The sequence below is a fragment of the Pinus tabuliformis genome, chromosome 9, assembly GCF_031772625.1.
Source record: "Pinus tabuliformis cultivar Carrire ecotype Pingquan chromosome 9, CPIR1, whole genome shotgun sequence".
In the NCBI taxonomy this organism is placed as follows: domain Eukaryota; kingdom Viridiplantae; phylum Streptophyta; class Pinopsida; order Pinales; family Pinaceae; genus Pinus; species Pinus tabuliformis.
This window is the reverse complement of record NC_142307.1, coordinates 647,789,928-647,862,016: the sequence shown is the minus strand read 5'-3', so window position 1 is coordinate 647,862,016 and position 72,089 is coordinate 647,789,928. Positions and strand designations below refer to the sequence as shown.

At 37.1% G+C, this 72,089-nt stretch overlaps 3 long non-coding RNA genes across 3 annotated transcripts; all 3 read left to right on the top strand.

The window, feature by feature from the left end:
• Positions 1-17,772: 17,772 nt before the first annotated feature.
• LOC149150314 (uncharacterized) lies at positions 17,773-18,622 on the top strand. The gene is made up of 3 exons (XR_016262484.1): positions 17,773-17,979; positions 18,120-18,201; positions 18,564-18,622. It is a non-coding gene; the product is annotated as an uncharacterized LOC149150314 (long non-coding RNA).
• Positions 18,623-19,513: 891 nt separating this feature from the next.
• Positions 19,514-23,763, top strand: LOC149150313 (uncharacterized). The gene is made up of 7 exons (XR_016263607.1): positions 19,514-19,789; positions 19,930-20,239; positions 20,423-20,497; positions 22,757-22,833; positions 22,925-22,999; positions 23,102-23,315; positions 23,456-23,763. It is a non-coding gene; the product is annotated as an uncharacterized LOC149150313 (long non-coding RNA).
• Positions 23,764-35,183: 11,420 nt separating this feature from the next.
• LOC149150312 (uncharacterized) lies at positions 35,184-55,390 on the top strand. Its single transcript, XR_016262873.1, has 24 exons — positions 35,184-35,262; positions 35,363-35,682; positions 35,819-36,133; positions 36,317-36,391; positions 38,956-39,033; positions 39,124-39,198; positions 39,306-39,518; positions 39,669-39,750; positions 39,945-39,994; positions 40,108-40,168; positions 40,712-40,785; positions 41,629-41,705; positions 41,802-42,143; positions 42,244-42,342; positions 42,482-42,556; positions 50,848-50,891; positions 51,768-51,977; positions 52,069-52,176; positions 52,478-52,610; positions 52,696-52,782; positions 52,896-53,059; positions 53,543-53,805; positions 54,058-54,237; positions 54,437-55,390. It is a non-coding gene; the product is annotated as an uncharacterized LOC149150312 (long non-coding RNA).
• Positions 55,391-72,089: the final 16,699 nt, after the last annotated feature.

Here is a 72,089-nt window from a genome sequence, read left to right as displayed (position 1 = left end):
TCTTTGACACAACCAATTCAAATGCCACAACAAACTACTTTGCACAACGAATTAAATACAACAGTAAATCAACTTGAGCATAAATAGACAACTTTTTACAATTTTTCAACAACCCAACTTCGTTAAATTTACAAACTGTAATACAACTGTCTAGGGCTCCCGTACCAGGGACCATGGCCCTCATACAATCACTAATACAAGAAATACAAGCTAGGGTTCAGTGTCAGTCCTTCAATTAATCTACCCTGAACAAGACAACACTTGACCTACTTGTTGATGTAGCGCTCCATAACCCTTTCAGTCCATGTGTCCTAAACACATATGTCGGTCTTTTGGTTCCAAAACTACAACAACACCAATCAACCTCTATCAATGAATCCTGCTCCTTTAGGTGACTAAACACGGCTCACCAACTGCCCTCTAGCTGATCTTTAGTTCATCAATGAATCAACACATAGGGTCTTCCTGTGAGTTGTTCACAACTCCTTTTGTGAACAATTCCTAGACTACCCATTGTTGCTTCTCAACTCTTTGGCACTTCTTCCCACTATTGCCTTCTTGTGCTACTCCAATGAAGACAATCTTAGGGCATGGAAGGCTGTTCACTATGACTGTCAAAAGTCCTTCTCCAACAATCAACCTAAGGATGACTCATAAGACTACTTGGCTACGCTTATTTCTCCAAGAACCAAACCCTTAGGCTTCTCAAAGTCTTACCTTCTTATAGCAGTCAAATTCCTTGTCAAACTGATCTAGGGCTGCAAGGACACCTTATGATGCCCTCCAAACGGTCCGTCAGATGCCCTTAAAATTCTGTGCAAACTAGGACAACCATCCACTAGCAAACAACATCAACACAAGAGGACAAGCATACCTTTTTCTGCAACCTCTTGCTGCTCCCCTTGACCTCAACTTCAGTGCGATTTCTGAGCTCTAGTTAGGAAACACGTTAGCCCTAAATTCTACTCCAAAACTCGTGTTTTCCCTCACTTCAAGCCTCTTCTAACTACGTTGACCCCTTTTGTGATTGCGACCTACGTTAGGCCTCCTACAAGGCTTCTCGGCCCTCCCCAAAAGATATGTTGTTCACCTACAATCAACCCAGTGAACCTGCAGCCTGAAACACAGAGAAAAACTTGCTCAAATGTGCACAAAATTTGCCCAAAATTCATCTCTTAGCCCTCGGCCTGTTGCCTATCAATATCGGCCCCAAAACAGTCTCAAGAAGACACAAAAAAGCTCCTTATCCACTTTGCTTGAGCTCCTTCTGATCTGCAGCTAGTTCAGAGGTATATTCTTTGATGTGTTGCTCCTTGGATGTGTGGAATGAGGTCTCTCCTCTCACATATTTATATTTTTCTCTTAGGGTGACATCTAGCCCTTCAAGAAGGGTCTCTTTAACTAAGGCCAACTTGATCTTTAAGACAATTCACCCACTCAAAACATATAAAAATTCATTTCTCCACAATGACAAGGGCTCTCTTGGTGGTTGAAGCAACCCCTTGCTCCTTTAAGGGTGCTCTATCATGTCCAAGTGCCAAGTCATCAAATCTCTTCCGGGATTCACGTCCACAACATTGGGCGCAGAGCCCACAGCTTGGGTACCCTTGCCCATAAAGCTCATTTGGGTCCAAATCCTCCACAACCCTGTACCCTGTGGTTTGAACTACCTCCCAAGCTACAAATCTTAATAGACGATGGTAATGTTGAGCAAGCAAGCATACAAACCCTTCAACCAATCAACCATTGTGTTAATAGACAACTTTATTGCCTTGTTGCCCCTAGGATTTTGGGTGTTCAATATGATTAGATCCCTCTACATAAAGAATTATTTCTCTTATGAAAACATTAATTGCATTATTCCTTGTAGAATTACTTCTAGTTTAGAAAATTTATATAGTTTGAGATATATCATGGAATATAAATGGACTGTAATTAAGTTGGATGACAAGTTGTTGCCTTCAACTATCTAGTTTAATTTTTATTAGAATCCTAATAGTTTATTGTGTATCTATTGCAGATGGTTGATTCTAGTGAGCACAAATATGTGAAATACATAATGGATTATCCCCCTTTATATAACAAAACTCAAACACATGTATGTTTCATATTATGATTGATTATTACATTCAACTCTCTAGTTTAACTTGTATAATGATTCTAATATTGTATTATGTATCTGTTGTGGATGGATTGTTCTGGTGAGCACAAGTAAATGGAGTACAAAATATATTTCATATACAAAATTAATTTGTGCAGTGAGTGACTACAGTGGTAGTGTATGGGATGGTTAAGTGGAGAAGATACTTTAAGCCATGCAAATGGAGCATAGAGGATGGGTGAGTCGTAGTTTTCCAATAAAATAGTATTTTTATTATTTGTTTCTATTACTATTTCTCCTTCGAGCATGGTTCTTGGGTTGTATAACTCAATTAGTGGTTTGACATATACATCACATGATATCTTTCAATTTGTATTTTTTCTTGCTCCACATCACACACACAACCCATAGTACATGCCCTATAGAAGAGATGGGTAAGGTTGAGCAAGCAAGCATACTGACCCTTCAAACAATCAACCATTGTGCTAACATACAACACTATTGCCTTGTGGACCCTATGGTTTTGGGTGATCAATTTGTTTAGATATGCTTAGATTCATTTTCAAAAAAAAAAAAATTACCTCTTATGAAAGCATTGTTTGTATTATTCCTATTAGAAGTACATCTAGTTTAGAAAATTTATATTTTTTGTCATATTTTTTTTTTGGTTATAGAGCATGGAATATAATTGGACTCGAACTAAGTTGCATGACACTAGTTTAACTTTTACTAGAAATTTAATATTTTATTGTGTATTTATTGCAAAATACTTGTCTAATGAGCATGAACACGTGAAATACAAAATGGCCTCTCTTTTTATATAACAAACTCAAAGAAAGGTGTGTTTCTTGTTATTACTAATAATTGCATAAAATCTCTAGTTTAATTTATATAACAATTCTAATATCTTATTTTGTATCTTTTGTAGGTCACTTGTTCTGATGAGCATGAGCAAGTGGAATACAGAAGAGATCGTACATTGCTATAAAACAAACTCTAGGGGAGGTGCGTTTGCTATTATGAATAATTATTGGTTTTGAGATATGTTTACCATTACTAATTGTGTATTTTAGCCTTATTCAGTTCACTTCTTTTCGTTCTAGGAGAGGAGGGCACATTGCAGGCAATATGATGTGCAAAGGGGATGTTTACATGTTTTTCTTTGTTCTTATTTGCATGTTTTGTTTTGTTGAGTTTGAGCATGGCCATGCATTGTGGTGTAATCATTTTTCTTTGTTTCACCTTATTTTTTCTCTTTTTTTTTTTAGTTTTATCTTGGTTTCGTTTATTTGGTTTGTTATACTTGTAATCGGGTTTTTTGTAATTTGTTCTCGGCTTCATTTGTTGGGTGTGGAAAAGGAAACGAAGGAAGCAAATAGAAAAAATGGAGGTTATTGGTTGTAAATGAGGGTGAGTTAACACACCTATATGCAATGCTCTTCACTTAAAAGTATATTTTGCTAATTTGTGGCTCCATTTTTTTGCTATTCAATTTATTATATGCTTTATCTATGTTGTCATAATCAACTACATTGATCTTATTTATGTAGTGAAGAGCTACAATTGTACAATCTACAAAGGTGAAGTGGTGAAGATGCATTAAACATTCTACAACTGTGGCAGAGTATGGGTGAGACATTCTACAAATTGTAAGTGATTTCTTCTATTCAATTGTGGCAGGTATGTTTATGTTTAATACATCGCTTCCTATATTTGTTATTTAAACTCGTGCTTTATTCATCATCTCATATATACTATTACTTTGTGCAGTGAGTGACTACAATTGTAGTGTCTCAGAGGGTCAAGTGGAGAAGATAGGGAATGTGGATGCCACACGAAGGATGGGTGAGTAATGTTGGTTTCCAACAAAATAGTGTTATTATTATTTGTTTACTTGAAGTTTTTTCCTTCTAGGATGGTTCTCGGGTAGTACCACTCAGTTAGTGGCTTGACATATACATCAAATGGAATGTTTAAATTTATGTGTTTTCTTGCTCCACATCACACGCACACCCGTACACAATGTGCCCTAGAGACGACGATGTTGTTTTTCCACGTCACTAGAGAATCTAGGTTAGGGTCTTAGAATCTATGACACAACCAAGTCAAATGCCACAACAAACTACTTTGCACAATGGAATAAATACAACAATAAATCAACATGTACATAAATAGACAACTTTTTACCATTTTTCAACAACCCAACTTCATTATATTAAAAAACTGTAGTACATTGTTTAGGGCTTTGGTACTAGGGATCATGGCCCTCATAAAATCACTAATACAAGAAATACAAACTAGTGTTTGGTGTTAGTCCTTCAACCAATCTATCTTGAACAAGACAACACTTGACCTACTTGTTGATGTAGCACTCCACAACCCTTTCATTCCATGTGTCCTGAACACATATGTCGGTCCTTTGGCTCCCAAACTACAACAACACCAATCTGGCTTTATAAATGAATCCTGCTCCTTTAGGTCACTGAACATGACTCACCAATTGCCCTCTAGCTGATCATTAGTCCATCAATGAATCAACACGTACGGTCTTGCGAGTTGTTGACAACTTTGTTTGGGAATAACTCCGAGATTACCCATTGTTGCTCCTCAACTCTTTGGGACTTCTTCCCACTATTGCTTTCTTGTGCTCCTCCAATGTAGACAATCTTAGGGCATGGAGGGTTTCCCATTGTATGTATATATTCCTTCTCCAACAATTAACTTAGGGATGATTCATAAGCCTACTTGGCTGCCCTTATTTCTTGAAGAACCAAACCCTTAGGTTTCTCAAAGTTTGTCCTTCTTATTGCAGTGAAATTCCTTGTCAAACTGATCTAGGGCTGCAAGGACGCCGTGTGCTACCCTCAACATGGTCCTTTAGATGCCCTACAAACTTTGTCCAAACTGGGACAACCATCCACTAAAAACCAACATTAAAGCAAGAGGACAAACATACCTTATTCTACAACCTACTGTTGCTCCCCTTGAGCTCGGCTTCAGTGCAATTTCTAAGCTGTAGTTAGGGCACACGTCAGCCTTAAATTCTGCTCCAAAACTTGTGTTTTCCCTCACTTCAGGCCTCTTCTAACTACATTGTCCCCTGCTGTGATTGTGGCCTAGGTCAGGCATCCTACTAGGCCTCTCTGCCCTCCCCAAAGGATATGTCGTTCACCTGGAATCAATCAAGAGAACTTGCGGCCTGAAACACAGAGAAAAACCTCCTCAAATGTGCACAAAATTTGCCCAAAATTCACCACTTAGCCCTCGGCCTGTTGCCTATCAATATCATCCTCAAAACAGTCTCAAGAAGACACAAAAATGCTCCTTCTCCACTTCGCTTGAACTCTTGATCTGTAGCTATTTCAGAGGTATATTCTTTGATGTGTTGCTCCTTGGATGTGTGGAATGAGGTCTCTCCTCTCACATATTTATATCTTTCGCTTAGGGTGACATTTATCCCTTCAAGAAGGGTCTCTTTAACTAAGGCCGACTTGATCTTTAAAACAATTCACCCACTCAAAACATATAAACATTCATTTTTCCACAGTGACAAGGGCTCTCTTAGTGCTTGAAGCAACCCCTTGCTCCTTTAAGGGTGCTCTATCATGTCCAAGTGCCAAGTCATCAAATCTCTTCATGGATTCACACCCACAACTTTGGGTGCAAAGCCCACAGCTTGGGTACTCTTGCCCACAAATCCCATGTGGTTCCAAATCCTTCACAACCTTGTACCCTAGGGTTTGGAGTACCTACCAAGCTACAAATCTCAACAAAGGATGGTAAGGTTGAGCAAGCAAGCATACAGACCCTTCAACCAATCAACCATTGTGCTAATAGACAACACTATTGCCTTATGGCCTCTAGGATTTTGGGTGTTCAATATGTTTAAATATGCTTAGATCCCTCTACAAAAATAATTATTTCTCTTATGAAAACATTAATTGCATTATTCCTAGTAGAATTACTTCTAGTTTAGAAAATTTATATATTTTGAGATATAGCATGGAATATAAATGGATTGTAATTAAGTTGGATGACAAGTTCCTGCCTTCAACTCTCTAGTTTAACTTTTATTAGAATCCTAATAGTTTATTGTGTATCTATTGCAGATGGTTGATTCTAGTGAGCACGAAAATGTGAAATACAGAATGGATTATCCCCCTTTATATAACAAAACTCAAAGACATATGTTTCATATTATGATTGATTATTACATTCAACTCTCTAGTTTAACTTGTATAATGATTCTAATATTTTATAATGTATCTGTTGTAGATGGCTACTTGTAGTGAGCACAAATAAATGGAATACAAAGCAATGTCTATCCTTATATAACAAATTCTAAATAATTATTGGTTTTGAAATATGCTTATCATTACTATCTATGTCTATATTTTAACCTTATTCACCCCACTTTTTTTCTTTTCATCGAAGGAGAGGACACTGTAGTAGAAATAATGTGCAAGGGGGGAGTTTTCAAATTTTTATTTGTTGTTGTCTACATGTTTTGTTTTTGTTGAGTTTGAGAGTGACCATGCTTTGTGTTGTACTCGTTTTCTCATTTCTTGTAGTTTGGTCTTGGTTTTGTTTGCAGGGAGAGAAAATGAAAGAAATGAGATGGAGGTTATCATTCATAAATGAAGGTGAATCACCTTAACTATACGCAATGCACTTCACTCATAATTATCTTTTCCTCATTCATGACTCTATTTGCTTTCTTTTCAATTTATTGTATGTTTTATATGTGTTTTCATACTCAACTATATTTATTTTCTTTGTGGTGTGAGCGTATACAATTGTATAGTCTATGAAGGTTAAGTGGTGAATATACCTTAGAGATTCTACAAACTCATCTCAAACAATTGGTGAGCCATATTTTATTCCTACATAATAATTTTGTGCTTTAATGCACCGTAATAGATGTTGTTTGCTCAATGATTTATCCTTTTTTCATGGCTTCAAGGTAGTATGATCTTGTTAATGGGTGTGAGGGTTGAGATTTTCCGAAAACTTTGATACGAAATAAAGAGAAAAGTTATACTGGGGTTCACATTTCCAGGGCTTATTGTTCATGATTGTTGTTACTATAACATTAGTGAAGTGTTAGCAGGTATGTGTATGATTAATTTATTGCTTTGTATATTTTTTATTCAATTTCTCTCGTGGTTTATTCATGATTTCATATACAAAATTACTTTGTGCGGTGAGTGACTACTGTTGTAGTGTCTGGGATGGTCGAGTGGAGAAGATACTTTAAGCAATGCAAATGCAACATAGAGGATGGGTGAGTCATAATTTTCGAATAAAATAGTATTTTTATTATTTGTTTGCACTACTATTTCTCCTTCGAGCATGGTTCTTGGGTTGTATTACTCAATTAGTGGTTTCGCATATACATCACATGGTTTTTTTAAATTTGTATTTTTGTTTCTCCACATCACGCACACACCCCCATAGTACATGCCCTATAGAAGAGGTGGGTAAGGTTGAACAAGAAAGCATACTGACCCTTCAACCAATCAATCATCATGTTAACATACAACACTACTGCCTTGTGGGCCCTATGGTTTTGGGAGTTCAATTTGTTTAGATATGTTTAGATTCATTTTAGAAAGAAAAATATTACCTCTTATGAAAGCATTGTTTGTATTATTCCTAGTAGAAGTACATCTACTTTAGAAAATTTATATTTTTTGTGATAATTTATATTTTTTTGTGATATAGCATGGAATATAACTGGACTTGAAGTTGCAAGTTCATGCCTCCAAACTCTCTAGTTTAACTTTTATTAGAAATTTAATATTTTATTGTGTATTTATTGCAGAATACTTGTCCAGTGAGCATGAACACATGAAATACAAAATGACCTCTCTTTTTATATAACAAACTCAAAGAGAGGTGTGTTTCTTATTATGATTAATAATTGCATTCAAATCTCTAGCTTAATTTATATAACAATTCTAAGATCTTATTTTGTATCTTCTGTAGATCACTTGTTCTGACGAGCAAGCGAAATACAAAAGAGATTGTTCATTGTTATAAAACAAACTCTAGGGAAGGTTTGTTTCCTATTATGAATAATTATTGGTTTTGAAATATGCTTACCATTACTAACTGTGTGTATTTTAACCTTATTCAGGTCACTTCTTTTCCTTCTAGCAGAGGAGGGCACATTGCAGGAGAGATGATGTGCAAAGGGGATGTTTGCATTTTTTTCTTTGTTATTATTTGCATGTTTTGTTTTGTTGAGTTTGAGCATGGCCATGCTTTCTATTGTAATCGTTTTTCTTTGTTTCACCTTTTTTTTCTCTTTTTTTTTTTGTAGTTTTGTCTTGGTTTTGTTTATTGGGCTTGTTGTACTCATTTTCCTTTTTTTTACGTTCTTTGTATTGGTCTAGGTTTCATTTGTTGGCAGAAAAAATGGAGGTTATTGTTCGTAAATGAGGGTGAGTCAACATACCTATATGCAATGTGATTCACTTAAAAGTATATTTTGCTAATTTGTGCCTCCATTTTTTTGCTATTCAATTTATTATATGCTTTATCCATGTTGTCATAATCAACTACATTGATATCCTTTACGTAGTGAAGAGCTACAATTGTATAATCTACAAAGGTGAAGTGGTGGAGATGCATTAAACATTCTACAACTGTGGCAGAGGATGGGTGAGACATTCAACAAATTGTAAGTGATTTATTTATTCGCGGCTAAAATATTAGCCAAGGGAGGCCAGGTATGTGTATGTTTAATACATCGCTTTGTATATTTGTTATTTAAACTCGTGCTTTATTCATGATCTCATATATACTATTACTTTGTGCAGTGAATGACTACAATTGTAGTGTCTCAGAGGGTCTTTCACTACAATTGTAGTGTCTCAGAGGGTCAAGTGGAGAATATAGGCAATGTAGATGCCACGCAAAGGATGGGTGAGTAATGTTGTTTTTCAACAAAATAGTGTTATTATTATTTGTTTACTTGAAGTTTTTTCCTTCTAGCATGGTTCTCAGTGTTGAAGAATGTAGGGCATCTAGGTAGGATGAGATTCTTCTGATGATGATAATTGTTTGTGAGGTACTTTTTACTTTTTTTTTATTAGTACAATCTTCTCTTATTATTATTAGAGTGTTTTCTCTTACTTCATCAAAAAATTACCAAAACAAAAGAGACAAGAACACAAGATATTGGCTCTCAGCCAGGGCAAAACCTCTCTCTCCTAGAGAGGAAAACCCTTCTTCAAATTTTTCTTATTGAAGCTTCAATTGACAAATGCCAAACCCTAGACCCTTGATCAATAAATCCTCCAAGCATAGGACGCAGTCTCTCTTTTTGCACCTTCCCTTTTCTTCAATCAAAGCCTCCTTCTGCGCTGCACCTTGATCTCTTCTTTGACACTTCTGGTAACCGATGAAACCCTAGGTCTCCTTAGAGACCTCTTCTTTGGGGCCTTCTTTTCCTTCTCTACCTCGCTTGGCAATCTTCCTTCTGTTTGATACTTAGACTAGAGAATAAGGCTCTTCTTCCAGTATATATCTAAGTTAGAGGCTGATCCTCTTAAACCTACTGCAGATCTGATTTCTTCACACGTGTGGCTGATCACTTGAGGTAGACCTTTTTACTTGCTTCTTTCCTTCACTTTAGGTGTCCCCTTCTTCGCTTGATTAGGAGACTTTGATTGGTGATCTCTTCTAACCCAATCGAGCTAATTCTTATTACTACAATTGCACATCTGATATGGCAGCAGAATGAGCCTTTTCTCCTTCGCACGTGTGACAAAAAAGAGTCCTAAAACATTCCCAAAAGTTTGGATTTCTTTCTTCTCTTCTTCGTTTGCCTAGAAGCAACCTTTTGCTCTTCTTCGCACCTCCTTCTTGACTTTCTTTCTTGCCGACTTCAGAGATTGCTTGGTGGTCTATTGGTGAGGTCAAACTGCCCTATATATAGGAGTTTGTCCCTCCTATTTGGGCCGACTTGAGCTAGTGAGGCCGACATGTCCTTAAGTGCACCAAAAATTCATTTCTTTGAGCCGACTTGAAGAGGAGACTTGTCTTTTCTTTGGAGGATCTCTTTTGACATATTTCTTTGACTCTAATACTCTTTGACTTTCCTAGAAGCACTTAAACATGTTCTGGCCTATCTAATAGGCAAGAAACCCATTTTTGATAATGTCAAAAATGATAATTCTTTTCTTTTTCAAGTGCAAAGATCAAATTACATTTATGAAGACCGAATATTTCGTTGATTCTAATACTCTTTGACTTTCCTAGAAGCACTTAAACATGTGCTTGACCTATCTAATGGGCAAGAAACCCATTCTTGATAATGACAAAAAATAATAATTCTTTTCTTTTTCAAGTGCAAAGATCAAAATTACATTTATGAAGACTGAACCTAGTTACACTTTCTTCAACACTCCCTCTTAACTAGGGAGGTATTCATAAATCATTACAAGATGTTTGGACATTTTCAATCTAAAGAATTCACATAAGAGAAATTGGATTAGCAATCCATCTGTTATAGCATCATAGTAAACAACATTGTTTCCACAACAAGGCGTTGACTGACAGCTCTATCTCTTATCAGAGCACAATGTTGGTGAGACCAATGACTATGGATATCTTCTTCATTGTCTCTCAAGGTACATACCCACCCGGGTGTTCACTGAGTATGACCTTCTAGGACTATTCTTATCTTGGGTTCCCAACACTCAAAGAATATTGGTCCTCTTTCCTACTCTTATCTTGGATGTCCTACACATCCTCAAAGAGCATTGGATGCCATATGATTACCCAATCCTCCATTCTTTCTTCCCCAATGAAGACAAGAATGCTGTGTTTATCTCTCCCTCTCAACTAGGGAAGATATGCCCATTCCTGTAAAGGAATGTACCCAAGTTCCCTTTGACTAGGGACTTGCCCAAGCTCCCTCTTAGTTAGGGACTTGTCAGAGCTCCCTTTCAACTAGGGACTCTCCTTTTTCATCAACAACTTCTTCTTGTGGGTCCTTCAGTTGCTTGATCAATTTCTTTCCTTGATGTCATGAAATTCAGTCGAGCTTCTTCCTTGTAGGGCATCAGCCATCGATCACTTTCCTTCTGGGTTGTCATGTCATTCCTTTATTTATGGAAAGTGGCCTTCTTGGTACATATCTGGAACCTTCTTCATATGGCTACTTCTTTCTCATCATGCTTCTTTCAGGATTTTCCATCCACCACAAGAATGCTAGTTGTACTTGCACTTACAACTCTTGTTCCAGTAGCCCTGCATGACCCCATCCAGATATTACTCAAGAAAAATCAAAATATAATATTAAGTCAAATAGTACCTTTTGAGATGGCTCTTCATCATGACATCTTTTGTTGGCTTGAATCATCAACATCTTGCATGTTCATATCTCCAAGGCCTCTCCAGGTGTCAAGGGTCCTTTGATCTTTTTCTTCCTTTGTCAGAATTCTCGTGCCTTCTTCCAAGAGATGTCTCAACATGTCTGTAGGATGTTGATTCCTAGTGTCCATGGTGTCCTTTTATTTCTAATCTCTTTATCTCATATGCTTCTTTATAGATTTTCTTAGTCAACCACCTCATACTCCATATGAGGACATTTCTCATGTTGACCTTTATCAGTGAGTGAACCATGCCTTCATGCATTTTCTTCAATGAAAGAGATCTACCCTGTTCTTGACCATGCTACCAGAGAAATTCCCCATGCTCATTGATACAAATGATGACATGACTTTAACTGAAAACATAGATGCATACATACCTCATCTTAGTTCTTTCCTTGATCATCTCAGCTTCCTTTGACAACTTCCTAGATTGAGATTACCTCAATCTCCTTTGCTTTGCTACATATTTCCTTGCCTACATATCATCCTTTCTTGAATCCCCATAAGTGGAATTCCTATCAAGACATTTACTTTTCCTAAAAGTCATGAACCCTCTATTGAAGATTCCACTGGAGGATCCTTGTAGTCCTCATCCTGCAAATGCTCCTTTTTGCTGATGATAGTGGCCTTCTAAGATGATTCTTCTTGATCATGATCATTCCTTTATGCATTGATGAGGTTATCCAATGGCTACATCCTTCCTACATGAATATCTTTATCTGAGATATCTCTACATAATGCTCTTATATTCCTGAAGATGCCATTCTCATAAACCATGCACTCTATCCTACTGTTACATGTTCCTATGATGCCCAAAAACTTTAAAGAAGACTTATGTGAAGAAGTTGATCTCAATCATAATATATATCCTTCTTCAACTTAGGACAATCCCTCTTATAGTGTCCATAATCTTGGCAGCCAAAGCATTGGACTTTGGACACATCTCTTTTACCCTTTCTCTATGGACCAATATTGCCAAATTTTGCTTTCTCTTGGCCATTGCAGCAAATGCCTGCTCCTTCGATCCTACATCATCCTTGGCTTTGAGTCTAGTCTCAATCTTGCATAGTGACCAAAGTTCATTCAACGGGGTGGCTTCTTTCTTGGCATATATACTTGATGTGAAGTTGCCCCATTCCTCAGGTAATGCATTGAGCACCTTAGTTGTCATCTCTTTGTTTGAAATAACTTCTCCTAGTTCTTCTAGCTGATCTCTCATCTCAGAGACCTTCATGAAGTAGGGAGCTATTCCTTCTTCCTTAGATATCTTCATTTTATATAATTCATTACGCAACGATATCACTTCTCCAGTTAGTACAACTGAGAATAGCTCCACTAGTTTATCATAGATTTTTTTTTAGGTGTTTCAAGTTTGGAAACATAAGGAATGAGAGGGTCCTTGATGGATTCTATCAGAATCCTTTGAGCCCTTGTTTAATCCTTATTATACTTTGCTAGGGCTTGAGTTTGTTCCTTTGCAGGAACAGTGACATTCCCTTTGATGTAGTCCATAACTTCATTTCCTTTGAGAAGGATATCAATCCTCTTTTTCCATTGCAAGGAAATTAGCAGTCCCAACCAATTTGTTGCTTTCCTTGCAAAAAGACATTTTGATATGTTCAAAAGAGGACATAAAAATACTTACTTGAGAGAGTTGTTGTGAAGAGATCTTGCAACTTCCTTGAAAATTTGATGATTTGACTTCTTAGATCTTGGAGCTCTTCAAGATGCTTCTTTCAAGGTGCCTTATGAGAGATTTGCTTGGTGATGAAAACTTCTCCCCTGGATTTGAGTACCTTTCTTTGAAGATGATGAGTCTTTGATGTGAACCCTTTTTGGATGTACCTTCTTGATGGATCTAGGAGAGGAGATGGCAATCCTCCTTGTCTTTAATGGATCTAGAACCCTTTCTTGTAGATCTGATGCTTTAACATTTGTGTGCCTTTGCTTCTTGATCTTAATGCTTCAATCTTCTATGTGTTCTTGAGATGCCCTTCCTTGATGTGTCACCTTAGCTAGCTCTGATACCATGTTCAAAAATCTAGGGCCATCTAAGTAGGATGATGTTCTTCTGATGATGATAACTATTTGTGAGGTATTTTTTAATTTTTCTTATTAGTACAATCTTCTCTTATTATTATTAGAGTGTTTTCTCTTACTTCATCAAACAATTACCAAAATAAAAGAGACAAGAACACAAGATATTGGCTCTCAGCCAGGGAAAAACATCTCTCTCCTACAGAGGAAAACTCTTCTGCAAATTTTTCTTATTGAAGCTTCAATTGACAAATGCCAAACCCTAAACCCTTGACTAGTAGATCCTCCAAGCACAAGATAGTCTCCTACAGAGGAAAACTCTTCTGCAAATTTTTCTTATTGAAGCTTCAATTGACAAATGCCAAACCCTAAACCCTTGACTAGTAGATCCTCCAAGCACAAGACAGTCTCTCTTTTTGCACCTTCCCTTATGTTCTTCAATCAAAGCCTCCTTCTGCACTGCACCTTGATCTCTTCTTTCACACTTCTTCCGGCAACTGATGAAACCCTAGGTCTCCTTAGAGACCTCTTCTTTGGAGCCTTCCTTTCCTTCTCAACCTCGCTTGGCAATCTTCCTTGTCTTTGATACTTAGACTAGAGAATAAGGCTCTTCTTCTAGTATATCTTCGAGTTAGAGGCTAATCCTCTTAACCCTATTGTAGATCTGATTTCTTCGCACGTGTGGTTGATCTAGGTCTTGAAGTAGACCTTTTTACTTGCTTCTTTCCTTCGCTTTAGGTGTACCCTGCTTCGCTTGATGAGGAGACTTTGATTGGTGATCTATTCTAACCCAACCAAGCTACTTCTTATGACTACAATTGCAGATCTAATATGGCAGCAAAATGAGCCCTTTCTCCTTCGCACATGTGACAAAAATGAGCCCTAAAATAGTCCCAAAAATTTGGATTTCTTTCTTCTCTTCTTCGCTGGCCTAGATGCAACCTTTTGCTCTTCTTCACACCTCCTTCTTGAATTTCTCACTCACTTTAGAGATAGCTTGATGGTTTATGGGTGAGGTCGAACTGCCCTATATATAGGATTCTATTCCTCGTATTTGGGCTTACTTGAGGTAGTCAGGCTGTCATATCCTTAAGTGCACCAAAAATTCATTTCTTTGAGACGACTTGAAGAGGAGACTTGTCTTTGCTTTGGAGTATCTTTTTGACATATTTCTTTGACTCTAATACATAGATTTACATAGTGTAATATGCCCACATGGGTCTTCAACAATTACATTGAATCTTTGACTTTCCTAGAAGCACCTAAACATGTGCATGACCTATCAAATGGGCAAGAAACCCATTCTTGATAATGACAAAAATAATAATTCTTTTCTTTTACAAGAGCAAAGACCAAACTAACATTTATGAATACCGAACCTAGTTACACTTTCTTCAACACTCGGGTAGTACCACTTAGTTAGTGGTTTGACATATACATCAAATGGAATGTTTAGATTTATGTGCTTTATTGCTCCACATCACACACACACCCCTACACAATGTGCCCTAGAGACGAGGATGTTGTTTTTCCACGTCACTTGAGAATCTAGGTTAGGGTCTTAGAATCTATGACACAACCAACTCAAATTCCACAACAAACTACTTTGCAAAATGCAATAAATACAACAATCAATCAACATGTACATAAATAGACAACTTTTTACATTTTTTATACAACCCAACTTCCTTATATACATGTACATAAATAGACAACTTTTTACATTTTTTATACAACCCAACTTCCTTATATTAACAAACTGTAATACATTGTTTAGGGCTCTGGTACCAGGGATCATGGCCCTCATACAATCACTAATACAAGAAATACAAGCTAGGGTTCAGTGTCAGTCCTTCAAACAATCTACCCTGAACAGGACAACACTTGACCTACTTGTTGATGTAACACTCTCATACAATCACTAATACAAGAAATATAAACTAGGGTTCTGTGTCAGTGCTTCAACCAATCTACCCTGAACAAGACAACACTTGACCTACTTGTTGATGTAACGCTCCACAGCCCTTTTAGTCCATGTTTCCTGAACACATATGTCGTTCCTTTGGCTCCCAAACTACAACAACACCAATCTGCCTCTATCAATGAATCCTGCTCCTTTAAGTCTCTAAACACGACTCTCCAACTGCCATCTAGTTGATCATTAGTACATCAATGAATCAACACATAGGGTCTTCTTGTGAGGTGTTCACAACTTTGTTTGTGAATAACTCTGAGATTACCCGCTGTTGCTCCTCAGCCCTTTTGGACTTCTTCCCACTATTGCCTTCTTGTGCTGCTCCAATGTAAACAATCTTAGGGCATGGAGGGTTGCCCACTATGATTGTCTATAGTCCTTCTCCAACAATTAACTTAGGGATGATTCATAAGCCTCCTTGGCTACCCTTATTTCTCCAAGAACCAAACCCTTAGGCTTCTCAAAGTTTGTACTTCTTGTAGTAGCGAAATTCCTTGTCACACTGATCTAGGGCTGCAAGGACACCTTCTTCTACCCTCCACATAGTACTTTAGATGCCCCTCAAACTTTATCCAAACAAGGACAACCATCCACTAAAAAACAACATCAAAACAAGAGGTCAAACATACCTTGTTTTGCAACCTCCTGCTGCTCCCCTTGACCTCGGCTTCAGTGCAATTTCTGAGCTCTAGTGAGGGTGCACGTCAACCCTAAATTCTGATCCAAAACTGCTATTTTCCCTCACTTAAGGCCTCTTCTAACTACGTTGCCCCCTGCTATGATTGTGGCCTAGGTTAGGCATCCTACTAGGCCTCTCTGCCCTCCCTAAAAGATATGTCGTTCCCCTGCAATCAATCCAGAGAACTTGCAGCCTGAAACACAGAGAAAATCTCCTCAAACATGCACAAAATTTGCCCAAAATTCACCTCTTAGCCCTCGGCCTATTGCCTATCAATATTGTCCTCAAAATAGTCTCAAGAAGACACAAAAATGCTCCTTCTCCACTTCGCTTGAACTCCTTTTGATCTTCATCTATTTCAGAGGTATATTCTTTGATGTGTTGCTCCTTGGATGTGTGGAATGAGCTCTCTCCTCTCACATATTTATATCTTTCGCTTAGGGTGACATTTATCCCTTCAAGAAGGGCCTCTGTAACTAAGGCCGACTTGATCTTTAAAACAATCCACCCACTCAAAACATATAAACGTTCATTTTTCCACAGTGACAAGGGCTCTCTTGGTGCTCGAAGTATATTCTTTGATGTGTTGCTCCTTGGATGTGTGGAATGAGCTCTCTCCTCTCACATATTTATATCTTTCGCTTAGGGTGACATTTAACCCTTCAAGAAGGGCCTCTGTAACTAAGGCCGACTTGATCTTTAAAACAATTCACCCACTCAAAACATATAAACGTTCATTTTTCCACAGTGACAAGGGCTCTCTTGGTGCTTGAAGCAACCCCTTGCTCCTTTAAGGGTGCTCTATCATGTCCAAGTGCCAAGTCATCAAATCTCTTCATGGATTCACACCCACAACTTTGGGTGCAAATCCCACAGCTTGGGTACTCTTGCTCACAAATCCCATGAGGTTCCAAATCCTTCACAACTTTGTACCCTAGGGTTTGGAGTACCTGCCAAGCTACAAATCTCAACAGAGGATGGTAAGGTTGAGCAAGCAAGCATACAGACCCTTCAACCAAACAACCATTGTGCTAATAGACATCACTATTGCCTTGTGGCCTCTAGGATTTTGGGTGTTCAATAAGTTTAAATTTGTCTAGATCCCTCTAAAAAAAGAATTATTTCTCATATGAAAACATTAATTGCATTATTACTAGTAGAACTACTTCTAGTTTAGAAAATTTATATATTTTGAGATATAGCATGGAATATAAATGGATTGTAATTTTGTATCTATTATAGATGGTTGATTCCAGTGAGCACGAACACGTGAAACACAGAATGGATTATCCCCCTTTATATAACAAAACTCAAAGACATGTATGTTTCATATTATGATTGATTATTACATTCAACTCTCTAGTTTAACTTTTATAATGATTCTAATATTTTATTATGTATCTATTGTAGATGGCTTGTTTTGGTGAGCACAAGTAAATGGAATACAAAGCAGTGTCTATCGTTATATAACAAATTCTAAAGGAGGTATGTTTCTTATTCTAAATAATTATCAGTTTTTAAATATGCTTATCATTACTATCTATGTTTGTATTTTAACCTTAACCACCCCACTTTTTTTCTTTTCAGCGGAGGAGAGGACACTACAATAGAAATAATGTGCAAGGGGGGAGTTTGCAATTTTTTGTTTGTTGTTGTCTACATGTTTTGTTTTTGTCAAGTTTGAGAGTGACCATGCTTCTTGTTGTACTCGTTTTCTCATTTCTTGTAGTTTGGTCTTGGTTTTGTTTGCATGGAGAGAAAATGAAAGAAATGAGGTCGAGGTTATCATTGCTAAATGAAGGTGAATCACCCTAACTATACACAATGCACTTCTCTCACAATTATCTTTTCGTCATTCGTGACTCTATTTGCTTGCTTTTCAATTTCGTATATGGTTTATATGGGGTCTCATACTCAACTATATTTATTTTCTTTGTGTAGTGAGCGACTACAATTGTATAGTCTATGAAGGTGAATTCGTGAAAATACCATAGATATTCTACAAACGCACCGCAAAGGATTGGTGAGCCATATTTTTTTTCATACATAATAATATTGTGCTTTAATCCACCGTAATATATGTTGCTTGCAGAATGATTCATCCTTTTGTCATGGCTTCAAGGTAGTATGATCTTGTTAATGTGTGTGAGGTTTGAGATTTTCCGAAAAATTTGATACGAAATAGAGAGAAAAGCTATAACGGGGTTCACATTTCCAAGCTTATTGTTCATAATTGTTGCTGCTATAACATTACTGAAGAGTTAGCAAGTATGTGTATGATTAATTTATCGCTTTGTATATTTTTTATTCAATTTCTATCGTGGTTTATTCATGATTTCACATACAAGATTACTTTGTGCGATGAGTGACTACCGTTGTGTCTAGGATGGTCGAGTGGAGAAGATACTTTAAGCAATGCAAATGGAGCATAGAGGATGGGTGAGTCGTAGTTTTCCGATCACATAGTATTTTTATTATTTGTTTGCACTAGTATTTGTCCTTCGAGCATGGTTCTTGGGTTGTATTACTCAATTAGTGGTTTCACTTATACATCACATGGTTTTTTTAAATTTGTATCTTATTTGGCTCTCCATAGTACATGCCCTACAGAAGAGGTGGGTAAAGTTGAGCAAGCAAGTAAATTGACCCTTCAACCAATCAACCATCGTGCTAACATACAACACTATTGCCTTGTGGACCCTATGGTTTTGGGAGTTCAATTTGTTTAGGTATGTTTAGATTCATTTTCAAACAAAAAAAAAATTACCTCTTATGAAAGCATTGTTTGTATTATTCCTAGTAGAAGTACATCTAGTCTAGAAAATTTATATTTTTTGTGATAATTTATATTCTTTTGAGATATGGCATGGAATACAATTGGACTCGAACCAAGTTGCATGACAAGTTCATGCCTTCAAACTCTCTAGTTTAATTTTTATTAGAAATTTAATATTTTTTTGTATTTATTGCAGAATATTTGTCGAGTGAGAACACGTGAAATACAAAATGGCCTTTCTTTTTATATAACAAACTAAAAAAAAGGTGTCTTTCTTATTATGATTAATAATTTCATTCTAATCTCTAGTTTAATTTATATAACAATTCTAATAGCTTATTTTGTATCTTTTGTAGATGACTTGTCTGATGAGCACGGGCAAGTGGAACACAAAAGAGATCGTTCATTGTTATAAAACAAACTCTAGGGGAGGTATGTTTCCTATTATGAATAATTATTGGTTTTGAAATATGTGTACCATTACTAACTATGTGTTTTTTAACCTTGTTCAGTTTACTTCTTTTCCTTTCAGGAGAGGACGGTACATTGTAGGAGAGATAATGTGCAGAACGGGTGTTTGCAATTTATTCTTTGTTCATGTTTTTTTTGTTGAGTTTGAGCATGGCCATGCTTTGTGTTGTAATTGTTTTTCTTTGTTTCACCTTTTTTCTCTTTTTTTTTGTAGTTTTGTCTTGGTTTCATTTATTGGGTTTGTTGTACTCGTTTTCCTTTTTTTCACGTTCTTTGTAATTTGGTTTCGGTTTCATTTGTTGGTGTGGAAAAGGAAACAAAGGAAGCAGACAAAAAAAATGGAGGTTATTGTTCATAAATGAGGGTGAGTCAATACACCTATATGCAATGCGCTTCACTTAAAAGTATATTTTGCTAATTTGTGGCTCCATTTTTTTGCTATTCAATTTATTATATGCTTTATCTATGTTGTCATAATCAACTACATTGATCTTCTTTATGTAGTGAAGAGCTACAATTGTACAATCTACAAAGGTGAAGTGGTGAAGATGCATTAGACATTCTACAACTGTGGTAGAGGATGGGTGAGACATTCTACAAATTGTAAGTGATTTATTCTATTCGTTGCTAAAATATTAGCCAAGGGAGGCAGGTATGTGTATGTTTAATACATTGCTTTGTATATTTGTTATTTAAACTTGTGCTTTATTCATGATCTGATATATATTACTTTGTTCATTGAGTGACTACAATTGTAGTGTCTCGGAGGGTCGAGTTGAGAAGATAGACAATGTAGATGCCACGCAAAGGATGGGTGAGTCATGTTGGTTTCCAACAAAATAGTGTTATTATTATTTGTTTACTTGAAGTTTTTTCCTTCTAGCATGGTTCTCGTGTAGTAGGGCAGGTATGTGTATGTTTAATACATCGCTTTGTATATTTGTAATTTAAACTCGTGCTTTATTCATGATCTCATATATAATATTACTTTGTGAAGTGAGCGACTACAATTGTAGTGTCTCGGAGGGTCGGGTTGAGAAGATAGGCAATGTAGATGCCACACAAAGGATGGGTGAGTCGTGTTGGTTTCCAACAAAATAGTGTTATTATTATTTGTTTACTTGAAGTTTTTTCCTTCTAGCATGGTTCTCGGGTAGTACCACTCAGTTAGTGGTTTGACATGTACATCAAATGGAATGTTTAAATTTATGTGCTTTCTTGCTCCACATCACACGCACACCCCTAGATAATGTGCACTAGAGACGATGATGTTGTTTTTCCACGTCACTAGAGAATGTAGGTTAGGGTCTAAGAATTTATTACACAACCAACTCAAATGCCACAACAAAATACTTCGCACAATGGAATAAATACAACAAAAAATCAACATGTACATAAATAGACAACTTGTTACCACTTTCCAACAACCCAACTTTGTTATATTAACAAATTGTAGTACATTATTTAGAGCTCTGGTACCAGGGATCATGGCCCTCATACAATCACTAATACAAGAAATACAAACTAGGGTTCGGTGTTAGTCCTTCAACCAATCTACCTTGAACAAGACAACACTTGACCTACTTGTTGATGTAGCGCTCCACAACCCTTTCAGTCCATGTGTCTCGAACACATATGTCGTTCCTTTGGCTCCCAAACTGCAACAACACCAATCTGCCTCTATCAATGAATCTTGCTCCTTTAGGTCTCTGAACACGACTCTTCAACTGCCCTCTAGTTGATAATTAGTCCATCAATGAATCAACACATAGGGTCTTGTTTTGAGTTGTTCACAACTTTGTTCGTGAATAACTTTGAGATTACCCAATGTTGCTCCTCAGCTCTTTGGGACTTCTTCCCACTATTACCTTCTTGTGTTGCCCAATGTAAACAATCTTAAGGCATCGAGGGTTGCCCACTATGATTGTCTATAGTCCTTATCCAACAATTAACTTAGGGATGATTCATAAGTATCCTTGTCTACCCTTATTTCTCCAAGAACCAAACCCTTAGGCTTCTCAAAGTTTGTCCTTGTTATAGTAGCCAAATTCCTTGTCAAACTGATCCAGGGCTGCAAGGACACCTTCTTTTACCCTCCACACAGTCCTTTAGATGCCCCTCAAACTTTGTCCAAACTAGGATAACCATCCACTGAAATTAAACATCAAAACAAGAGGACAAACATACCTTGTTCTGCACCCTCTTGCTGCTCCCCTTGACCTCGGCTTTAGTGCAATTTCTGAGCTCTAGTGAGGGCACATGTCAACCCTAAATTTTGATCCAAAACTTTTGTTTTTCGTCACTTCAGGCCTCTTCTAACTATGTTGTCCCCTCCTGTCATTGTGGCCTAGGTTAGGCATCCTACTAGGCCTCTCCACCCTCCCCAAAAGATATGTTGTTCACCTGCAATCAATCCAGAGAACCTGCGGCCTGAAACACAATGGAAAATCTCCTCAAACGTGCACAAAATTTGCCCAAAATTCACCTCTTAGCCCTCGGCCTGTTGCCTATCAATATTGTCCTCAAAACAGTCTCAAGAAGACACAAAAATGCTCCTTCTCCACTTCGCTTGAACTCCTTTTGATCTTCATCTATTTCAGACGTATATTCTTTGATGTGTTGCTCCTTGGATGTGTGGAATGATCTCTCTCCTCTCACATATTTATATCTTTTGCTTAGGGTGACATTTATCCCTTCAAGAAGGGCCAGTGTAACTAAGGCCGACTTGATCTTTAAAACAATTCACCCACGCAAAACATATAAACGTTCATTTTTCCACAGTGACAAGGGTTCTCTCGGTGCTTGAAGCAACCCCTTGCTCCTTTAAGGGTGCTCTATCATGTCCAAGTGCCAAGTCATTAAATCTCTTCATGGATTCACACCCACAACTTTGGTTGCAAAGCTCACAGCTTGGGTACTCTTGCCCGCAAAGCCCATGTGGTTCCAAATCCTTCACAACCTTGTACCCTAGGGTTTGGAGTACCTACCAAGCTACAAATTTCAACAGAGGAGGGTAGGTTTGAGCAAGCAAGCATACAAACCCTTCAACCAATCAACCATTGTGCTAATAGACAACACTATTGCCTTGTGGCCTCTAGGATTTTGGGTGTTCAATATGTTTAAATATGCTTAGATCTCTCTACAAAAAGAATTATTTCTCTTATGAAAACATTAATTGAATTATTCCTAGTAATTTAGAAAATTTATATATTTTGAGATATAGCATGAAATATAAATGGATTGTAATTTAGTTGGATGACAAGTTCTTGCATTCAACTCTCTAGTTTAACTTTTATTAGAATCCTAATAGTTTATTGTGTATCTATCGCAGATGGTTGATTCCAGTGAGCACGAATAGTGAAATACAGAATGGATTATCCCCCTTTACATAAAGAAACTCAAAGACATGTATGTTTCATATTATGATTGATTATTACATTCAACTCTCTAGTTTAACTTGTATAATGATTCTAATATTTTTATTATGTATCTGTTGTAGATGGCTTGTTCTGGTGAGCACAAGTAAATGGAATACAAAGCAATGTCTATCATTAAACAACAAATTCTAAAGGAGGTATGTTTCTTATTCTAAATAATTATCAGTTTTTAACTATGCTTATCATTACTATGTATGTTTGTATTTTAACCTTAACCACCTCACTTTTTTTCTTTTCAGTGGAGTAGAGGACACTGCAATAGAAATAATGTGCAAGGGGGAAGTTTGCAATTTTTTGTTTGTTGTTGTCTACATATTTTGTTTTTGTCGAGTTTGAGAGTGACCATGCTTTGTGTTGTACTCGTTTTCTCATTTCTTGTAGTTTGGTCTTGGTTTTGTTTGCATGGAGAGAAAATGAAAGAAATGAGGTGGAGGTTATCATTGATAAATGAAGGTGAATCACCCTAACTATACACAATGCACTTCACTCACAATTATCTTTTCCTCATTTGTGACTCTATTTGCTTGCTTTTCAATTTATTATATGGTTTATATGGGGTCTCATACTCAACTATATTTATTTTCTTTGTGTAGTGAGCGACTACAGTTGTATAGTCTATGAAGGTGAAGTGGTGAAAATACCTTAGAGATTCTACAAACGCATCGCAAAGGATTGATGAGCCATATTTTTTTCCTACATAATAATATTGTCCTTTAGTCCATTGTAATATATGTTGCTTGCACAATGATTTATCCTTTTGTCATTGCTTCAAGGTAGTATGATCTTGTTAATGGGTGTGAGGTTTGAGATTTTCCGAAAATTTTGATTCAAAATAGAGAAAAAAGTTATAACGGGGTTCACATTTCGAGGCTTATTGTTCATAATTGTTGCTGTTATAACATTATTGAAGAGTTAGCAGGTATGTGTATGATTAATTTATCACTTTGTATATTTTTTATTCAATTTCTCTCGTGGTTTATTCATGATTTCACATACAAGATTACTTTGTGCAACTAGTGACTACCACTGTAGTGTTTGGGATGGTCGAGTGGAGAAGATACTCTAAGCAATGCAAATGGAGCATAGAGGATGGGTGAGTCGTAGTTTTGCAATAAAATAGTATTTTTATTATTTGTTTGCACTACTATTTCTCCTTCGAGCATGGTTCTTGGGTTGTATTACTCAATTAGTGGTTTCACGCATACATCACATGGTTTTTTTAAATTTGTATTTTTTTTGGCTCTCCATAGTACATGCCCTATAGAAGAGGTGGGTAAAGTTGAGCACGAAAGCATATTGACCCTTCAACCAATCAACCATCGTGCTAACATACAACACTATTTCCTTGTGGACCCTATGGTTTTGGGAGTTCAATTTGTTTAGATATGTTTAGATTCATTTTCAAACAAAAAAAAAATTACCTCTTATGAAAGCATTGTTTGTATTATTCCTAGTAGAAGTACATCTAGTCTAGAAAATTTATATTTTTTGTGATAATTTATATTTTTTTGTGATATGGCATGGAATACAATTGGACTCGAAATAAGTTACATTACAAGTTCATGCCTTCAAACTCTCTAGTTTAACTTTTATTAGAAATTTAATATTTTTTTATGTATTTATCGCAGAATATTTGTACAATATGTGAAATACAAATTGGCCTCTCTTTTTATATAAAAAAATTAAAGAAAGGTGTGTTTCTTATTATGATTAATAATTTCATTCTAATCTCTAGTTTAATTTATATAACAATTCTAATAGCTTCTTTTGTATCTTTTGTAGATGACTTGTTCTTATGAGCACGAGCAAGTGGAATACAAAAGAAATCATTCATTGTTATAAAACAAACTCTAAGGGAGGTATGTTTCCTATTATGAATAATTATTGGTTTTGAAATATGTGTACCATTAATAACCATGTGTATTTTAACCTTGTTCAGTTTGCTTCTTTTCCTTTCAGGAGAGGATGGTACATTGCACGAGAGATAATGTGTAGAATGGGTGTTTGCATTTTTTTCTTTGTTCATGTTTTTTTTTGTTGAGTTTGAGCATGGCCATGCTTTTTGTTGTAGTCGTTTTCCTTTGTTTCACCTTTTTTTTTTCTCTTTTTTTGTAGTTTTGTCTTGGCTTCATTTAATGGGTTTGTTGTACTCGTTTTCGTTTTTTTTTTTTTTTCACGTTCTTTGTAATTTGGACTCGGTTCCTTTTTGTTGGGTGGAAAAGGAAACAAAGGAAGCATCCAAAAGAAATGGAGGTTATTGTTCGTAAATGAGGGTGAGTCAACACACCTATATGCAATGCGCTTCACTTAAAAGTATATTTTGCTAATTTGTGGCTCCATTTTTTTGCTATTCAATTTATTATATGCTTTATCTATGTTGTCATAATCAACTACATTGATCTTCTTTATGTAGTGAAGAGCTACAATTGTACAATCTACAAAGGTGAAGTGGTGAAGATGCATTAGACATTCTACAAATGTGGTAGAGGATGGGTGAGACATTCTACAAATTGTAAGTGATTTATTCTATTCGCTGCTAAAATATTAGCCAAGGGAGGGCAGGTATGTGTATGTTTAATACATCGCTTTGTATATTTGTTATTTAAACTTGTGCTTTATTCATGATCTCATATATAATATTACTTTGTTCATTGAGTGACTACAATTGTAGTGTCTCGAAGGGTCGAGTTGAGAAGATAGACAATGTAGATGCCATGCAAAGGATGGGTGAGTCATGTCGGTTTCCAACAAAATAGTGTTATTATTATTTGTTTACTAGAATTTTTTTCCTTCTAGCATGGTTCTCGTGTAGTAGGGCATGTATGTGTATGTTTAATACATTGTTTTGTATATTTGTTATTAAATCTCGTGGTTTATTCATGATCTCATATATAATATTACTTTGTGTAGTGAGTGACTACAATTGTAGTGTCTCGGAGGGTCGAGGGGAGAAGATAGGCAATGTAGATGCAGCGCAAAGGATGGGTGAGTGATGTTGTTTTCCAACAAAATATTGTTATTATTGTTTGTTTACTTGAAGTTTTTTCCTTCTAGCATGGTTCTCGGGTAGTACCACTTAGTTAGTGGTTTGACATATACATCAAATGGTATGTTTAAATTTATGTGCCTTGTGCTCCACATCACACACACACCCCTAGACAATATGCACTAGAGACAAAGATGTTGTTTTTCCACGTCACTAGAGAATGTAGGTTAGGGTCTAAGAATCTATGACACAACCAATTCAAATGCCACAACAAACTACTTTGCACAATGGAATATATACAACAAAAATTCAATATGTGCATAAATAGACAACTTTTCACCACTTTTCAACAACCCAACTTCGTTATATTAACAAATTGTAGTACATTATTTAGGGCTCTGGTACCAGGGATCATGGCCCTCATACAATCACTAATACAAGAAATACAAACTAAGGTTTGGTGTCAGTCCTTCAACCAATCTACCTTGAACAAGACAACACTTGACCTACTTGTTGATGTTGCGCTCCACAGCACTCTCAGTCGATGTGTCTCGGACACATATGTCGTTCCTTTGGCTCCCAAACTACAACAACACCAATTTGCCTCTATCAATGAATCTTGCTCCTTTAGGTCTCTGAACACGGCTCTCCAACTGCCCTTTAGTTGATCATTAGTCCATAAATGAATCAACACATAGGGTCTTCTTGTGAGTTGTTCACAACTTTGTTTGTGAATAACTCTGAGATGACCCACTGTTGCTCCTCCGCTCTTTGGGACTTCTTCCCACTATTGCCTTCTTGTGCTGCTCCAATGCAAACAATCTTAGGGCATGGAGCGTTGCCCACTATGATTGTCTATAGTCCTTCTCCAACAATTAACATAAGCCTCCTTGGCTACCCTTATTTCTCCAAGAACCAAACCCTTAGGCTTCTCAAAGTTTGGTCTTTCTTATAGCAGCCAAATTCCTTGTCAAACTGATCTAGGGCTGCAAGGACACCTTCTTCTACCCTCCACACAGTCCTTTAGATGCCCCTCAAACTTTGTCCAAACTAGGATAACCATCCACTAAAAAACAAGATCAAAACAAGAGGACAAACATACTTTGTTCTACAACCTCTCGTTGCTCCTCTTGACCTCGGCTTCAGTGCAATTTTTGAGCTCTAGTGAGGGCACACGTCAACCCTAAATTCTGATCCAAAACTTGTGTTTTCCCTCACTTCAGGCCTCTTCTAACTACGTTGTCCCCTACTGTGATTGTGGCCTAGGTTAGGAATCCTACTAGGCCTCTTCGCCCTCCCCAAAAGATATGTCGTTAAACTTGCAATCAATCTAGAGAACCTGCGGCCTTAAACACATAGAAAGATATCCCCAAACATGCACAAAATTTTCCCAAAATTCACCTCTTAGCTCTCGGCCTGTTGCCTATCAATATTGCCCTCAAATCAATCTAAAGAAGACACAAAAATGCTCCTTCTCCACTTCGCTTGAACTCCTTTTGATCTTCATCTATTTTAGAGGTATATTCTTTGATGTGTTGCTCCTTGGATGTGTGGAATGAGGTCTCTCCTCTCACATATTTATATCTTTCGCTTAGCGTGACATTTATCCTTTCAAGAAGGGCCTCTTTAACTAAGGCCGACTTGATCTCTAAAGCAATTCACCCACTCAAAACATATATACGTTCATTTTTCCACAGTGATAATGGCTCTCTTGGTGCTTGAAGCAACGCCTTGCTCCTTTAAGGGTGCTCTATCATGTCCAAGTGCCAAATCATCGAATATCTTCATGGATTCACACCAACAACTTTGGGTGCAAAGCCCACAGCTTGGGTACTCTTGCCCACAAATCCCATGCGGTTCCAAATCCTTCACAACCTTGTACCCTAGGGTTTGGAGTACCTACCAAGCTACAAATGTCAATAGAGGATGGTAAGGTTGAGCAAGCAAGCATACAGACCCTTCAACCAATCAACCATTGTGCTAATAGACAACACTATTGCCTTGTGGCCTCTAGGATTTTGGTTGTTCAATATGTTTAAATATGCTTAGATCCCTCTACAAAAATAATTATTTCTCTTATGAAAACATTAATTGCATTATTCCTCGTAGAAGTATTTCTAGTTTAGAAAATTTATATATTTTGAGATATAGCATAGAATATAAATGGACTGTAATTAAGTTGGATGACAAGTTTTTTGCCTTCAACTCTCTAGTTTAACTTTTATTAGAATCCTAATAGTTTATTGTGTATCTATTGCAGATGGTTGATTCCAGTGAGCACAAATACGTGAAATACAAAATGGATTATCCCCCTTTATATAACAAAACTCAAAGACATGTATGTTTCATATTATGATTGATTATTACATTCAACTCTCTAGTTTAACTTGTATAATGATTCTAATATTTTATTATGTATCTGTTGTAGATGGCTTGTTCTAGTGAGCACAAATAAATGGAATAAAAAGCAATGTCTATCCTTATATAACAAATTCTAAAGGAGGTGTGTTTCTTAGTCTAAATAATTATCAGTATTTAAATATGCTTATCATTACTATCTATATTTGTATTTTAACCTTAACCACCCCACTTTTTTTCTTTTCGGCGGAGGAGAGGATACTGCAATAGAAATAATGTGCACGGGGAAGTTTGCAATTTTTTATTTGTTATTGTCTACATGTTTTGTTTTTGTTGAGATTGAGAGTGACCATGCTTTTTGTTGTACTCGTTTTCCCATTTCTTGTAGTTTACTCTTGGTTTTGTTTGCATGGAGAGAAAATGAAAGAAATGAGGTGGAGGTTATCATTAATAAATGAAGGTGAATCACCCTAACTATACACCATGCACTTTACTCACAGTTATCTTTTCATCATTTGTGACTCTATTTGCTTGCTTTTCAATTTATTATATGGTTTATATGGGGTCTCATACTCAACTATATTTATTTTCTTTGTGCAGTGAGCGACTACAGTTGTATAGTCTATGAAGGTGAAGTTGGTGAAAATACCTTAGAGATTCTACAAACGCACCGCAAAGGATTGGTGAGCCATATTTTTTTCCTACATAATAATATTGTGCTTTAATCCACCGTAATATATGTTGCTTGCACAATGATTCATCCTTTTGTCATGGCTTCAAGGTAGTATGATCTTGTTAATGGGTGTGAGGTTTGAGATTTTCCAAAAAATTTGATACGAAATAGAGAGAAAAGTTATAACGGGGTTCACATTTCCAGGCTTATTGTTCATAATTGTTGCTGCTATAACATTACTGAAGAGTTAGCAGGTATGTGTATGATTAATTTATCGCTCTGTATATTTTTTTATTCAATTTCTCTCGTGGTTTATTCATGATTTCACATACAAGATTACTTTGTGCGGTGACTACCGTTGTAGTGTCTGGGATGGTCGAGTGGAGAAGATACTTTAAGCAATGCAAATGGAGCATAGAGGATGGGTGAGTCGTAGTTTTCCAATAAAATAGTATTTTTATTATTTGTTTGCACTACTATTTCTCCTTCGAGAATCGTTCTTGGGTTGTATTACTCAATTAGTGGTTTCACGTATACATCACATGGTTTTTTTAAATTTGTATTTTTTTTGGCTCTGCATAGTACACATGCCCTATAGAAGAGGTGGGTAAAGTTGAGCAAGCAAGCATATTGACCCTTCAACCAAGCAACCATCGTGCTAACATACAACACTATTGCTTTGTGGACCCTATGGTTTTGGGAGTTCAATTTGTTTAGATATGTTTAAATTCATTTTCAAACAAAAAAAATATACCTCTTATGAAAGCATTGTTTGTATTATTCCTAGTACAAGTACATCTAGTCTAGAATATTTATATTTTTTGTGATATGGCATGGAATACAATTGGACTCGAACTAAGTTGCATGACAAGTTCATGCCTTCAAACTCTCTAGTTTAACTTTTATTAGAAATTTAATATTTTTTTATGTATTTATTGCAGAATATTTGTCCAGTGAGAACATGTGAAATACAAAATGGCCTCTCTTTTTATATAACAAACTCAAAGAAAGGTGTGTTTCTTATTATGATTAATAATTTCATTCTAATCTCTATTTTAATTTATATAACAATTCTAATAGCTTATTTTGTATCTTTTGTAGATGACTTGCTCTGATGAGCACGAGCAAGTGAAATACAAAAGAGATCGTTCATTGCAGGAGAGATAATATGCAGAATGGGTGTTTGCATTTTTTTCTTTGTTCATTTTTTTTGTTTGTTAAGTTTGAGCATGGCCATGCTTTGTGTTGTAATTGTTTTTCTTTGTTTCACCTTTTTTTTCTCTTTTTTTTTGTAGTTTTGTCTTGGTTTCATTTATTGGGTTTGTTGTACTTGTTTTCCTTTTTTTTTTCACGTTCTTTGTAATTTGGTCTCGGTTTCATTGTTGGTGTGGAAAAGGAAACAAAGGAAGCAGACAAAAAAAATGGGGGTTATTATTCGTAAATAAGGGTGAGTCAACACACCTATATGCAATGCGCTTAACTGAAACGTCTATTTTGCTAATTTGTGGCTCCATTTTTGTGCTTATCAATTTATTATATGCTTTATCTATGTTGTCATAATCAACTACATTGATCTTCTTTAGGCAGCAAAGAGCTACAATTGTACAATCTACAACGGTGAAGTGAAGATGCATTAGACATTCTACAACTGTGGCAAAGGATGGGTGAGACGTTCTACAAATTGTAAGTGATTTATTCTATTAGTTGCTAAAATATTAGTCAATGAAGGGCAGGTATGTGTATGTTTAATACACTGCTTTGTATATTTGTTATTTAAACTCGTGCTTTGTTCATGATCTCATATATAATATTACTTTATTCATTGAGTGACTCAATTGTAGTGTCTTGGAGGGCCGAGTTGAGAAGATAGACATTGTAGATGCCACGCAAAGGGATGGGTGAGTCATGTTGGTTTCCAACAAAATAGTGTTATTATTATTTGTTTACTTGAAGTTTTTTCCTTCTAGCATGGTTCTCGTGTAGTAGGGCACAGGTATGTGTACATTTAATACATCTCTTTGTATATTTGTAATTTAAACTCGTGTTTTATTCATGATCTCATATATAATATTACTTTGTGCAGTGAGTGACTACAATTGTAGTGTCTCGGAGGGTCGAGTTGAGAAGATAGGCAATGTAGATGCCACACAAAGGATGGGTGAGTCGTGTTGGTTTCCAACAAAATAGTGTTATTATTGTTTGTTTACTTGAAGATTTTTCCTTCTAGCATGGTTCTCAAGTACTACCACTCAGTTAGTGGTTTGACATATGCGTCGAATGGAATGTTCAAATTATGTGCTTTCTTGCTACACATCACACGCATGCCCCTAGACAATGTGCACTAGAGACGAGGATGTTGTTTTTCCATGTCACTAGAGAATGTAGATTACGGTCTAAGAATCTATGACACAACCAACTCAAATGCCACAACAAACTACTTTGCACAATGGAATAAATACAACAAAAAATCAACATGTGCATAAATAGACAACTTTTTACCACTTTTCAACAACCCAACTTTGTTATATTAACAAATTGTAGTACATTATTTAGGGTGGTGGTACCGGGGATCATGGCCCTCATACAATCACTAATACAAGAAATACAAACTAGGTTTCGACGTCAGTCCTTCAACCAATCTACCTTGAACAAGACAACACTTGACCTACTTGTTGATGTACCGCTCCACAACCCTTTCAGTCCATGTGTCCCGAACACATATGTCGTTCCTTTGGCTCCCAAACTACAACAACACCAATCTGCCTCTATCAATCAAACCTGCTCCTTTAGGTCTCTGAACATTGCTCTCCAACCGCCCTCTAGTTGATCATTAGTCCATCAATGAATCAACACATATGGTCTTCTTGTGAGTTGTTTACAACTTTGTTTGTGAATAACTTTGAGATTACCCATTGTTGCTCCTCAGCTCTTTGGGACTTCTTCCCACTATTGCCTTCTTGTGCTGCTCCAATGTAAACAATCTTAGGGCATGGAGGGTTGCCCACTATGATTGTCTATAGTCCTTCTCCAACAATTAACTTAGGGATGATTCATAAGCCTCCTTGGCTACCCTTATTTCTCCAAGAACCAAACCCTTAGGCTTCTCAAAGTTTGTCCTTCTTATAGCAGCCAAATTCCTTGTCACATTAATCTAGGGCTACAAGGACACCTTCTTCTACCCTCCACACAGTCCTTTAGATGCCCCTCAAACTTTGTCCAAACTAGGATAACCATCCACTAAAAAGAAACATCAAAACAAGAGGACAAACATACCTTGTTCTGCAACCTCCTATTGCTCCCCTTGACCTCGACTTTAATGCAATTTCTCAGCTCTAGTGAGGGTACATGTCAACCCTAAATTCTGCTCCAAAAATTGTGTTTTCCCTCACTTCAAGCCTCTTCTAACTACGTGATCCCCTGTTGTGATTTTGGCCTAGGTTAGGTATCCTACTAGGCCTCTCCACTCTCCCCAAAAGATATGTTGTTCACCTGCAATCAATCCAGAGTACTTGTGGCCTGAATCATAGAGAAAAATCTCCTCAAACGTGCACAAAATTTGCCTAGAATTCACCTCTTAGCCCTCGGCCTGTTGCCTATCAATTGTCCTCAAAATAGTCTCAAGAAGACAGAAAAGTGCTCCTTCTCCACTTCGCTTGAACTCCTTTTGATCTTCATCTATTTTAGAGTTATATTCTTTGATGTGTTGCTCCTTGGATGTGTGGAATGAGCTCTGTCCTCTCACATAATTTTATCTTTCGCTTAGGGTGACATTTATCCCTTCAAGAAGAATCTCTTTAACTAAGGCCGACTTGATCTTTAAAACAATTCATCCACTCAAAACATATAAATGTTCATTTTTCCACAGTGACAAGGGCTCTCTTGGTGCTTGAAGCAACCCCTTGCTCCTTTAAGGGTGCTCTATCATGTCCAAGTGCCAAGTCATCAAATCTCTTCATGGATTCACACCCACAACTTTGGGTGCAACACCCACAGCTTGGGTACTCTTGCCCACAAATCCCATGTGGTTCCAAATCCTTCACAACCTTGTAGCCTAGGGTTTGGAGTACCTACCAAGCTACAAATCTCAGCAGAGGGTGGTAAGGTTGAGTAAGCAAGCATACAGACCTTTCAACCAATCAACCATTGTGCTAATAGACAACACTATTGCCTTGTGGCCTTTAGGATTTTGGGTGTTCAATATGTTTAAATATGCTTAGATCTCTCTACAAAAAGAATTATTTCTCTTATGAAAACATTAATTGCATTATTCCTACTAATTTAGAAAATTTATATATTTTGAGATATAGCATGAAATATAAATGGATTGTAATTAAATTGGATGACAAGTTCTTGCCTTCAACTCACTAGTTTAACTTTTATTAGAATCCTAATAGTTTATTGTGTATCTATTGCAGATGGTTGATTCCAGTGAGCACGAATACGTGAAATACATAATGGATTATCCACCTTTATATAACAAAACCCAAAGACATGTATGTTTCATATTATGATTGATTATTACATTCAACTCTCTAGTTTAACTTGTATAATGATTCTAATATTTTATTATGTATCTGTTGTAGATGGCATGTTCTGGTGAGCACAAGTAAATGGAATACAAAGCAATGTCTATCGTTGAATAACAAATTCTAAAGGAGGTATGTTTCTTATTCTAAATAATTATCAATTTTTAAATATCCTTATCATTACTATCTATGTTGATATTTTAACCTTAATCACCCCACCTTTTTTTTTTACATCAGAGTAGAGGACACTGCAATAGATATAATGTGCAAGGGGGAAGCTTGCAATTTTTTTTGTTGTTGTTGTCTACATGTTTTGTTTTTGTCGAGTTTGAGAGAGACCATGCTTTGTGTTGTACTTGTTTTCTCATTTCTTGTAGTTTGGTCTTGGTTTTGTTTGCACGGAGAAAAAATGAAAGAAATGAGGTGGAGGTTATCATTGATAAATGAAGGTGAATCACCCTAACTATACACAATGCGCTTCACTCACAATTATATTTTCCTCATTTGTGACTCTATTTGCTTGCTTTTCAATTTATTATATGGTTTATGTGTGGCTCATACTCAACTATATTTATTTTATTTGTGTAGTGAGCGACTACAGTTGTATAGTCTATTAAGGTGAAGTGGTGAAAATACCTTAGAGATTCTACAAACATATCGCAAAGGATTGGTGAGCCATATTTTTTTCGTACATAATAATATTTTGCCTATATTGTGCCTTAATCCACTGTAATATATGTTGCTTGCACCATGATTCATCCTTTTGTCATGGCTTCAAGGTAGTATCATCTTGTTAATGGGTGTGATTTTTGAGATTTTCCAAAAATTTTGATACGAAATAGAGAGAAAAGTTATAACGGGGTTCACATTTCCAGGCTTATTCTTCATAATTGTTGTTGCTATAACATTACTGAAGTGTTAGCATGTGTATGATTGATTTATTATTATGTATATTTTATATTCAATTTCTATCGTGGTTTATTCATGATTTCACATAAAGATTACTTTGTGCGGTGAGTGACTACTGTTGTAGTGTCTGGGATGGTCGAGTGGAATAGATACTTTAAGCAATGCAAATGGATCATAGAGGATGGGTGAGTCTTAGTTTTCCAATAAAATAGTATTTTTATTATTTGTTTGCACTACTATTTCTCCTTCGAGCATGGTTCTTGGGTTGTATTACTCAATTAGTGGTTTCACTTATACATCACATGGTTTTTTTAAATTTGTGTTTTTTTTGGCTCTGCATAGTACATGCCCTATAGAAAAGGTGGGTAAAGTTGAGCAAGCAAGCATATTGACCCTTCAACCAATCAACAATTGTGCTAACATACAACACTATTGCCTTGTGGACCCTATGGTTTTGGGAGTTCAATTTGTTTAGATTCATTTTCAAACAAAAAAAAAATTACTTGTTATGAAAGCATTGTTTGTGTTATTCCTAGTAAAAGTACATCTAGTCTAGAAAATTTATATTTTTTGTGATAATTTATATTTTTTTGTGATATGGCATGGAATACAATTGGACTCGAACTAAGTTGCATGACAAGTTCATGCCTTCAAACTCTCTAGTTTAACTTTTATTAGAAATTTAATATTTTTTTTATGTATTTATTGCAGAATATTTGTCGAGTGAGAACACGTGAAATACAAAATGGCTTCTCTTTTTATATAACAAACTCAAAGAAAGGTGTGTTTTTTATTATGATTAATAATTTCATTCTAATCTCTAGTTTAATTTATATAACAATTCTAATAGCTTATTTTGTATCTTTTGTAGATGACTTGTTCTGATGAGCACGAGCAAGTGGAATACAAAAGAGATCGTTCATTGTTATAAAACAAACTCTAGGGGAGGTATGTTTCCTATTATGAATAATTATTGGTTTTGAAATATGTGTACCATTACTAACTATGTGTATTTTAACCTTGTTCAATTTACTTCTTTTCCTTCCAGGAGAGGACGGTACATTGCACGAGAGATAATGTGCAGAACGGGTGTTTGCATTTTTTTCTTTTTTCTTGTTTTTGTTTGTTTGTTGAGTTTGAGCATGGCCATGCTTTGTGTTGTAATTGTTTTTCTTTGTTTCACCTTTTTTTCTCTTTTTTTTTTGTAGTTTTGTCTTGGTTTCATTTATTGGGTTTGTTGTACTCTTTTTTTTTTTTGGTTGTTGTTTTCACGTTCTTTTTAGTTTGGTCTCGGTTTCAGTTGTTGGTGTGTAAAAGGAAACAAAGGAAGCAGACAAAAAAAATGTGGGTTATTATTCGTAAATGAGGGTGAGTCAACACACCTATATGCAATGCGCTTAAATGAAAAGTATATTTTGCTAATTTGTGGCTCCATTTTTGTGCTATTCAATTTATTATATGCTTTATCTATGTTGTCATAATCAACTACATTGATCTTCTTTAGGCAGCAAAGAGCTACAATTGTACAATCTACAAAGGTAAATTGAAGATGCATTAGACATTCTACAACTGTGGCAGAGGATGGGTGAGACATTCTACAAATTGTAAGTGATTTATTCTATTAGCTCCTAAAATATTAGCCAAGGAAGGGCAGGTATGTGTATGTTTAATACATCGCTTTGTATATTTGTTATTTAAACTCGTGCTTTATTCATGATCTCATATATAATATTACTTTATTCATTGAGTGACTACAATTGTAGTATCTTCGAGGGTCGAGTTGAGAAGATAGACAATGTAGATGCCACGCAAAGAATGGGTGAGTCATGTTGGTTTCCAACAAAATAGTGTTATTATTATTTGTTTACTTGAAGTTTTTTCCTTCTAGCATGGTTCTCGTGTAGTAGGGCATGTATGTGTATGTTTAATACATCGCTTTGTATATTTGTAATTTAAACTCATGCTTTATTCATGATCTCATATATAATATTGCTTTGTGCAGTGAGTCACTACAATTATAGTGTCTCAGAGGGTTGAGCTGAGAAGATTGGCAATGTAGATGCCACACAAAGGATGGGTGAGTCGTGTTGATTTCCAACAAAATAGTGTTATTATTGTTTGTTTACTTGAAGTTTTTTCCTTCTAGCATGGTTCTCGAGCAGTACCACTTAGTTAGTGGTTTAACATATACATCAAATGGAATGTTTAAATTTATGTGCTTTCTTGCTCCACATCACATGCACACCCCTAGACAATGTGCACTAGAGACGAGGATGTTGTTTTGCCACGTCACTAGAGAATGTAGGTTAGGGTCTAAGAATCTATGACACAACCAACTCAAATGCCACAACAAACTACTTTGTACAATGGAATAAATACAACAAAACATGTACATAAATAGATAATTTTTTACCACTTTTCAACAACCCAACTTCGTTATATGAACAAATTGTAGTACATTATTTAAGGCTCTGGTACCAGGGATTATGGCCCTCATACAATCATTAATACAAGAAATACAAAATAGGGTTCGGTGTCAGCCCTTCAACCAATCTAGCTTCAACAAGACAACACTTGACCTACTTGTTGATGTAGCGCTCCACAGCCCTTTCAAACCATGTGTCCCGAACACATGTCGTTCCTTTGCATCCCAAACTACAACAACACCAATCTGCCTCTATCAATGAATCTTTCTCCTTAAGGTGTCTGAACACGGCTCTCCCACTGCCCTCTAGTTGATCATTAGTCCATCGATGAATCAACACATAGGGTCTTCTTGTGAGTTGTTCACAACTTTGTTTGTGAATAACTTTGAGATTACCCATTGTTGCTCCTCAGTTCTTTGGGACTTCTTCCCACTATTGCCTTCTTGTGTTGCTCCAATGTAAACAATCTTAGGGCATGGAGGGTTGCCCACTATGATTGTCTATAGTCCTTCTCTAACAATTAACTTAGGGATGATTCATAAGCCTCCTTGGCTACCCTTATTTCTCCATGAACCAAACCCTTAGGCTTCTCAAAGTTTTTCCTTCTTATAGCAACCAAATTCCTTGTCAAATTGATCTAGGGCTGCAAGGACACCTTCTTCTACCCTCCACACAGTCCTTTAGATGCCCCTCAAACTTTGTCCAAACTAGGATAACCATCCATTAAAAAACAACATCAAAACAAGAGGACAAACATACCTCGTTCTACAACCTCCTCCCCTTGACCTCGGCTTCAATTCAATTTCTAAGCTCTAGTGATGGCACACATCAACCCTAAATTTTGATCCAAAACTTGTGTTAAAGGCCCCTCAAACTTTGTCCAAACTAGGATAACCATCCATTAAAAAACAACATCAAAACAAGAGGACAAACATACCTTGTTCTGCAACCTCCTATTGCTCCCCTTGACCTCGGCTTCAATGCAATTTCTAAGCTCTAGTGAGGGCACACATCAACCCTAAATTTTGATCCAAAACTTGTGTTTTCCCTCACTTCAGGCCTCTTCTAACTACGTTGTCCCCTGTTGTGATTGTGGCCTAGGTTAGGCATCCTACTAGACCTCTCCGTCCTCCCCAAAAGATATGTCGTTCACCTGCAATCAATCCAGAGAACCTGCGGCCTGAAACACAAAGAAAAATCTCCTAAAACATGCACAAAATTTGCCCAAAATTCACCTCTTATCCCTCAGCCTGTGGCCTATCAATAATGTGCTCAAAACAGTCTCAAGAAGACACAAAAATGCTCCTTCTCCACTTCACTTGAACTCCTTTTGATCCTCATCTATTTTAGAGGTATATTCTTTGATGTGTTGCTCCTTGGATGTGTGAAATGAGCTCTCTCCTTTCACGTATTTATATCTTTCGCTTAGGATGACATTTATCCCTTTAAGAAGGGTCTCTTTAACTAAGGCTGACTTGATCTTTAAAACAATTCACCCACTCAAGACATATAAACGTTCATTTTTCCACATTGACAAGGGCTCTCTTGGTGCTTAAAGCATCCTTTAAGGGTGCTCTATCATGTCCAAGTGCCAAGTCATCGATTCTCTTCATGGATTCACACCCACAACTTTTGGTGCAAAGCCGGCAGCTTGGGTACACTGCCCATAAATCCCATGTGTTTCCAAATCCTTCACAACCTTGTACTCTAGGGTTTGGAGTATCTACCAAGCTACCAAGCTACAAATCTCAACAGAGGATGGTAAGGTTGAGCAAGCAAGCATATAGACCACAAATCCCATGTGTTTCCAAATCCTTCACAACCTTGTACTCTAGGGTTTGGAGTATCTACCAAGCTACCAAGCTACAAATCTCAACAGAGGATGGTAAGGTTGAGCAAGCAAGCATATAGACCCTTCAACCAATCAACCATTGTGCTAATAAACAACACTATTGCCTTGTGGCCTCTAGGATTTTGGGTGTTCAATATGTTTAAATATGCTTAGATCCCTCTACAAAAAGAATTATTTCTCTTATGAAAACATTAATGGCATTATTCCTAGTAGAATTACTTCCAGTTTAGAAAATTTATATATTTTGAGATATAGCATGGAATATAAATGGATTGTAATTAGGTTGGATGATAAGTTCTTGCCTTCAACTCTCTAGTTTAACTTTTATTAGAATCCTAATAGTTTATTATGTATCTATTGCAGATGGTTGATTCCAGTGAGCATGAATACGTGAAATACACAATCGATTATCCCCCTTTATATAACAAAATTCAAGGACATGTATGTTTCATATTATGATTGATTATTACGTTCAACTCTCTAACTTAACTTGTATAATGATTCTAATATTTTATTATGTCTCTGTTGTAGATGGCTTGTTCTTGTGAGCACAAGTAAATGGAATACAAAGCAATGTCTATCGTTAAACAACAAATTCTAAAGGAGGTATGTTTCTTATTCTAAATAATTATCGGTTTTTAAATATGCCTATCATTAATATTAATATCTATGTTGGTATTTTAACCTTAATCACCCCACTTTTTTCTTTTCAGCGGAGGAGAGGACACTCAATAGATATAATGTCCAAGGGGGAAGTTTGCAATTTTTTGTTTATTGTTGTCTACATGTTTTGTTTTAGTCAAGTTTGAGAGTGCCCATGCTTTGTGTTGCACTCATTTTCTCATTTCTTGTAGTTTGGTGTTGGTTTTGTTTGCATGGAGAAAAAATGAAAGAAATGAGGTGGAGGTTATCATTGATAAATGAAGGTGAATCACCCTAACTATACACAATACACTTCACTAACAATTCACAATTATCTGTTCCTCGTTCGTGACTTTATTTGCTTGCTTTTCAATTTATTATATGGTTTTTTATATGTGGTCTCATACTCAACTATATTTATTTTCTGTGTGTAGTGAACGACTATAGTTGTATAGTCTATGAATGTGAAGTGGTGAAAATACCATAGAGATTCTACAAACATGTCGCAAAGGATTGGTGAGCCATATTTTTTTCCTACATAATAATATTGTGTTTTAATCCACCGTAATATATGTTGCTTGCACAATGGTTCATCCTTTTGTCATGCCTTCAAGGTAGTATGATCTTGTTAATGGGTGTGAGGTTTGAGATTTTCCGGAAAATGTGATACGAAATAGAGAGAAAAGTTATAACGGGGTTCACATTTCCAGGCTTATTGTTCAGAATTGTTGCTGCTATGATATTATTGAAGAGTTAGCAGGTATGTGTATGATTAATTTATCGTTATGTATATTTTTTATTCAATTTCTATTGTGGTTTATTCATGATTTCACATACAAGATTACTTTGTGCGGTGAGTGATTACCGTTGTAGTGTTTGGGATGGTCGAGTGGAGAAGATACTTTAAACAATGCAAATGGAACATAGAGGATGGGTGAGTCTTAGTTTTCCAAAAAAAATAGTATTTTTATTATTTGTTAGCACTACTATTTCTCCTTCGCGCATGGTTCTTGGGTTGTTTTATTTAATTAGTGGTTTCACGTATACATCACATGGTTTTTTTAAATTTGTATTTTTTTTTGCTCTCCATAGTACATGCTCTATATAAGAGATGGGTAAAGTTGAGCAAGCAAGAAGAGGTGGGTAAAGTTGAGCAAGCAAGCATATTGACCTTTCAACAAATCAACCATCGTGCTAACATACAACACTATTGCCTTCTGGACCCTATGGTTTTGGGAGTTCAATTTGTTTAGATATGTTTAGATTCATTTTCAAACAAAAAAAATTACTTCTTATGAAAGCATTGTTTGTATTATTCCTAGTACAAGTACATGTAGTCTAGAAAATTTATATTTTTTTTTGATATGGCATGGAATACAATTGGACTCAAACTAAGTTGCATGACAAGTTCATGCCTCAGACTCTCTAGTTTAACTTTTATTAGAAATTTAATATTTTTTTTATGTATTTATTGCAGAATATTTGTTCAGTGAGCATGAACACGTGAAATACAAAATGACCTCTCTTTTTATATAACAAACTCAAAGAAAGGTGTGTTTCTTATTATGATTAATAATTTCATTATAATCTCTAGTTTAATTTATATAACAATTCTAATAGCTTATTTTGTAGCTTGCTCATTCCAATGAGAACGAGCAAGCGGAATACAAAAGAGATTGTTCATTGTTATAAAACAAACTCTAGGGGAGTTATGTTTCCTATTGTGAAATACAAAATGACCTCCCTTTTTATATAACAAACTCAAAGAAAGGTGTGTTTCTTATTATGATTAATAATTTCATTATTATCTCTAGTTTAATTTATATAACAATTCTAATAGCTTATTTTGTATCTTGCTCATTCCGATGAGAATGAGCAAGCGGAATACAAAAGAGATTGTTCATTGTTATAAAGCAAACTCTAGATGAGAATGAGCAAGCGGAATACAAAAGAGATTGTTCATTGTTATAAAGCAAACTCTAGGGGAGTTATGTTTCCTATTGTGAATAATTATTAGTTTTGAAATATGTGTACCATTACTATGTATATTTTAACCTTATTCAATTTACTTCTTTTCCTTAATTATTAGTTTTGAAATATGTGTACCATTACTATGTATATTTTAACCTTATTATAGCTTATTTTGTATCTTGCTCATTCCGATGAGAATGAGCAAGCGGAATACAAAAGAGATTGTTCATTGTTATAAAGCAAACTCTAGGGGAGTTATGTTTCCTATTGTGAATAATTATTAGTTTTGAAATATGTGTACCATTACTATGTATATTTTAACCTTATTCAATTTACTTCTTTTCCTTAATTATTAGTTTTGAAATATGTGTACCATTACTATGTATATTTTAACCTTATTCAATTTACTTCTTTTCCTTCCAGATGACTTGTTCTGATGAGTACAAGCAAGTGGAATACAAAAGAGATCATTGATTGTTATAAAACAAACTCTAGGAAAAGTATGTTTCCTATTATGAATAATTATTGGTTTTGAAATATGTGTACCATTACTATGTGTATTTTAACCTTATTCAGTTTACTTCTTTTCCTTCCAGGAGAGGACGGTACATTGCAAGAGAGATAATGTGCAGAACGGGTGTTTGCATTTTTTTCTTTGTTCATGTTTTTTTTTGTTGAGTTTGAGCATGGCCATGCTTTGTGTTGTAATCGTTTTTCTTTGTTTCACCTTTTTGTTTCTCTTTATTTTTGTAGTTTTGTCTTGGTTTCATTTATTGGGTTTGTTGTACTCGTTTTCCTTTTTTTTCACGTTCTTTGTAATTTGGTCTCGGTTTCATTTGTTGGTGTGGAAAAGGAAACAAAGGAAGCAGACAAAAAAATGGAGGTTATTGTTCGTAAATGAGGGTGAGTCAACACATCTAATGCCCTTTCACTTAAAGGTATATTTTGCTAATTTGTGGCTCCATTTTTTTGCTATTCAATTTATTATATGCTTTATCTATGTTGTCATAATCAACTACACTGATCTTCTTTATATAGTGAAGAGCTACAATTGTACAATCTACAAAGGTGAAGTGGTAAAGATGCATTAGACATTCTACAACTTCGGCGGAGGATGGGTGAGACATTCTACAAATTGTAAGTGATTTATTCTATTCGTTGCTAAAATATTAGCTAAGGGAGGGTAGGGATGTGTATGTTTAATACATCGCTTTGTATATTTGTTATTTAAACTCGTGATTATTCATGATCTCATATATAATATTACTTTGTGCAGTGAGTGACTATAATTGTAGTGTCTTGAAGGATCGAGTTGAGAAGATAGGCAATGTAGATGCCACCCAAAGGATGGGTGAGTCATGTTGGTTTCCAACAAAATAGTGCTATTATTATTTGTTTACTTTAAGTTTTTCCCTTCTAGCATGGTTCTCAGGTGGTAGGGTAGGTATGTGTATGTTTAATACATCGCTCTGTATATTTTTTATTTAAACTCGTGCTTTATTCATGATATCATATAGAATACTAGTTTGTGAATTGAGTGACTAGAATTGTAGTGTCTCGGAGGGTCGAGTTGAGTAGATAGGCAATGTAAATGCCACACAAAGGATGGGTGAATCATGTTGGTTTCCAACAAAATAGTGTTATTATTATTTATTTACATGAAGTTTTTTCCTTCTAACATGGTTCTCAGGTAGTAACACTCAGTTAGTGGTTTGACATATATATCAAATGGAATGTTTAACATGGTTCTCAGGTAGTAACACTCAGTTAGTGGTTTGACATATATATCAAATGGAATGTTTAAAAATTTATGTGCTTTTTTTCTCCACATCACACGCACACCCCTACACAATGTGCACTAGAGACGAGGATGTTGTTTTCCCACGTCACTAGAAAATGTAGGTTAGTGTCTAAGAATCTATGACACAACCAACTCAAATGCCACAACAAACTACTTTGCACAATGAAATAAATACAACAAAAAATCAACATGTACATAAATAAACTTCTTATCATTTTTCAACAACCCAACTTCGTTATATTAACAAATTGTAGTACATTGTTTAGGGCTCTAGTACAAGGGATCATGGCCCTCATACAATCACTAATACAAGAAATACAAACTAGGGTTCAGTGTTAGTGCTTCAACCAATCTACCCTGAATAAGACAACACTTGACCTACTTGTTGATGTGTTGATTTCGTGTAGCAACAGATGTGATCTAGCCTCGAAAATTGGTGGAGAGGCTAAAGCACATGAGATCTCCAAGACCCAGAATGGTTTGAGTAGAATCTAACCAGTTTAGGAGATATTAAAATAATTAATTTTTTAATGGAGCCTTAAGTCTAAACTTTGGAAAATAAAATATTAATGTGAATTAATATAAAACTGAGTTAGAATGGTCCAAAAGTCATTGCTCAAGTCAGATCTAATCGTAGTCGTTGATTAGGGATTTAATCTTAGTGGTTGAATTGTCAACGAGAAAAGCATAAGAAGAGGCTCGAGGGTTAGGTGGAGGACACACCGAGTTGATCAAGAATTCGATTTTCTGGGGCATGGCTTGTGAGGAAATCGAAGGAGTGATCAGAGTTGCAGCTGAGAGGCAGTGAATGCAGTAGTAGGGAGATAGAGATAGTACCGACAGGATCAGCGCAAAAGCTGGGAGAGCATCAGCGCAAAAGCCAGGAGAGGGTTGACGTAGAGCCAACTAGAGGCCACAAAAGCAGCCAGAGGCCACGCAGACGCAGCCAGGAGGTGCGCAGATCCTGAGGAGGGTTATTGTGGGAGATGTAGAGGTTCCGCGCAAAAGCTGGGAGAGCATCAGCGCAAAAGCCAGGAGAGGGTTGACGTAGAGCCAACTAGAGGCCACAAAAGCAGCCAGAGGCCACGCAGACGCAGCCAGGAGGTGCGCAGATCCTGAGGAGGGTTATTGTGGGAGATGTAGAGGTTCCAGGGGCTGACGCAGAGCCCCAAGAGGTTGACGTTGGGCTAAATAGGCTGACGTTGGGCTAACGCTAGGCCAGAGATGCTAACGCAGACCCTAGAGGCTGACGCTGGGAGATTTCGTGGGGAAAATTGGCGCTGATATCTGTCTCCGACTGAGAAGTGCTACTATCGAGGGCATTCTCTATTGGGTGAGCCATCTCTGGCACCCAGAATGTATTCTGAAACTGCTTAATAATAAAACCCTTAGATCGCTGCACCGGTTTTCCCGCATTGGGTTTTTCCGGAGATATTGGTCCAAAAATAACAGCGTCACTTGTGTGCTTGTTTTTCCTTCAGTTGATGATCTTTTTGTGTTGAGATTGTACTTGTATTTATTTTCAGTATTTACATGGTAAATAACTTATTAATTAATGGAACAAGTAGGAAAAAATAAATTGGAAATCAGAGCATGGTTGCAGATCACAGGATAACTGAGGGCATCAGCCGAGCAGAGCAGCAGCAGCAAAAACAGTTGTCCCGAATGACAGAAGTTGTTCCTAGCGGAAAAGCAGTAAGGTAGGGGTGACACAGTGCATGTGTCATCAGCTTGAGCCGGGAAAAGGATCAATGCAATGGCAGAAAGGAGTAGACCTAACCTACGTAGTGCCCGGTCATCTTTCTCAGTGAGGAAGGATTGACACCCGTGGCTAGGAAGTGCAAATTTTGTTGGTGTCAGGATTGCGCAGAGCCTAGAGGCTATAACCTTCAGTTTGTTGGGGCATAGGACGATGTGGGTAAGTTGCAGAATGAAGTTGGTGGGGTAATGTGGTCAGAACAGTACCCAACAGGGCAAGACCAAGGAGGAGGGAGTTGCTGTCGAGGATTTCTAGCCAAGAAATCTAGATTAGTGGTGCAGCTGCACTAATGATCGAAGTAGGGGCATCTCGACATTGACAGAGGCGTTTCCAAGAGGGAAATCGAGGCTCAGACGGAGTCACACCGAGAACTTCCAGGAGGGAAGTAGAGAGACTCGGAAGAGTCGAAGGAGGAGTAGTGAAATGGCAGTGAATGCGGTAAGAGATCAAGACAGACTAGACAGAGCCTCAAACTTCGTAGTCTGAAAGGCCAGGATCTTGTCCGTTCTAGACAGGAATTGTCTCAAGCACTTCGCCTTGAACACGATAGCGATCCCGGTTGAACCAGATAAGAACAAAAAGTACGAGGAAGTAATGGTGAGGGCCAAGAGCATCATCCTTGACGGGGTCAAGGACCACCACATCTTGTCGAAAAGGACACGACAAATGCGATGTGGGAGGCCCTGACGAAATTGTATCAGCATACTTCCATGCAGAGGAAGATGCTACTAGAGAATCAATTGCAGTTATACCAGATGCAGAAAGGAGAATAGATAGACACCTTCCTCAGTCAATTGAAGGAGATCCGAGATCAGCTGACTTCCATAGGGGCCATGCCGAATGAGGAGATGATGGTGAGGACCTCATTGAACGTAGTCTTAGAGGATTGGGAGGTATTTGTCGAGAGCATATTGGCAGGTCGACCCTTCCAGATTGGGTGGAATTGTGGGCGGCTCTTCGTCAAGAAGAGATGAAAACGCTAACCAAGGCAGGAAGAAATGTTGGGAACTAGGTCACTATGCGAGCCAGTGTCCGAGGAAGAAGAGCAAGGGAGAGGCTTTTGAGACCAAGGCTGCACCAACAAGGGCGGAGAAAGAAGTGGAGACAGATGATGACTGTGCCATGGTGTTCATGCGCCACTTGAAAGGAAGTGGGGAGACATCGAGCTATAGTCAGATGGACTACAGGCAATGAGGGGCAAGATCCTTGAGGTACCCAACGTCTTGGATCATACCTTGCTACAGGAGTCCCGAAGAGTAGTAGGACTGGCAGATGTCGGTAGAGACGGATGCGAATGGAGCAACAGAGGGAAATACAGTGCAGGTGTCTCAAGACAGCGTGAGGCAGTAGTGCGAGATGCACAGAGTTGTTGCAGTAGCGCAGAGGTCAGAGAGGGAGCACTCGTCACTGACAGAGGGAGCTTCAGCATCAGAGTATTTCTAGCCTGACGGAGATGTCAAAGTTGGGAGATCAATTACTTCTTAGTAACTAAGTTTCACTGCAGCAGTTAGCAGTGGCAATGTTATGGGCAACACGATGCAGCATGATGAGAGGGGTTGAAGGGCAGATGCAACAGCGGAAGTGGCAGGGCCATGGGCAGCAGCACGAATGCAGAGGGAGCTACCGTACAAATGTAGCAGTGGCAGTGGCAGGGCCATGGGTAGTAGTACATGATGCAACAGTGCAGAGAATGTTGGGCAGCAGGGCTAGCATCAGCAGAGGGACCGATGCCAGATGATCAGGGTGATGCTCAGTGAGGAGTATTACTAGAGCACAGTCCTCGCTAAGGAGTGTTGATTCGGCGTAGCATTGGATGTGCTCTAGCCTTGAAAATTGGTGGCGAGGCTAAAGAACATGAGATCTCCAAGACCCAGAAATGGTTTTGGCAGAATCTAACCAATTTGGAAGATATTAAAATAATTAATATTTTTAATGGAATCCCCAAGTCCAAGACCCAAAAATGGTTTTGGTAGAATCTAACCAATTTGGGAGATATTAAAATAATTAATATTTTTAATGGAGTCCCTAAGTTTAGACTTAGGGAAAACAAAATATTAATGTGAATTAATATAAAACTGAGTTAGAATGGTCCAAAAGTCATGGATCAAGTCAGATCTAAGCTTACTCGTTGATTAGGGACTCAATCTCGGTCGTTGAATTGTCAACGAGAAAAGCATAAGAAGAGAATTGAGGGTCAGTTGGAGGACACACCGAGTTGATCAAGAATTTGATTTTTTGGGGCAGGGTTTGCCGAGGAAATCGAAGGAGTGATCAAAGTTGTAGTTGAAAGGCAGTGAATGCAGTAACAAAGAGGCGGAGATAGTACTGGGAGCATTAGCGCAGAAGCCAGGAGAGGGTTGATGCAGAGCCAGCTAGAGGCCATGTAGAAGCTGGGAGAGGGTTGATGCAGAGCCATCTAGAGGCCACGCAGAGGCAGCCAGGTGTTACGTAGAGCTTGAGGAGGGCCAGCATGGGAGATGCAGAGGCTGACGCAGAGCCCCGAGAGGTTAACACTGGGCTAGAGAGGCTGACGCTGGGAGATTTCATGGAGCGGATTAGAGTTGATATCTGTCTCCGACTAAGAGGTACTACTGCCGAGGGAATTCTCTGTTGGGTGAGCCACGACTGGCACCCAGATTGTATTTTGAAACTGCTTAATAATAAAACCCTCAGATCGCTGCACTGGTTTTCCCACATTAGGTTTTTCCGGGGAGATTAGTCCAAAAATTACAGTGTCACTTGTGTGCTTGTTTTTCCTTCAGTTGATCTGTATGTGTTGACACTGTACTTGTATTTATTTTCAGTATTTACATGGTAAATAACTTGTTAACTAATGAAACAAGTAGGAAGAAATAAATCAGAAAGTACAGGAAAGATTTCTAATAGTTAGACTCAAAAATTCCAACATGATCTAGTGCTCCACCACCCTTTCAGTCCATGTGTCCTGAACACATATGTCAATCCTTTGGCTCCCAAACTACAACACCAATCTACCTCTATCAATGAATCTCGCTCGTTTAGGTCTCTAAACACGTCCACCAATTGCCCTCTAACGGATCATTAGTCCATCAATGAATCAACACATAGGGTCTTCTTGTGAGTTGTTCACAAATTTGTTTGTGAATAACTTCGAGATTACCCATTGTTGCTCCTCAGCTCATTGGGACTTCTTCCCACTATTGCCTTCTTGTGCTGCTCCAATGTAGACAATCTTAGGGCATGGAGGGTTGCCCACTATGATTGTCTATAGTCCTTCTCCGGCGATTAACTTAGGGATGATTCATAAGCCTACTTGGCTACCCTTATTTCTCCGAGAACCAAACCCTTAGGCTTCTCAAAGTTTGTCCTTCTTATAGCAGCCAAATTCCTTGTCAAATTGATCTAGGGCTGCAAGGACGCCTTCTTTTACCCTCCACACAGTCCTTTAGATGCCCCTCAAACTTTTTCCAAACTAGGACGACCATCCACTAAAAAACATCAAAACATAAGGACAAACATACCTTTTCCTGCAACCTCCTCCTTCTCCACTTGATTTCGGCTTCAGTGCAATTTCTGAGCTCTAGTGAGGGCAAACATCAACCCTAAATTCCGATACAAAACTTGTGTTTTCCCTCACTTCAGGCCTCTTCTAACTACGTTGTCCCCTATTGTCATTGTGGCCTAGGTTATGCATCCTACTAGGTCTCTTTGCCCTCCCCAAAAGATGTGTTGTTCACCTGCAATCAATCCAAAGAACCTGCAGCATGAAACACAGAGAAAAACCTCCTCAAACGTGCACAAAATTTGCCTAAAATTACCCTCTTAGTCCTCGGCCTGTTGCTTATCAATATCGTCCTCAAAACAGTCTCAAGAAGACACAAAATGCTCCTTCTACACTTCACTTGAACTCCTAATCTGTAGCTATTTCAGAGGTATATTCTTTGATGTGTTGCTCCTTGGATGTGTGGAATGAGGTCTCTCCTCTCACATATTTATATCTTTCTCTTAGGGTGACATTTATCTCTTCAAGAAGGGACTCTTTAACTAAGGCCGACTTGATCTTTAAAACAATTCAGCGGCTCAAAACATATAAACATTCATTTTTCCATAGTGACAAAGACTCTTTGTGTGCTTGAAGCAACCCCTTGCCCCTTTAAGGGTGCTCTATCATGTCCAAGTGCCAAGTCATCAAATCTCTTCGTGGATTCACACCCACAACTTTGGGTGCAACGCCCTCAGCTTATCCAACAAAAATCAACTAAACAATATCCATGAGATGAACCCAACCATGCTCATACTCAAAACCCTAATTCAGAAGCCTATAATGAATTGTCATTGTCTGTGATCAATTGCCGAACACTGCAATCAACGAGCGAAAACTTCAGATAACTGAAAAACCAAACACTACTTTCGATCGCATGGAGGACATGTTGTGCAAGCAACTAAAATGCTTCAGTCGCAAGGATGAATCGGCCAACGATTGACTGCAACCGAGATCTCTCTGTGACATGCCTGCGACTGAGGCCTAAAACCCTAAAACAATGATGCGAGCTTTGGACTCTGTAATTTCACCTTTGTGCAAACCCATTCCTCTGTGGATCTGCCTCAAACCTTTGCGAGCCAAAAACAAGAAAGAGAATAGAAGAATATCTCATGATAATGTTCAAATGAGGTTGAGGTCAATTGTATTTATAGCCTACCTAATCAAATATGCACATGTGGGCTTACAATATGAAAATACATTTTCCCTTGTCAAATTTGATGATCTTTTAGGTCAATTTTGGTCCTCTCAAAAAGAGAAATTCAATACAAATTACAATCATTATCTCCAAATGAGTTGTAAAAGTAGAATTTTTTTAACAGATAGTTGGTGGAACGCAGCCCTTTATTCATGTAAAATCAAAATAAAATTTGTAATATAAACTAGCAAGATAAAAAGGAAAGAGAAAAGAGCTAAAAGTAAGATTAGCAAATACATGTTGATATAGAGTCATCCCTTATCAAAGTTAAATATGCTTGTAGATATTTCGTTGAGTGTGATACATGGAAAACATCTTAGATGAAGGCCATCATCTATCTTTCGTTTAGTGTGATACATGGAAAACATCTTGGGTGAAGGCCATCATCTTTCACAGTGGCCATGATCGTCCAAACTGGTCAATTTATTTCTTGTGTCTTGTTATGAGTGCTCAAATGCCTAAGAAAGCAATTAAGTTTGATCATGTAGCATTGAAGGTAGGTCGATTTTGGTCCTCTTGAAAAGAGGAATTCAATGCAATCATTATCTCCAAATGAGCTATCCAAAGTGGAATTTGGCTGTAGTTGTCAATTTTAATGGATTGTTGGTGGGACACAGTACTTTATTCATGTAAAATCAAAGGAGATTTGGAATCATTATCTCCAAATGAGTTATCCAAAGTGGAATTTGGCCCTAGTTGTCAATTTTAATAGATTGTTGGTGGGACGCAGCCCTTTATTCATGTAAAATCAAAAGAAATTTTCTAATATAGACTAGCAAGATAAAAAGGAAAGAGAAAAGAGCTAAAGGTAAGATTAGCAAATACATGTTGGAAGAAATTTTCTAATATAGATTAGCAAGATAAAAAGGAAAGAGAAAAGAGGTTAGGTAAGATTAGCAAATACATGTTGATATAGGGTCATCCCCGTATCAAAGTTAAAGATGCTCGAAGATATTTCGTTGAGTGCGATACATGGAAAACATCTTGGATGAAGGCCATCGTCCTTCAAGGTGGCCATGATCGTCCAAACTGGTCAATTTATTTCTTGTGTCTTGTTATGAGTGCTCAGATGCCCTAAGAAATATATGATCGAAGAAAATTAACAAGGTCAATTTATTTCTTGTGTCTTGTTATGAGTGCTCGGATGCCCTAAGAAAGCAATTGAGTTTAATATTAAATTCTAGTTGTTTTCAGGTTTGCATATTCTATTTTTGTTTGATGTTTGGCTTCCTACTAATTTTTGGCCATGTGAAAAATACTTTATTGCCTAAAGATAGATGGATTTTGATTCTTTGTTAGTATGCATTGTATTTTTTCTACATCGATTGATGGAAAGATCAAACCCTGGTTGTATGATCTTGCAGGGCCTCTGGTGCACTACAATGACTTATAGCGCTGATGGAACAAGGTAAAATGTCAACTTGGAATGATGTTTAGTTTGTAAAGTGTCTTCATGTGGATTTGAGTGTTACTTTCTCCAATTTTCTATATTTGCTCTGTCAAGACTATGCCCTTTCCACATGAATGTTACTTTCTCCAATTTTCTATGTTTGCTCTTTCAAGACTATGCCTTTTCTGAAGTATATAATCATTTGTGTTTCATTAAGCTCTTCTCTTGTGGAGCATGTAAAGATGGTGAATATGTAAAGATGGTGAATTCATACCTGGTTGAGTGGAATGAAAGTGAGGGAACAATCAAGCAGACAAATTGTGGTTTTAGGAAGCGTTCCTGAAGTGTTGTTAAGACTATGCCCTTTCCACATGAATGTTACTTTCTCCAATTTTCTATGTTTGCTCTTTCAAGACTATGCCTTTTCTGAAGTATATAATCATTTGTGTTTCATTAAGCTCTTCTCTTGTGGAGCATGTAAAGATGGTGAATATGTAAAGATGGTGAATTCATACCTGGTTGAGTGGAACGAAAGTGAGGGAACAATCAAGCAGACAAATTGTGGTTTTAGGAAGCGTTCCTGAAGTGTTGTGCAATTTGATACAACTAGGAATAGGTTCTTGGCAGCTGGTGACGAATTTCAAATAAACCAAAAATGTTTCAACGCATTATTTTAAGTTGTCTTGATCTAATCTTTGTATTATTTCCAAAAAGCTGCAGGCTAGTCCTCACCTTATTTTATAGTTTGAAAGATAATGGTTTTGACCAAAGATAATGGTTTTGACCAAAAAAGTTTCAACGCATTATTTTAAGTTGTCTTGATCTAATCTTTGTATTATTTCCAAAAAGCTGCAGGCTAGTCCTCACCTTCGTTTCAGTAAGTCAAAGCTGCAGGCTAGTCCTCACCTTCGTTTCAGTAAGTCACAACAAATGACAGTGGCACAAATATCTTAGCCAATCACCTTCGTTTCAGGTTTCAGTAAGTCACAACAAAGGACAATGGCACAAAGATCTTAGCCAAAGTAGAGGGATTTCGCTTAATTTGCATGTTGGAGAGTGATCCTTGGAGGGAACGAGGTGGCACCAGAGACAATGCCAACAAAGGTAAATTGCTTCTTCCATGCACATTTACTGCGTGCATGCACTACTAATTAATAGTAAAGTTTAAATTCTAACTAATCATTTTACTATTCAGACTTCAATTGTGAATGTCATGCCTCCCGTCGTCAATGCTCCTGGTTCCCTTCCCAACGGTATAGAACGTTCAAGGAGACTTCCACCTGCAGTGTCAATGACCAATTTTGTAAGTGCTTTCCCCTAGAATGATTTCTTTAGAATCTAGCATATTTGTCCTACCATATTCAATTTAGTTTGTCTTATCATTTTCTAAACTTTCACTCCAAGTCCAGATATTGTTGCTTTCAAGTATAATTCTTTAGAATCTAGCATATTTGTCCAGCGATATTCAATTTAGTTTGTCTTATCATTTTCTAAACTTTCACTCGAGAGTCCAGATATTGTTGCTTTCAAGTTTACATATAGCATAGGATTTTGTTCGTTTCCCCTTTTAAACAATATCTGACACTCGAGACATGTGTGCACAGTAGTATAGATAGCAGTCTGACCCCAAAGGTTAAACCAAGGCTTCTAGATGAGGTTACAGACGAGCAAGAACTGGAAATTGACTGAATCAATGATTCGGGTCAGTGTAGTACTCTCAGGTTGCATGCGAGTGAGGTATGCAATCATCCTTCTATTACAGAAAACACTAAATTCTGTCGATATTGATCGATCCAAACAAGTGATGCGCTATTTTTTGCAGGTAGTAAGAGTGATATACACCAATTCCGGTGTTGCTGTTTTAGTACTACCATCCAATGCTCTCGCGGAGTGACCGAATCCTGGAAAGGTGGGGTTCTTTAGTAGTTGTTATTTGCTTCCTTTTTATTTTAGCTTGTTTTATTTATTTGTTTGTTATACTTTTGGATATATAATTTGCAGTTGTTTTTTTATGTAGTACAGATGTGGCAGCCAGCTAGTGGGATTGTTATGAATAATGACATTGTTGACACAAATTTAGAAGAAGCCGCTGCTTGTATAGCTTTGTCTAAGAATGATTTTTATATGATGTCTGCTTCTGGTGAACTGGTGGCAAGGTCTCCTTATTCAATATGATGGCATTTAAGGTAACAGAGCCTTTTACCTAAAGACTAGTTTCATTTTAATGTTTCCGATTATATATATAATATATAATTTATTGGTACATTGGTCTGCTTAGGGGTTTATTCTGGTCTTCACCTTCATCTTTCAAATTATGTGGGTAATTGTGGGTAATGGTGTTCAGTTCAGGATCATCACTGTAGAAGGTTCTTGCCTAATGTTCCTCATTATAGGCTAAGAATTCAAAGGCTCCCAATTTATCCAAATCACTGGTTTCATGGCAAGCTAATTAAGGGTTTATTCTCTAATCTCACCTTCAACTTTCAAATTATGGGAGTAATGGTGTTCTAACGGTCCTCACTATAGATTAAGAATTCAAAGGCTCCCAATTTATCTAGATCACTGATTTCATGGCATGCTAATCAGTGACTCCATGATGTTCACTTTAAAAAATACATAAATTTACCGAGTAGAAATGTTCATGTACTCACAACCACGTCTTTTGGCAGTTACGTCTCTGGGGCATAGATGGGTGAGACAAGCGGAAGTTAAAAATTCTACCAGTACAGCCAGGAAGATCATCACCACCAGTCGAGGATACAATAGTACAGTTTCATAATAATTAAATTAAGCTGTACCAGTACAGCCAGGAAGATCATTACCACCAGTCGAGGATACAAAAGTACAGTTTCATAATAATTAAATTCACTTGTTCGTTGTGCATGAGAACCAGCTCACTGTATATGATGCTTCCAAGTAGCGCTTGCACTATGTAAGTACTTGTAAGCAGTCTTGAATTCAAACATACAGTCATATAATGTCACCTACCTTCTCTATCTGATTGGATGACCTTGTTACATGGTTGCATTTCAATAGTCTCCTCATGAAGTACTTGTAAGCAGTCTTGAATTCAAACATAGACAGTCATATAATGTCACCTACCTTACGTATCTGATTGGATGACCTTGTTACATGGTACCTTACGTATCTGATTGGATGACCTTGTTACATGGTTGCATTGCAGTAGTCTCCTCATGATTCCCTATCTACTCCTATTTTAAGTGCCAAGTGCTATACACTCATGTAACAGCGCCCTAATTTATGCGAGCTTCTGTGATGGTGCAATTGGAGTGTTTGATGCACAAAGCTCGATGTCTCACTGTCGCACTGCACCTTCTGCATATTTACCAACGGGAATGAACAGGTAAATGGGCTCTTTCATTCTGTCATGGTTGATACATCTATTTTTAAGATTTGGCTTTTGACAAGCGCATACTATGATTTAATTTATTGTTCAAGGCATATTACAATTTAATTTATTGTTTGGGTTATTTATGCAGCAGTAATCCCTATCCGAACAGAATCAATTACAATTTAATTTATTGTTTGGGTTATTTATGCAGCAACAATCCCTATCCAAACAGAATCAATATCCGAACAGAATCAATTTACTCTTGGAAGTTCATGTTATTGAGCCTTCGGAGTAAGAAGGGAAATGGGGTGTTGGACCTATTGAGCCTTCGGAGTAAGAAGGGAAATGGGGTGTTGGACCTCCCACAGATTGGATCAAATCCAACATCAAGTCACCAAGGTTCGGAACCATCGTCAAGGTAGTTCAATGGGAACATAAGAACAAGTGTCTACCGACTCTTTATTTACAAGAATACCATGAATAATGGTAGCGTATTGTGAGTGAAATGCTTCACTTGTTTTCGAGGCATTCTACCAGGAATGTAATTTTCACCAGATATTGTTCAGTACCATAGATGAGATTAAGCAACTGTGCAATCCTGGTCACTATATTTTTCTAAGTCGTGTAAAAATTGAAAGTCTGTCATTGGAGTGTAATTCATGAATATTCTTTTCGAGGGTTTCTCAGTTTCTATATTTGAAACCTAACCTTTCTTTGTACCACGAGTAGTTTCTAATCTTTCTTTGTACCACGAGTATTTTCATATGTTCATGTGCATTCAGACAAATCTGGTTTATGCCGAAACTTTGCCAGACTCGGGAATATTATATTTATTAACTCAGTCAGCATTTTTGGGTTGAATACTATTGGAGCTCAGATTCAAGTAATTCAATTGAGAAAAAATGCCTATTGTTTAAACAGTGATACAGATATCTATGGAAAGGTTGATAACTATTGATACGGATATCTACTGAAAGCAAGAATCTTTCAGTTGATGGCTATTGTTTAAATATTGATACATATATCTAACCTTTCTTTGTACCACGAATATTTTCATATGTATCTGGTTTATGCCGAAACTTCGAAACTTTGTCAGACTCGGGAATATCATATTTAGTAACTCAGTCAGCATGTTTGGGTTGAATACTATTGGAACTCAATTCAGTAATTCAATTGAGAACAGTGATACAGATATCTATGAAAAGGTTGAAGACTATTGTTTAAACATTGATACAGATATCTATGGAAAGCAAGAATCTTGGCTATTGTTTAAACATTGATACAGATACATTGATACAGATATCTATGGAAAGGAAGAATCTTGGCTATTGTTTAAACATTGATACATATATCTATATCTACTGCTCATATTTTTCCATTGCCGTAGCCTGTGTTTTGTTTTTATGGAATTTTAAAAAATAAAAACATATTGATACAGATATCTGTGTTTTGTTTTTATGGACTTTTAAAAAATAAAAACATATTGATACAGATATTTATTGCTCATATTTTTCCATTGCCGCAGCCTTTGTGTGTTTTGCTTTTATGGACTTCTAATAAACAAACTTAGCAATAAAAAACTATTGATACAGATATTTATTTACCGAAAGATTTATTTACCGAAAGCAATTGATGGAATACTACTCATATTTTTTATTTCTGCCTTATAAGGCTTCGTTTATACCATTGGCAATCGCAATTTACAAGACTTGCATGCTTATGCGCTTTCAACTATCATGCTTATGCGCTTTCAACTATGTCTGAAGAAATCTGTCACTATCTGTGAATGCTCTGAATGCATGAATAGATGAAATCTGTAATTAATTCTAGTTGTTTTGATTTCTGAATACATGAAATTTGTAACTATCTCTGAATGTATGAATACATGAAATCTGTAACTATCTCTGAATGCATGAATTCTAGTTGTTTTGATCTCTGAATACATGAAATCTTTCATCTGTAATTCTAGTTGTTTTAGTTGTTTTGATTTCTGAATACATGAAATTTGTAACTATCTCTGAATGTATGAATACATGAAATCTGTAACTATCTCTGAATGCATGAATTCTAGTTGTTTTGATCTCTGAATACATGAAGTTGTTTTGATCTCTGAATACATGAAATCTGTAACTATCTCTGAATGTATGAATTCTAGTTGCTTTGATCTCTCTGAATGCATGAATTTGTAACTATCTCTGAATGCATGAATTCTAGTTGCGTCTCCGAATGCATGAATTCTAGTTGCTTTGCTCCGAATGCATGAATTCTAGTTGCTTCCATAACATGGAGAGCATATAGCTTGTTGTAAATTGGCAAAGGGTGGGTGATTGCTTTGCTCCGAATGCATGAATTCTAGTTGCTTCCATAACATGGAGAGCATATAGCTTGTTGTAAATTGGCAAATGGTGGGTGATTGTTAGAATGTGCCTGATTTACTACCCATTGTTTCATCTTCTCCACTTGTTATGCCTCCACTTGTTATGCTTAGCACACAACTTTGTTTCTTGGAGTGTGCTTTATTCCACTTGTTATGCTTAGCACACAGCAGTTTCTTGGAGTGTGAATGAGAAATTTTTATAGCACGCAACTTTGTTTCTTGGACTGTGAATGAGGCAGAAATAATTTCAATTTGGAAATAATGTGAAATAATATACATGCAAGTTTTTTCTCCACTTGTTATGCTTATTAGCACACAACTTTGTTTCTTGGAGTGTGAATGAGAAATTTTTATAGCACACAACTTTGTTTCTTCGATTTCTTGGAGTGTGAATGAGGCAGAAATAATCTCAATTTGGAAATAATGTGAAATAATAATATACATGCAAGTTTTTCTCCACTTGTTATGATTAGCACACAACTTTGTTTCTTGGAGTGTGCTTTATTCCACTTGTTATGCTTAGCACACAGCCTTGTTTCTTATGAGAAATTTTTATAGCACACAACTTTGTTTCTTGGATTTCTTGGAGTGTGAATGAGGCAGAAATAATCTCAATTTGGAAATAATGTGAAATAATGTTGGAAATAATGTGAAATAATGTGAAATAATGAGGCAGAAATAATCTCAATTTGGAAATAATGTGAAATAATATACATGCAAGTTTCTAGAATGTTGTGAGTTGAATTGTACTATATAATTTGGAAATAATGTGAAATAATATACATGCAAGTTTCTAGAATGTTGTGAGTTGAATTGTACTATATTGTTATAAGTAATTCACAAAACTATATGGTCCTTATTCACAAAGCTATAGTCGCTATATTGTCCTTATTCACAAAGCTATATTGTCCTTATGTACAAACCAAATTCACAAAGCTACATTGTCCTTAAGTAATTCACAAAACTATATTGTCCTTATTCACAAAGCAAAGCTATATTGTCCTTATGTACAAACCAAATTCACAAAGCTACATTGTCCTTAAGTAATTCACAAAACTATATTGTCCTTATTCACAAAGCTATAGTCGCTATATTGTCCTTATTCACAAAGCTATATTGTCCTTATGTACAAACCAAATTCACAAAGCTACATTGTCCTTTGTACAAACCAAATTCACAAACCAAATTCACAAAGCTATATTGTCCTTATGTACAAACCAAATTCACAAAGCTACATTGTCCAGCTATATTGTCCTTATGTACAAACCAAATTCACAAAGCTACATTGTCCTTAAGTAATTCACAAAACTATATTGTCCTTATACACAAAGCTATAGTCGCTATATTGTCCTTATTCACAAAGCTATATTGTCCTTATGTACAAACCAAATTCACAAAGCTACATTGTCCTTTGTACAAACCAAATTCACAAAGCTCTATTGTCTTATAACTATACAAATTCACAAAGCTCTATTGTCTTATAACTAGACAATAAGATAAATACAAATTCACAAAGCTCTATTGTCTTATAACTAGACAATAAGATAAATAAGATAAATACAAATTCACAAAGCTCTATTGTCTTATAACTAGACAATAAGATAAATAGTTATGTACAAACCAAATTCACAAAGCTCTATTTTATAGTTATGTACAAACCAAATTCACAAAGCTCTATTTTATAGTTATGTACAAACCAAATTCACAAAGCTCTATTTTATAAATAGTTATAACATGAAACAATCACTTATTGCCCTTATTATTAAAATAGTGATAACATGAAACATTGTCCCTTAAAATATTTATAACATAAACAATTACTTATTACATTTATAAACAATTACTTATTACATAAATAGTTATAACATGAAACAATTACTTATTCTCAAAATTAAAATAGTTACAATTACTTATTGTCCTTATTATCAAAATTATATTATTCTCAAAATTAAAATAGTTACAATTACTTATTGTCCTTATTATCAAAATTATATTATTAAAATAGTGATAACATGAAACATTGTCCCTTAAAATATTTATAACATAAACAATTACTTATTACATAAATCGATTACTTATTACATAAATAGTTATAACATGAAACAATTACTTATTCTCAAAATTACTTATTACATAAATAGTTATAACATGAAACAATGCAAAATAGTTATATTATAGTTATAACATGAAACAATGCAAAATAGTTATAACAAAGCTCTATTGTCTTTATTTCCAAAATAGTTATATGAAACAATGCAAAATAGTTATAACAAAGCTCTATTGTCTTTATTTCCAAAATAGTTATAAGTAAATTTTATACATGTGTTTGTTTTATTGAATTTAGGCTTTTGTGATCTATCTAAGTTTTTTTAGAAGAGTTTTTGGTGGAAATCACATAATAAAACATTTGTCGTTGCGAGTTTGTAAAGATAAGTCATTTTTAGTTTTATATATTTTTTTATTTTTTTATTTTCATGAATTATAATTTTTTCACCATATTTTCACTTTAATGTGATTTATTATTATATTAAAAACATATTGTAATAAATTTAATTATATACCATTATATATATTAATAAAATGAAATATTTATTTTTTTTATTTTTTTTTTCCTTAAAAAGCTGCGAATACTAACCAAGATATAGCCATGGTTTTATATATGTTAATAAAATGAAATATTTATTTTTATTATTTTTTTTTCATTAAAAAGCTGCGAATACTAACCAAGATATAGCCATGGTTTTATATATGTTAATAAAATGAAATATTTATTTTTATTATTTTTTTTCATTAAAAAGCTTCGAATACTAACCAAGATATAGCCATGGTTTTTATTACATTTTCAAACATAAAGCAATTACACATTACCGCACATCCACCTTAGTGCTCAAGTTGCAAGAGATTATTAAATTTCCAGATATAAAACAATTCCATTTTACTACACATCCATCTCAGTGCTCTATGTTGCCAGAGTTGAGTTATAATTTAATTTTCAGTTAATGTGGTCGAGTGGCCAAAGTTGATTTCTCGTGCATTATTCTCTTCAAACGGTTAAGGCGCTAAACTCTGGATCCTTCGACGAGGGTAAGTCGCCAGACTTGAGTTGTAGTCATCCAGTTTTGCTCCTTAACTGAGGGCGTGGACTCAAATCGCACTCTATATTTTCCCAATTTTTATTTTCACACTCCTGCGGATGAATTGCGTATGCGTTACAAGTTAACCGCGACAACGATCAACAACTACCAATGCTGTATGGGGGTAGTTGTAGAGTAGCATATCTACGTCCTTGCCATTCCGAAACCCCAGTGGATTCATCTCCTGATGGACCTATTGGAACAACAAATCAACAAATAAATACGTCGATATACGTTACGTTGTTGCAGGATATATCCCACATGATAATTACTATATGATTAACGACTCTTTATAAATTTGTCGGTGCAATGAAAATATAGTGTTTTGCGTTAATTTGTCGCAGAGGCTAACGCCTTTCAGCAATCCGATTTACCAGATCGGGCGGGTTAGAAGCCAACACTTGTCAAAGACTTGTTGGACAAATCAAGTGACTCCGACGACGCCGCTTGTCACAAAAGGTTGGCCAGATCTGGAGCCAGAGAGGCCGCCACTTGTCATAGACCTGATGGCCGCGTGATCTAGGAGTTCGATGCGCGACAAGTGGCGCCCTCTCGGCCGCGTGATCTAGCCGTCCGATGCGTGACACGTGGCGGCCTCTCGGCCGCGTGATCTAGCCGTCCGATGCGCCACACGTGGCGCCCTCTCGGCCGCGTGATCTAGGAGTTCGATGCGCGACAAGTGGCGCCCTCTCGGCCGCGTGATCTAGCCGTCAGATGCGTGACACGTGGCACCCTCTCGGCCGCGTGATCTAGCCGTCCGATGCGCGACACGTGGCACCCTCTCGGCCCACCGATCTGGCCGTCCGATGCGTGACAAGTGGCACCCTCTCGGCCCACCGATCTGGCCGTCCGATGCGTGACAAGTGGCGCTCTCTCGGCCGCGTGATCTAGCCGTACGATGCGCGACACGTGGCGGCCTCTCGGCCGACCGATCTGGCCGTCCGATGCGCGACACGTGGCGCCCTCTCGGCCGCGTGATCTAGCCGTCCGATGCGCGACACGTGGCGCCCTCTCGGCCACGTGATCTAGCCGTCCGATGCGCGAAAGGTGGCGCCCTCTCGGCCGCGTGATCTAGCCGTCCGATGCGCGACACGTGGCGCCCTCTCGGCCGCGTGATCTAGCCGTCCGATGCGCGAAAGGTGGCGCCCTCTCGGCCGACCGATCTAGCCGTCCGATGCGCGACACGTGGCGCCCTCTCGGCCGCCCGATCTAGCCGTCCGACGCGCGACACGTGGCGCCCTCTCGGCCGCCCGATCTAGCCGTCCGACGCGCGACACGTGGCGCCCTCTCGGCCGCCCGATCTAGCCGTCCGATGTGCGACAAGTGGCGCCCTCTCGGCCGCCCGATCTAGCCGTCCGATGCGCGACAAGTGGCTCCCTCTCGGCCGCCCGATCTAGCCGTCCGATGCGCGACACGTGGCGCCCTCTCGGCCGCGTGATCTAGCCGTCCGATGTGCGACACGTGGCGCCCTCTCGGCCGCGTGATCTAGCCGTCCGATGCGCGACACGTGGCGCCCTCTCGACCGCCCGATCTAACCGTCCGAAGCGCGACACGTGGCGCCCTCTCGGCCGCCCGATCTAGCCGTCCGATGCGCGACAAGTGGCTCCCTCTCGGCCGCGTGATCTAGCCGTCCGATGCGCGACACGTGGCGCCCTCTCGGCCGCCCGATCTAGCCGTCCGATGCGCGACAAGTGGCGCCCTCTCGGCCGCCCGATCTAGCCGTCCGATGCGCTACACGTGGCGCCCTCTCGGCCGCCCGATCTAGCCGTCTGATGCGCGACACGTGGCGCCCTCTCGGCCGCCCGATCTAGCCGTCCGATGCGCGACACGTGGCGCCCTCTCGGCCGCCCGATCTAGCCGTCCGAAGCGCGACACGTGGCGCCCTCTCGGCCGCCCGATCTAGCCGTCCGATGCGCGACAAGTGGCGCCCTCTCGGCAGCCTGATCTACCCGTCCGATGCGCGACAAGTGGCGCCCTCTCGGCCGCCCGATCTAGCCGTCCGATGCGCGACAAGTGGCACCCTCTCGGCAGCCTGATCTACCCGTCCGATGCGCGACAAGTGGCGCCCTCTCGGCCGCCTGATCTACCCGTCCGATGCGCGACAAGTGGCGCCCTCTCGGCCGCCCGATCTACCCGTCCGATGCGCGACAAGTGGCGCCCTCTCTGCCGCCCGATCTACCCGTCCGATGCGCGACAAGTGGCGCCCTCTCGGCCGCCCGATCTAGCCGTCCGATGCACGACACGTGGGGCCTCCCGGCCGCCCTCTCTAGCCGTCTGATGCGCGACACGTGGGGGCCTCCCGGCCGCCCGATCTAGCCGTCCGATGTGCGACAAGTGGGGGCCTCGCGGGCGCGTGATCTAGCTGTCCGACGGGTGACACGTGGGGGCCTCCCGGCCGCCCGTTCTAACCGTCCGATGCGCGACACGTGGGGCCTCCCGGCCGCGTGATCTAGCCGTCCGATCTGTCCGTAGTATGGGTGACATAGTGGCAGCATCTCAGGCCAGCGGATTGGTGACAAATGACAGCCTCAAGCGCGCGATAAAGCGAGCGGATCGCTGATAAATGACAAACTCTCAGCCGCCCGATCTAGCCGTCCGATGCGCTACACGTGGCGCCCTCTCGGCCGCCCGATCTAGCCGTCCGATGCGCGACACGTGGCGCCCTCTCGGCCGCCCGATCTAGCCGTCCGAAGCGCGACACGTGGCGCCCTCTCGGCCGCCCGATCTAGCCGTCCGAAGCGCGACACGTGGCGCCCTCTCGGCCGCCCGATCTAGCCGTCCGATGCGCGACAAGTGGCGCCCTCTCGGCAGCCTGATCTACCCGTCCGATGCGCGACAAGTGGCGCCCTCTCGGCCGCCTGATCTACCCGTCCGATGCGCGACAAGTGGCGCCCTCTCGGCCGCCCGATCTACCCGTCCGATGCGCGACAAGTGGCGCCCTCTCTGCCGCCCGATCTACCCGTCCGATGCGCGACAAGTGGCGCCCTCTCGGCCGCCCGATCTAGCCGTCCGATGCACGACACGTGGGGCCTCCCGGCCGCCGTCTCTAGCCGTCTGATGCGCGACACGTGGGGGCCTCCCGGCCGCCCGATCTAGCCGTCCGATGTGCGACAAGTGGGGGCCTCGCGGGCGCGTGATCTAGCTGTCCGACGGGTGACACGTGGGGGCCTCCCGGCCGCCCGTTCTAACCGTCCGATGCGCGACACGTGGGGCCTCCCGGCCGCGTGATCTAGCCGTCCGATCTGTCCGTAGTATGGGTGACATAGTGGCAGCATCTCAGGCCAGCGGATTGGTGACAAATGACAGCCTCAAGCGCGCGATAAAGCGAGCGGATCGCTGATAAATGACAAACTCTCAGCCGCCCGATCTAGCCGTCCGATGCGCTACACGTGGCGCCCTCTCGGCCGCCCGATCTAGCCGTCCGATGCGCGACACGTGGCGCCCTCTCGGCCGCCCGATCTAGCCGTCCGATGCGCGACACGTGGCGCCCTCTCGGCAGCCTGATCTACCCGTCCGATGCGCGACAAGTGGCGCCCTCTCGGCCGCCCGATCTACCCGTCCGATGCGCGACAAGTGGCGCCCTCTCGGCCGCCCGATCTAGCCGTCCGATGCACGACACGTGGGGCCTCCCGGCCGCCGTCTCTAGCCGTCTGATGCGCGACACGTGGGGGCCTCCCGGCCGCCCGATCTAGCCGTCCGATGTGCGACAAGTGGGGGCCTCGCGGGCGCGTGATCTAGCTGTCCGACGGGTGACACGTGGGGGCCTCCCGGCCGCCCGTTCTAACCGTCCGATGCGCGACACGTGGGGCCTCCCGGCCGCGTGATCTAGCCGTCCGATCTGTCCGTAGTATGGGTGACATAGTGGCAGCATCTCAGGCCAGCGGATTGGTGACAAATGACAGCCTCAAGCGCGCGATAAAGCGAGCGGATCGCTGATAAATGACAAACTCTCAGCCGCCCGATTTCGCTAGCGATAAATCTGGATTCCTTTTTTGTGGGGTATCCCAAGCATCAGATTCTGCGCTAAACTGGACATCATGATTACTTTTTTTCACAGCGGCAAACTATAAAGAGGTGAAAATCATATAACGTTTCTCATGTGGGATATATCATCAATGCTGCTAACTTCATTATTGCCCTCCATTTATCGTTGCTGCGTTACTCAGCTGATCCCCGGCTGCCAGGATAATTGGCTTGGCTTGCCTACTCGGATACTCCAATGGGCTTCATTACTTGCTTCCATATCGGTTTTAGAAAACATCCGCATTCAATAGTTTTAGCTTGTAACGCAGGCGTAATTTACCGGCGCTGCATAGGATTATATATGCAGTTAATTTTATCACATGCCCGAACCAATGAGAGAGAGAAAACAATAAAATTTGCAAAGAGAAATAAAATTTGACATGCAAAAGAGCCTTCAAAGTAGCGAATGCAAGAGAACTGCGCAGAGAATTTTAGAGTGATTTGCAAAAGGTGGACGGAAAAGATTGATAAATTCATGATTGAAGAACTGCGCAGAGAATTTTAGAGTGATTTGCAAAAGGTGGACGGAAAAGATTGATAAATTCATGATTGAAACTTCTATGGTCAGGTTCTTACATTTTCACATACAATAAAATATTTCGCTGGGGTTTCTCCTGTAAGCTTGAATAAACGACGCGATATATATATATATATATATATATATATATATATATAATTGATTTTAAAGAGTTTATACATTAAAAATGCTTCAAATAGAGCAGTTGGACGGGTGGGGTGGGCGTACAGACTACAAGCAAATATTACTTGATCGAGGATTCCGTATTGCCCACTGCAATTTAGTGTGCCATCTGGTTCTAATTAGTTTGTTGCTTTATTCGGTTGGTGGTGGGGTTATCATTGAACCATGAAAATGGGAGTCACTCGGTGGGGAGGAATCCTTTCATTCCACCTCAACGATGCCATATATATATATATCATTGATTTAAAGAGTTTATATATTAAATTGTTATATTTTGTTATTTATTATTTATTAGTAGTCTGTGTTAAAAAATTATTGATTTAAAGAGTTTATATATTAAATTGTTATATTTTGTTATTTATTATTTATTAGTAGTTTGTGTTAAAAAAAAAAAAAAAATATGAATAGGGGTTTATTTTATATTTCATAAAACTGTGAGTTTATTTTTATCAAAATTCAACCACCATTATCGATATTTATTAGATTAGAAGTTGGAGCCAACATAACTATCACTTCTAATCATATGGAAGACTCCTAGGTAAGATGTAAGAACACATCTATTATGGCAACTGATTTTGTTTAATTATTTGCAATTTTGAGCATGATTACATAATGCTCCAACCATTATATGATTATTATTAGTTATCTATGTGAAAATTTACATTGTCTACTTCTTTATGATATTGATGTTCCATCAACATACAATTTTGACGTCATACTTAGAATAATCTCCATCTCAACCAAAACTAATATTACTTGATAATTTGTGAATTATCCAATATTTGCATTAAAAAGATGTACTTTTATCATTTATTAAAACATACCTTCAAAACATATATACAATCTATGAAAACCCCAATTTTCAATGATATTCAAATCTCTTTACACTTCAAACCTTTACAAGATGGGTTTAATTCATAGTTAGGATGTGTTACATCCTCATGATAATACTAAAAATTTGAATATATACATTCAACATAGGCTAAGGCCTTTTCAAAAATACCTTAAATCAAACAACAAACTTTGCACTTTACTACTTGCCCCACATCATGAGTTAGCAATTATGCATTCATCTTTAAGTTCTATCATATGATATATATATTTTTAATGTTTTTAATGTTTTTATATTATTAGTTGGAATTATAATATTCATGATCTTTTTTCTCTTACTTTTTCGTAGTAGTAAGGAACCTATTTTTCTTGAGCCCTTGAAAATACTAACTAAATTTATTCAAATTTATTGGATTTGGACTAGTGTTAATATAACTATTACTCACGATTGTCAGAGGACTCCTAGGCCACATGCAAGAGAAAGATCTATTAGGAATCAACTATAGACCAATGTAGAAAAAATGAAAAACTTTCACTAGTTAGCCATTGGACCAAGCCCAACATAAGAGCTTAACATATGACTCAAGCCATCGAATAAAAAAGTATACAATTGCCTAAAATATGTCATAGGGTGCTTTAGTGTGGGGGTTCAATCATACAAAGCACTACACAATTGCGAATCATTAAAATCCACCTATAGATTGCTCATGTAGCCTTAAAATATATGCAAAGTAGGTGAGAATCAATGTTGAAAGCTAAAACACTGTGCAAATATTTTTTTATTTATGATGATTGTATAAATCAATATTTTCATATTATTTTGGAAGGCCTAAATAGCTATGACACTAAGAGGTTCTTGTTAATTAATTAGTCTTGTTTTAGAAAAAGTGTCACATATATCTATGTATGTTGATTGCGTTAAATCAATTTTGAAAGCTAAAGCACTGTGCAGATATTTTTTTGATTTTTTTTTAATTTATGATGATTGTATAAATCAATATTTTCATATTATTTTGGAAGGCCTAGATAGCTATGACACTAAGAGGTTCTTGTTAATTAATTAGTCTTGTTTTAGAAAAAGTGTCACATATATCTATGTATGTTGATTGTGTTAAAACATAGATAGTAGTTCTTAGGTGTACACGAGAAGGAATTAGATTTTCACATCTATCCTCCTATCTATTATAACATAGATAGTAGTTCTTAGGTGTACACGAGAAGGAAGTAGATTTTCCCATCTATCCTCCTATCTATTATCGATTATCATGTTTATTAGTCCAAAGGTGACATTGCCATTAATTTAATCAATAAGGATAAAGGCTCATCCACAGTAAGTTTGAAGTTGTGCTATATGATTAGTTTATTTTGGATTTGTACCATTCCAAGAAAACCACATGCTAGTGTAATATTGACAATTTCTATCTTGTCCCAATTCAAGCCATTTGTATTTGTATGCATTTAGAATCATCATAATTAATATTTGTATTTGTATGCATTTAGAATCATCATAATTAATTACATTGATTTCAACCTAACATGCCAATTACTTTGTTGTATCTTCCTTTCTTCACTAACATGTTTTTAAATAAATCATCATAGTCATAATCTCCATTATCTTTTCCCTTACTTTTGAGTTAATAATTTCATTTACTTTTCATTTTTAACTTCAACCCCTAAATAAATGAAATATTCCTTTTACATTGTTTGTAGTTCTATATCAACATTTATTATGGAGCTTATTTTTTCATTCATCTTGTATACATTTTTATTATAACCCAACTCTTTGTACATTATACATCAATTGCTTAACTAAAATAAATTATCTACAAAACTTAATCAGTAAGAGTATAATAAGATACTTAATCAGTAAGAGTATAATAAGATATTAAGATAAAGATATTAAGATAATGAATCTTATTGATTTAAATTATAATAAGATATTAAGATAAAGATATTAAGATAATGAAGCTTATTGATTTAGATTGATTGAATAAGACACTGAAAAGAAAAGATTGCAACAATTATGCTCAAAATTAGTTATCATTAAACTTTGCTCTATGTCTCTTTATACTGCTTTCACCAAAATATTTTGTGCAAATTGTGAACTTTTTCAATCTTATTTATACATATTCAAAAGGATTTTGAAGCAAAAGGCATCGTTATAGTTAAGAATAAAAATCTCATGGCCATAGATTCGAGTAATCAGGTGGAAAGCAACTTGGACATAGGTGGAAAGCAACTTGGACATTGGTGAGAAGATTGTCTGTACATTAGTGCAGAAGGGGGTGTATCTGAGTAGCTTTCAAAAACAAAAAGAGTACGAAATGACCAAACTCTTCCATGTAAAGATACATGTCAAGAAATGACCAAACTCTTCCATGTAAAGATACATGTCAAGAAGACAATGATTGATGATGCAACTTGGACATAGGTGGAAAGCAACTTGGACATTGGTGAGAAGATTGTCTGTACATTAGTGCAGAAGGGGGTGTATCTGGGTAGCTTTCAAAACAAGAAGAGTACGAAATGACCAAACTCTTCCATGTAAAGATACAGGTCAAGAAGACAAAGATTGATGATATATTCATCTCAAGATCATAGGAAAATGTCATTGTTGCAAAGTTGGTCAACAAATTGGGATTGGAAGTCCGTGATCATCTAAGTGTATATCCATTGAGATGGGTAAATAAAGATGCATAAATAAAAGTAACCAAATAATGCAAAAATAGATTTTCTATCAATGTTGATTTTATTGATGAAGTAGAACTATATGTATTTCCCCTTGATGTATGTGGAGTGGTGTTTGGAAGTCACTATATGTACATGTAGGCCAATTAGTACTGCCTCATCAAGAATGGAAAATCCTTCACCATCAATGCGCACAAGGTCAAGTCCAAAATTTCGCTAGTAAGTGCCAACCAAGAAAAGAAATTGATCAATTCTAGCAAGAAGTATGCTTTGTTATTTATAAGAGAAAATAAATTTATAAAATATTTAGTGAAAGAAAAGTCATCTTTAAAGGGGTGTACTAAGGAACATAAACAAAAACTATAAGATTTGTTGTAGGAATACAAAAGTCTGTTCCAGGAGCCTAAAGGGCTACCTCCCAAGAGGGAAGTAGGGCTACCTCCCAAGAGGGAAGTAGAGCATGAGATCCAATTGTTTCCAGACTCTCCATTTCCAAACATTGGGATATAAAGGAAATATGTTATAGAAGCAAGTGAGGTGAAGAAGAAGTTGCAATAACTACTAGAAAAGGGTATCATTCGACCAAGTACCTCACCATGTGGGCCACCCATCATCATTGTGTCAAAGAAGGATGGGTCTTGGAGAATGTGTATTGATTACATGGTGTTAAAAAAAATACGCTCAAGAATAGGTATCCCCACCTAGGATAGATGATTTGTTGGATAAATTGCAATGAGCTAAATACTTCACCAAGTTGGACTTAAATTCAAGAAATCACCGCGTTTAAGTCAGAGAAGAAGATACATGGAAGATTACCTTCAAAACCAGGGGAGATTTATTTGAGTGGTTACACATGTCATTTGGCCTATGCAATGCACTAGCTACATTTATGAGGTTAATGAATGATATATTATTCTCTTTTATAGATTCATTTTCTATTTTCTATTTAGATGATATACTAATATATAGTGCTACTTAAGAGGGGAACATCTCACATTTGATGTAGGTGCTAAAGACATTTAAGAAGCACCAACGACTAGAAAATATCAATAAGTGTGAGTTTTCATAGTAGTATCTAGTGTATATGGGTTATGTGATAAGTGGGGGAGAGTTGAAGATATATCTTTCCAAGATGTAGGCCATCATGAAGTGGTTGGTACCTAGGAGTTTAGTTTGGGTAGCACAATACTTAAGGAAACTCATAGCCTCATTTTCAACAATAGCAACATCACTCAATGCCATAATAGTGAGTGGAAAGAGTTTCCAGTGGGGAAAGGGTCAACAAAGGGCCTTTGAGGACTTGAAGATCATTTAAGCATAAGTCTGGAATTATCGAATTTGCAACAACCCTTCAAAGTGGAGACCGATGTTAGTGGGTATGCTATGAGGACTTGAAGATCATTTAAGCATAAGTCTGGAATTATCGAATTTGCAACAACCCTTCAAAGTGGAGACCGATGTTAGTGGGTATGCTATGAGGACTTGAAGATCATTTAAGCATAAGTCTGGAATTATCGAATTTGCAACAACCCTTCAAAGTGGAGACCGATGTTAGTGGGTATGCTATGGGAGTGGTCTTGTTACAAGGAGGAAGGCCTATATATTGCCATTTTGAAATATTTCATTAGGCATTTTGAAACTACACTACCAACGACAAAGAACTATATCCCTTGTTTAAAGCTATGAAGAAGTGGAAACTATTGGAAACACTGAAAGGGAGTGAATCAATATTTCTTTTTAATTGTTATTTTTACTAGTTAAGATCATTTATAATTAGACCACAAAGTGAACAATGACAAAATAATAATTTTAGCAAAATTCTCCAAACAAATAATTGACATATTTTTATCAAAAAAATTTATACTGATGCACACCTTAAAAAATCTGATGCACACCCCTTGCATACTTGGCCAAAAAAAATTGGAACCTCTGATGCACACCACTTGGCAAGATCTCATTAATATTCAAGTTATTATTGATTTGGAAAAAGATAAAAGAAAAATGTGTTTTGTGAAAGTCCAAACACTAATAAATTGTTTCGTATACTCCCTCTCCCTGGCCAAGCTTGTAAAGCTAGAAAAAAATTGCTTGTTTCGTATACTCCCTCTCCGTAGCCAAGCTTGTAAAGCTAGAAAAAATTGCTTGTTTCGTATACTCCCTCTCCGTAGCCAAGCTTGTAAAGCTAGAAAAAAATTGCAAAATTTTACTCTTTTTACTTATTTTTTACTTTTTAAGAATCTATAAATTTTATATTAATTAAAATTTTACTCTTTTTAGTAAAGAAAATTAAAATTTTACTCTTTTTACTTATTAAAATTTTACTCTTTTTACTTATTAAAATTTTACTTTTTACTTTTTTAAAAAAAGAAAATTAAAATTTTACTTTTTTACTTAAAAAAATAAGAATTTTATTTAATTATAAAAAATGAATTTCCAAATAAATTATTTTTTTAACTAAAAGAAAATTAAAATTTTACTCTTTTTACTTAAAAAGAGTAAGAATTTTATTTAATTATAAAAAAATGAATTTCCAAATAAATTATTTTATTGAATTTTTGGACAAGTTGTAATAATTTTAAAGTTATCATTAATTAAAATTTTATTTTATTTTTAATTAAAAAAATAGATTTATAAAAAAAAAAAAAATGAATTTCCAAATAAATTGAATTGTTGGATTGTTGTTGGACTTGTAATAATTTAAAGTTTAAAATTTTACTCTTTTACTAAAAAAATAAGAATTTTATTTAATTATAAAAAAAATGAATTTCCAAATAAATTATTTTATTGAATTTTTGGACAAGTTGTAATAATTTTAAAGTTATTATTAATTAAAATTTTATTTTATTTTTTATTTTTTTTATTAAAAAAAAGATTTATTCGAATTTCCAAATAAATCGAATTCTATTAAGAATTTTATTTAATTATAAAAAAAATGAATTTCCAAATAAATTATTTTATTGAATTTTGGACAAGTTGTAATAATTTTAAATTTATTATTAATTAAAATTTTATTTTTTTATTAAAAAAAGATTTATTTGAATTTCCAAATAAATCAAATTTATTATTAATTAAAATTTTATTTTTTTATTAAAAAAAGATTTATTTGAATTTCCAAATAAATCGAAGATTTATTGAATTATAAAAAAATGTGATTTCCAAATAAAAAATGTGATTTCCAAATAAATTGAATTTTTGGACAAGTTGTAATAATTTAAAGTTATTATTAATTAAAATTTTATTTTATTTTATTTTATTTTTTTTATTAAAAAAAAGATTTATTTAAATTTCCAAATAAATCGAATTCTATTGAATTATAAAAAAAGTGATTTCCAAATAAATTGAATGGTTGGAAGATGTAATAATTTTAGAAAAATATTTTGTAAAAACTATTCACAGAAAACTATTTTCTTTTTCTTTTCTTTGATAAAAATTAAAATTACTTATAACCATAACACAATTCAATTGGTTTGAATAACAGAAAACTATTCTAAATCAAGTTTTCTATTTTCTTTTTCCTTGATAGTAATTATTTTCTTTTTCCTTGATAGTAATTATTTTCTTTTTCCTTCTTTGATAAAAATTAAAATTACTTATAACCATAACACAATTCAATTGGTTTGAATAACAGAAAACTATTCTAAATCAAGTTTTCTATTTTCTTTTTCCTTGATAGTAATTATTTTCTTTTTCCTTGATAGTAATTATTTTTAATAATAGCAGTAATTATTTTTAACAATAGCACAATTCAATTGGTTTGTATAACAGAAAACTATTCTAAATAAGTTTTCTAAATCAATTGGTTTGCATCACAGAAAACTATTCTAAATCAAATTTTAAATAGAGTTTTGTGAATTTGGTTTGTACAAAAGGACAATGTAGCTTTGTGAGTTTTGTGAATTTGGTTTGTACAAAAGGACAATGTAGCTTTGTGAATTTGGTTTGTACAAAAGGACAATGTAGCTTTTTAGAGTTTCTAAATTCAATTGGTTTGCATCACAGAAAACTATTCTAAATCAAATTTTAAATAGAGTTTTGTGAATTTGGTTTGTACAAAAGGACAATGTAGCTTTTTAGAGTTTCTAAATTCAATTGGTTTGCATCACAGAAAACT